The sequence below is a fragment of the Cydia amplana genome, chromosome 4 (genome assembly GCF_948474715.1).
Source record: "Cydia amplana chromosome 4, ilCydAmpl1.1, whole genome shotgun sequence".
Taxonomy (NCBI): domain Eukaryota; kingdom Metazoa; phylum Arthropoda; class Insecta; order Lepidoptera; family Tortricidae; genus Cydia; species Cydia amplana.
The window spans coordinates 3,128,805-3,193,602 of NC_086072.1; the positions used below are offsets into that span (position 1 = coordinate 3,128,805).

The 64,798-nt window shown below is 36.2% G+C and overlaps 1 protein-coding gene across 1 annotated transcript; it reads left to right on the top strand.

Annotated features, from left to right (window-relative positions):
- Positions 1-2,318: 2,318 nt before the first annotated feature.
- Positions 2,319-55,594, top strand: LOC134663118 (17-beta-hydroxysteroid dehydrogenase 13-like). Its single transcript, XM_063519452.1, has 8 exons — positions 2,319-2,480; positions 12,184-12,253; positions 44,666-44,825; positions 47,431-47,582; positions 51,924-52,101; positions 52,652-52,837; positions 53,780-53,962; positions 55,470-55,594. Exons 2-8 carry the CDS (start codon positions 12,192-12,194, stop codon positions 55,542-55,544), a joined length of 996 nt encoding a protein of 331 aa, XP_063375522.1. The 5' UTR covers positions 2,319-2,480; positions 12,184-12,191; the 3' UTR covers positions 55,545-55,594.
- The last annotated feature ends 9,204 nt before the right edge of the window (positions 55,595-64,798 follow it).

Genomic DNA, 64,798 nt, shown 5'->3' on the forward strand with positions numbered 1-64,798 from the left:
CTAACACAAAATTCTTGAATGATAACTTGAATTTTTGCCATTGAGGCCACGAATTTTCTATATTGTCGAGATTTAAACTCGGTGGCATTTTGTACTCCACCGCACACATGTTGTCAATTTTTAGTTGTAAAAGGTCTTCTTTATTGTCTTTATTTCCCATGATGTATTAGTAATGGCGGACCGGTAAAAACGTGTACCTTATAAATCGTCTTCAATCTTCATAAGTTCGTCTCCGTTGCGGCTGCGCCATGTAGTATCTTCAATAAAACACCTGTTAGACTTGTTCTTGTGTTTATTTTAGTAATAACTTTCTTCTTAATATTAATTACAATGATCTTGTTATACAGCACATCCGTCTGTCGTTATTAGATAGGTAAGGGGGAGAGCTGTCAAAGTGACAGCTATAGATAACATAAATTTAGGAGTGCGTTCCTAAATGTCACTCCGCTACAGCAGCTTGTGTGCATAATTTGTTACAAATTATTAGAGTGCATTTTAGACCTAATGCTCGTGATTTTTTCCCATCGAGAGAAAGTCAAAAACTCAGGATTCAAATCGTTACAGTCCCTCGAGAAAGGCCTCAAGATTGCTAATAAAATTTGTGGCAGCTGCATTATGATCTAGGCATAGGCTATGTATTATGGCAGCTGTTTTCTGAACTTACAATACCTGGTAAACAGCGAAGAGTAAGGAGGCGTTAAAATTCGGAACCTTCTCTATACAATAGAAGCTCAATGGGTATAATTTTGGGGGATTAGTTAACAAATTCACCTATAAGCTCAAACGTCCACTAAAAGTCCCGGCGCCACGCCATGCGCAAGCGCAACCTTGTACTAGAAAGCGCAATCGCTAAGCGAGGCCGACGAGATGGCCAATTATCGACTTGATGTTTGTATACATGTCTGTTTACTTTACATTCCAGAAATTGACAGGCAAAACGTTTGAGCAGCTTTGACCTGCGGACGGTTTAAGGAGACCGGGCCGTGTCCGGGCATCACGTGATCACCTGTCATCTGTCATAGAAAAGTAAGCGCCTGAAACTGCGGCCTGGACACGGTCCGGTCATGGCCTGGTCTATTTAAAATTTGAGTCATCCTTTATGGGCGAAAATCGGTCCGTTACTTTTTTGGAAAATCGAAAACGGTGGGATAAAACGACCTAATTTCCTTATTTTCGGACAAAAAGTTGAGTCGAATCGAGTCTAGAGTCTAGAAACCAGATTCAGGAGTTTAGGGTCCAGGATCCAGGGTCCAGGATACAGAGTACAGGGTCCTGGGTACAGGGGCCAGGGTTTAAGAAAGTAAATCGTTGTATCGTAGAGAAAAGAACACAGGTTGACCAAGGTCCCTCAAGCGACCGAAGCGAAGAGTTCAAGAACTCGCTCCATATTTTCAGGGCGACTTTTAGCTAATATCCTGTACTATCATTTACTTAACAATAAAAATAGTACAGGTCAACGTCTTCGTATAAAAACAAAAAAAAAATCCTATATAATTTTTATTTTTGTTATTAATTCTCGACTCTCGAGTAATTCTGGAAAATTCTCTGTGACATTTATGGTTGAAACTTATGCCCCAATTAATGTAAGCCATCGAATGATATTTTTTTTTAAGTACGACAGGTAAATGGACCTATACTGGTAGGTACATACCTTGGAGGATACAACTAAACGGAGTAGCCATTAACAGGCTTTCCCCTCTGTCGAAAATAGGCGGCCAACGGTCATACACAATGTATGGACTGACGTTTATCTGACATGGCTATTTTTACGTTACGCATACATTTGACGTTCCCCTCCCCCGCAAAAATCGGCAGACTGTTTTGTACAGAAAATTACAGACATGGCGTCTCCGTTTGATTATATCCTCCAAGGTACATACCTACATTTACCAAGTGCAGTCGTGTTTAGCGCCATAAAACTTTGAGGTGGTGAAATTTATAAATGGTTGAGAAAAAACATTTATAGGTATGGGGGATGATTTGTCGATAAAATTCATTGTACTATAATGTGGTTAACGGCTCCACTAGAGGTCTACAAATACAGACAAACTGTAGACAAAAAGAGTATCGAGGCTTCCGACCACTCGACTCGACATTGGTAGTTTCCGACCGGATAGTAGGATGGCGACCAAATTATATTACGCTGCGACCAAGGCCAGGGTGATCTTGATTGGACGATCATCAAAGCTTGGTTTCCAGCCGTGTAGTGCGGGCTTTCTAAACACAACCAACAAAAAAAAATCGCCAGTAATATCAAAACTAAAGTTTATTAGCAAGATAAATCGCAAGCATCTCAATTGATGATAAGCTGCAGCATGTGGCTCGACCTAATTCGCCGGCACACTCCGTTGATACGTTCAGTCACTAGTCACTCGCACCGACCGCGCGCTGCGGCTGTGTCAGACGATTAAAAATAAAACGCGCCGGAATTAAAAAGTTTGTGTTCCATTTTTGAATTTGAACTCGTGTTCGTTCGCTTTGTAAGTATTGGGCGTATTTACATGTTTAAAAATTGACTGTGTAGAGAATTGTTTTAGTTAAAATTAATTACAATCAAAACAATACCTACAAGCATTATTTTTAGGATTTTCCTTCATACATTATTCCTTAAGGATAATATTACGATATCGATATATAGTGAGTTATAGTTAGAGAATAGGTAGTTGAGTGAATCTGTGTTAACAACCATTATATTAAATAAACAATGGTCATTTAGTTTAATTATAATTTAATTAGTTTAATAGTTATATAATGATTCAGTAAATCAGTACCAATTAAACTGTGAGCACATTATCTATTATGTCAATAAAATGTAATATAGTGTCGATAATAGAAAAAAAAAACTTAATCGCGCATAGGTATTTTAACTTTATTCGAATTTAGTACCAAATTAGATTGACTAAAAGTACATACCTACTAGAATGCTGTCAATTATCGATTTTCCTGACATTCAAAATTCAAACTATTCAAAGCCACCTTAATAATACGTGAATGGAAAACATGACATTTTCACGCCCCGGGCGGGGAAAAGTAAATGACAGCTGCCATTTCCCGCGCAAGCTGACTGTCATAATTTCAAATAAGAAAGTCTTCCAATTTTAAATTATGACAGTAATAGGAGGCTAGTGTAAGTGGCCAGTAGGTACACGGTATTCAAGGGGCGGAGGGGATGGGTAAAACTTTTTTAAATACTCTTTTATTATTATTATGCGGTCAACCTACTGAAGAAATTGTTGGTGTTAATGTTTTTATCAGGTCAAACATCCTGTCACTAGAAAAATCGATAAATCCAATAACCTAATGGCATTGAGAATGGTGCGATTAATATAGGTAGCTGGTCAACCAAATCTTGTCAGTAAAAAAAGGCGCGAAATTCAAATTTTCTATGGGACGATATCCCTTCGCGCCTACATTTTTCAAAGGGTCTAGCCGCAATCCTATAGTGAAACTGCCCCTGGCTAAAGTGTATAGCTTTCTTAGGTGCGTTTATTTGTCTTATAATAAGATATCGTTTTACCAAATTTCAAGGCTAGAATCCCCTTGGTTTGGCCAAAAAAAATTTTTTTTTTTAATTGTTTTTTTTTGTAGCTAAACTAGTGGTTCGATTGTTTTGAAATTTGGATGTTAATTGCATCTAATAATAGTATATTTCCAAAAAAAAAATCAAGGTTGTACCGTGTTTATAAAGGCTTAAAAAAATATTTTTAATATTTTAAACTTTTTTTTTTATTACTTGTGAGATAGCGACAACCTCAATTTTTTGTTATTTAATGCAGAATATACTATTGCATAAAATATATTTTTTGTAAAAAAATCCATTTGGAGCAGCAAGGTAAAAATGTCTTACTAATGCATACAGGCCGTCCTTCTTACGTACTTTAGGGTGGTTCACGTTTGTATGGGAAAAATTCAAACTCTAGCTAGAAGAAGCGGCACCCCCTTATTTGGTTACACTTATTATGCTGATAATGTACACCAAGTTTTGTAACTTTATCTCAACTACAAGGGGGTGCTCAACCACTTTGAAAATTTTCAACGTTGTATGAAATCCAAAACTAAATAAATTATTTTTTTTAGATTTTTATATAAGTAGTTGTTTTCACATTATTTGTAAATGTGATATATAAGTTATTAAATAAAAAAATATATTTATTTATATTTTTCATAATTTTTAAAAAAAATTTTTAATTCACCTGTAAAATTCTTAAAAAAGAAATATATTTTTTTACTTAATACTTGTGAGTATTAAAAATTTGGTAATTCTAGCCTTGAAATTTGGTAAAACGATATCTTATAATAAGACAAATAAACACACCTAAGAAAGGTATACACTTCAGCCAGGGGCAGTTTCACTATAGGATTGCGGCTAGACCCTTTGCCGCCTTTTTCTACTGTCAAGATCTGGTTGACCAAGTATACTTTGCGCAATTACTTATTTTTTAATTTGCCGCCATTTCCCAATCACCCTTGGACCCAATACCAATAACTCGTAACTTAAGAAAAAAAAAACGCATTAGCTACAAAATATTAAATTATTATTTACTTGACTAATCGTATTATTGAACCTAATGTTACATGGGTAAGTATTGGCAATCCTTGAGAACTGCACAAATATAGATGGTCAAACCAATTTGTCAGTAAATAGGAACAAAAAAAAACTATACTCATCCTTTTCTTTTGGGTGCTAGTACTAGTGTAAGACAAAGATAGTATGACTCTCTCTGTGTATGTTTGAAATAATAAGACAGTCCTTTGACACACTATAGAGATGTTTTTACTGTATTTTAAATAAATTATTTTACACCATGCACGAAATAAAGCACTAAAAACATTAGAAAAATCTAGACCGCAGTTATTTTCAGACACAATTTCTTTTCAATAAATCCGAAAGAACTATAAATAGTAGGTATTGTAGGTAACTTGACCGTGACGTCATTGTTCTGTATTTCATAGAGATTCCACAGTGGCTAATCGTTTTGACAGTTCGAAAAAAGAAACTGATTTGACTAAGCAATAAACTATAAAAAAAACTATTATTTAAAGCAGTATCAGCTATGATCTTAGCCTATAATAGCAAAAAAAAACCAACGGTAGCTGTCAGCGAAGTTCATTACTACCCACAAACTCACAGTCACCCTTTTCCCACCGCATAAGACTCGTGTCATTCGAAACGTGTGTGTAAACATTTGGAAAGAACTTTTTTCGTACAAAAATGCCTAAATCATATATTTCACTTATTGGAAAACAAGTGAAACTGTGCCGACGTGAATGTAAGTTGATTTTATTGTAATCTGTACCTTTCATCGATAGTTACATAAATACATCTTAGCTTCGGTTTCAGTACCGACACATCATAATTATTATTTGTAATACTTTAAAGAAATGAAAAATTATAATTAATCTTTCGTACGTGTGGTGGTGAAAATTCGTGGGTTCAATTCAAACGTCAAGCCGTGTGCCCGACAAGCAGAAAAAAACGTTCTCGAAAAAAAAAAAGCAATACTAAAAATTCAGTCAGGATCCTTATCGACACAGATAAGAGGTTAAACCTGTTTTTGAACAGTCTATCTCTCTAATAATGAAAAATCTAATTCTTACGTAATCCTACGAAAACATTTGAATCCAACCGATTTATCAAAGGGTGTCGCAGGATAGCCTTTGAAAAACTGCCCCCAGAGGTTTTGGTTCGAAACTATAACTATAACTAAACGATTATGCCTTTTAAAGAGGACAATACTAAGATTTACGCGTTCTAATGTAGTTGTAATAATAAATATGCTAATACATTCATTATCAACAGACCCAGTTACGATAATATTCACAGTGACCATTTCATTGTGGCGTGCTTGCCCTTCTGGGGTCAAGGAATCTTGTTGCTATTCGATTTAGTAGGTATTTAGATGCTAGTAAATTTATATACTATACGATACTAGATCATATTGTAAACCATACAGTAACTTATACCTACATAGTATGTATGCCTTAAACAGATTTTAGTGTTCCGTACAAAACTTTTTTTTTTTCAATTATGGCAATCGTCTATAAGTAGACATTTATGCCAGCTTCACGTTAATATCAATAGGAAAAAATATAACGATTTAATGACCATTGGCGAACTCAGATCTGGGCTGAAAAAACAATGGTTAATGTTATTGATTATCATTAGATGATTAGTACAGGGACCGGAAAACCCCTTTTAAAGATTAATCGTATCGATAAAGTAACCCTATTAAATGCTTACCCAGAGGTCATGGTTACCCTATCGTTTGGCTTACCCTATCGTTATGGAAACCATTTTGAATATGATTAATCATATTAGATGTGGTTACCAAATCAAATAGGGTGTAGATAAGGTAGTTAAGCCTATAATATTTACCGCTTACCCCTTCATAGGGTAACCCTTTTCCCGTCTCTTTTCTACGTAGGCGGCGATTCTACCTTTCTCATTGAACAGAACAGGATAGATAGAGATAGGTAGGCGGGGGGCGGGGGGGCGGCAGCCGCAAAAGCGAAACAAGTGGAGTGAATTGGAGCAGTCACATCACATTCTGGAGTCCTCTCTAATTACTCGTGTTACTCGCGTCCGGAGTTTGGTGACACGACGTCATGGAATATACAGGATGGATTTTCTTTTTGGGTCAGTGAGGGCAGCTACCAGATCCCGTGCTGCTACGAGAAAACGGTCTAAGAAGACCTTCCCTCGATTTCAAATTAATGAAGATTGGCTTTTACAGGTTTTGGAAAAAACATACAGGGTGAGAGGAAAAGGTAATTTTTGACAAACTTTTTTTTTGATGCCAATCGATCCAATTCCCATTAAGGATCAAAAGCTTGTATGGAACCAAAAAAAAATTTCCGGCTAGAAAAGCCACAAATTGAGGAAAACTTTTCCCATACAATTTGTATGAAAATGGAAACTTTTATTTTTCAGATGCTATTTTTGTATGCCAATCGATTCCATTCCTATCCAGTATCATTCGTTTCCACAGCCAAAAAAAGCCACAAATTAATAAATACTTTTTCCATACATTTACTATGGATATTTTTTTTGGTCCCATACAAGCTTTTGATCCTCAATAGGAATGGGATCGATTGGCATAAAAAAAAAAGTTTGTCAAAAATGATCTTTTTCTCGCACCCTGTATGTTTTTTCCAAAATCTGTAAAAGCCAATCTTCATTAATTTGAAATCGAGGGAAGGTCTTCTTAGACCGTTTTTTCGTAGCAGGACGGGATCTGGTAGCTGCCCTCACTGACCCAAAAAGAAAATCCACCCTGTATAAATGCAAGTGTCCGGACGGACTGACTGATTCATCAACGCAGAGCCGAAACTACAAAAGATAGAAAGTTGAAAATTACACACCAGATTACATTTATAAAGTGTACAAGAGATAAGAAGCGATTTTGAGAAATTCAACCCCTAAGGGGGTTAAAAAGGGGAGGAAAGTTTGTATGGGGTTCAAGTTTTATTTTAAGCTAAGAATTTGAAACTTCGTAAAAAGATATATTATTATAATACAAGAAAACTAATTTCAGCGGTTTTGAAAATTTATCCCCTAAGGTGGTGAAAAAGGGGTTGAGAGTTTGTATGGATATCAAACATTTTTTCGAACGCGGGACTTGAATCTTTGTATTTGGGGATATTATTAAAAGACAGGAAAAGCAATTTCAGCGTTTTGTAAAATTCATCCCCTAACAGGGTTAAAAAGGGGTTGAAAGTTTGAATCCATTACAAATGCTTTGAAACTTCTTAGAAAGGCATAATTGCCGATTACAAAAAAAAGTAATTGCAACGGTTTTGGAAATTCAACCCCTAAGGGGGTTAAAAGGGGATGAAAATTCGTCTTGGGGTGCGAATTTTATTTTAAGCTAGGAACTTGAAACTTCGCAAAAAGGTATTAAATTAAAATACAAGAAAACTTGTTTCAGCGTTTTTGAAAATTCATCCCCTAAGGTGGTGAGAAAGGGGTTGAAAATTTGTATGGATATCAAACATTTGTTTGAGTGCGGGACTTGAACCTTTGTATTGGGGATATTATTAGAAGACAGGAAAAGTAATTTCAACGTTTTGTAAAATTCATCCCCTAACAGGGTTAAAAAGGTTTTGAAAATTTGTATGGGGTTTAAATTTTATCTTAAGCGAGGAACTTGAAACTTCCTAAAAGGGTATTATTTCAAAACGGCAAAAAACGCATTTCAGCGTTTTTGAAAATTCATCCCCTAAGGTGGTGAAAAAGGGGTTGAAAGTTTGTATGAAGATCAAACATTTTTGTGAGTGCGGGGCTTGAATCTTTGTACAGAGGCATATTATTAGAGTACAAGAAAAGTAATTTCAGCGTTTTTAAAAAATTCTTCCTTTATAAGGGTTAAAAAGGGGTTGAAAGTTTGTATGGAGATCAAACATTTTTGTGACTGCGGGGCTTGAATCCTTGTATAAAGGCATATTATTAGATAACAAGAAAAGCAATTTCAGCGTTTTTAAAAATTCATCCTTTAAAAACTTTTTACAAAAAAAATAAAACCGACTTCAAAAAGGATGAAATAAAATATTATCCTTTTAGCGCGAGACACGAATGAAAAAAATCGGACTACTCTGTAAAAAGTTATGCGTGGTCATACGTTACAATCGGTGAGTGAAAAATCAATCATCCCCTATTTTCCTACCCTTAAGGTTGGATTTTTTTTCCAAATTTATATGGGACCAACTTTGGGGTATACCAAATCCAATAAAAAAATAATTATCAAAATCGAACTAATCTGTAAAAAAAAATATGTGATCATCAGGGGTCGGACAAAAAGTGCGGATGACGTCAAACCACTTATAGGATGATTTCAAATAGTATTTTTGATTTTCATAAGCAATTATCACTTATCATTTATCAACCTCTTTATTAAACGATATCGCCACTTGAAATGAGTAAGTACGTTTTTGACTGACACATTGTCAATCAGATGAACAATAAATTGACTTCGTTATTGTTTAGCTATTGTATCTTCACGATTATATTTAGCTAAAATTTAGCTATAAACGTATAATAACATCAAATTATCTTTTTTATTTTTACTAATCTTACCTACTGTTCCCACTTTTGACTATTAAACCTATTTATCTGAGGATCCCACAGACTTGTTCTAAGTGTTCTAACTAATTTCAAATAATTATACCTTATGGTAACAAGTTTCGTGAAATTTATTTTATTCACTACATCACCCTACCACCTGTATTATTAATTCCATGGATTTATTTACGATTATTTTGTTACTTCATTAATACTACTTTGTTACTACATGTCACACGGAAGTTTAAATACAAACTCAAACATCATCCTGTGTGCAAGATTACGTCATTTTTACGTCATCCGCACTCTTTGTCCGACCCCTGGTGATCATACATAAAAAAAAAATACGCGTCGACTTGAGAACCTCCTCCGTTTTTTCGTCGGTTAAAAAGGGTTAAAAAGGCCGGGGTTGAAAATTTGTTTGGGGTTCAAATTTTATTTTAAGCTATGAATTTGTAACTTCGTAAAAAGTTATTTCATTAAAAAAGAAGAAACCTATCTCAGCGTTTTTCTAAAATTCATCCTTTAAGTTAAGGTGATGAAAAAGGGGTTGAAGATTTGTATGGAAGTCAGACATTTTTTTAAGTGCGCGACTTGAATCTTTGTAAAATGGCATATTATTAAAATACGAGAAAAGTCATGTCAGCGTTTTTAAAAATTCGTCTCTTAAAGGGTCGAAGGGGGGTTGAAAATTTTATAGGGTTCCAATTTTATTTAAAGCTACAAAGTTGAAATTTCGTAAAAAGGTATTTTATCAATATAAAACTAATTTCAGAGTTTTTGATAATTCATCCCCCGAGGTGGTGAAAAAGGGGTTGAAATTTTGTTTTTTGTTTTTCGTGTTTTTTAAATATTACTTACGGGTCTCAAAGGGGAACGAAAATTTGATTATTTTTGACTACGATAAAGTTTTTTTTTTGTTTTTTTTTATTTCTCTTTTGTGTTTTTTTTTTTAATATTTATTAGGGGCAGGGGGGGACAGAGGAATGAACATTTATTATTTTTGCGCTACGACGCACGGTTTAGGAGATACAACCCATAAACATTTTTCTTTCTTTTTTTAATTTGTTTTTTGTTTTTCGTGTTTTTTAAATATTACTTACGGGACTCAAAGGGGAACGAAAATTTGATTATTTTTGCGCTACGACGCACGGTTTAGGAGATACAGCATTATAAAGTTTTTTTTTGTTTTTTATTATTTCTTTTTTGTTTTTTTTTTTTATATTAATTAGGGGTTTCTTACAGAGGAATGAACATTTTATTATTTTTGCGCTACGACGCACGGTTTAGGAGATACAACCTATAAACATTTTTCTTTCTTTTTTTTATTTTTTTTTTAGTTTTTTGTGTTTTTTAAATGTTACTTACGGGTTTCAAAGGGGAACGAAAATTTGATTATTTTTGCGCTACGACGCACGGTTTAGGAGATACAGCCCTATAAAGATGAAAACTGATGATGATGATGATGATTAACCAAAACATGTCTATGGTTCACTCATCTGTCAGAAATGACAATTAAAATTAGGTTGGCAACAATGTATTCCATACAATATTTTTTAAGTGGTGATTACACGAAGTATCGTAAAAGTGCCAAAAAGATACTGCGTGTATGCACAAATACTTTTTTGGGGAATAGACTAAAGACTTGTCTTGACAACTATAAGAGAGGGGTTTAAAGGTGTGTGCACGACCCTTTTAATGACAAATAAAATTACGGGAGTAGAAAAAACATTTTTTTTTAATTTTGGCCATATGAAACGTAGAAATGTAGGTATATTATTATTTACCAAGTCCAGCCCCCTACTAAATAACTATGATTTTTAAGCCGGGACAATTTCCTTATCGGCCGGGACGCCGGGACACCGTGCTTCAAACCGGGACATGTCCCGGCGAACCGGGACATATGGCAACCCTACCTTAGGGGCTTGAAACTTCGTAGGTTGTGATTGTTGTGAAAGAGAAGTCTCATGCGTTGTATAATATTAATAATTAACAACTGATTAACCGTCCTACTGCAATCTTTTGCTGCATAATGTTCTAAGCTAACGTAGAATATATATATATATAACCACCAAGTGAAGTAAGTATTCACAATATTTTGCAATTTAAAATTCCGCCGACCGCAACGCACTATTCGAGCTCCGTCCGAACAATTCTATAAACACAAACAGCAAGCTCGGACTTGTTCGCCGCCGCCGCCCGGCAAATCACAACGATATTTTCGCGCACGGACAAGCAATAATAGCATCTTGATCAAAGGCGTAAGCGCTACGGCTAATGCATAAAGTCTGTTTATTTGTGTGTGTAGGCTCGCTCGTGCCGCCATACTTGTACCTATTGTCAACCATGCGCTTGTATGTTGCTGCAATAATCAGCCGAAAGCCTTGGTCACAGAGATTAAAATAGCTTGATCACATTTGAAACCCACTTCATAGGGAAACTTTAATAAAGGGTTTTTGGTTTTGGTAAGCGCTTACCCGAGTTAACTGTATTCAATTTGGTAATTTTTTCGTTTGGGTAAGTTAATGATGTGCTTTCCGAATTGATAGGGTTTTTAAAAACCACTCTATCATTAACCCGGGGTAAAACCCTCTTCAGGGTAAGCGGTTCCGGTCCCTGGATTAGTATTATTAATAATTGTTTGAGAAGTTTTCATTTATTGACTAGCTACTCATCCATATTTATAGGTATAAGTATAGCGCTTAAAACGCTTATTGCGAGCGAAAATCGCAAAATTTACATCAATAAATTAGGTACTTTTAGTTTGTGATTGGCAGGTGTTTTTTACAGGTTTTTATCTTGTTGTGTTAGTATAATAGAGGTATTAATAAAGGTGAATATGTGTGCTCGGATCGGAGCCGACCGCAGGGCATTTGAAACGCAAGCCAAACTTAAACTAGCTGACGTGGGCTTATGTAATAGTTTGTTGTCTAAACCTACATCTAAGCAGACTATTAAATTGTACCACTTAATAATCAAATTGTTAAATTGTAGACAATAACCATATGTAACTATTATGAGGCCGGCATCATCGCTCAGCGACGAAGGCCTTTTTTTCCTAAATAAAGATTTAAAAAAAAAAAAGGTGAATATATGAACATGGTTAATGTTGTATTTTTTTCCAGATTTCATCATGTCTTCAGCCACAGCCAATAAAAATACAACCGTCCAAGGATTAGCTGCCAAGGCTCCATGGTGAGTTTACGTTTACTTTTCATAACCGAATCAAAATCCGTTGCGTTGTTTTAAAGATCTACATACATAGGGACAGGGACAGACCGACAGCGGGAAGCGACTTTGTTTTATACTATGTAGTGATTATTATGCCTATAAAGCCTAGGTAGGTATCAACATGTAATTTTTGCACAGGCTGAGCCATGTTTATTGTTAGTTAGTAGGTTTATGTTAAAAACATTCTAGTAACGAGTATAGTAATATTTGATGAAAGGTCAAGGACCCGCGGCATAATTATAAATATTCTTCTAATATCAATTCATCGGATCGGCGACAAAAAAAGATCAACCGGATTTCGAATAGCACGTCAACAGACCGTCTAATAAAACTAAAATCTGCATAAGCATAATGTTATTAAGTATATATTAAGTTTATACACAGGTTGGTGTAAAAACAACTCTCCTTCCTCGTAGTCCTTATCAAAAAAGGTTAAGCTATAATAGCGTTTCACGATCACGGTCAAAGGTAAAACATTTATTATTAGCATACACACTCTAGTTCGTCCTTCGAGTCCAATGGAAATAGATTTATAAGTCAATTTGCAGGCAGTGCAAGAGCTGATCGAAGTTACGGCGATTTAGGCGCGCACTCATGTCTCTGCCATTAACCTTTATGTTGTGGTTTATGTGATAAGTTTAAAACCTGTAACAGTTGTCAGTTTTCTTGTAATAAGTATAGGTACTGAAACTTTTTTCTGTAAGAAAGAAACTTCAGCACGTCAAACTTTTAATGCTTATTTATGTTTAATAGGCTAGATGACAAAATTATCATTTATGGTATCGATCAATCAGGTATGTTTCTAGGATCAAATGTCTATATGGGACCCATTGCATTAAAGCAATACAAAAGTCAGAAATGATAATGATAGTCAAAGTCCGACAGTCGTCTTCACTCGTGAAACGCCCTTAACAACGCGAAAAGTGAACGTGACGTCAAGGTCACTGAGAGTACATCTTGAAGTATGAACAAAATAAGAAAATTGCGTTTTTGTCGATGAAATATTGCGTTTATGTATATAGTAAGTAATCTTTTTTTGGATATAATGTGAGTACCTATCCTTACTAATTTCGTTTTTGGAAATTAACAAAAAACTTAAATGTTGAAACTTTCAGGTGCTGTATTTTTTTTATTATTTCCATATATTTTTTTAATATCCACAATATTGTGATAAATTGCTCATTTTCTATCTATTTTACTAGATTTTGTTCTAAAATTCAACATGTGTCATCATCCCGAGAAAATCGGTGGGTTATGGGGGCAGATGATATAAGTAACAGTTGAAAAGCGAGGAATGGAGACATTTGCAAACAGAGTCAATATTTCAAGCGGACGTTCTTGGGAGTTTCTCAAAAATTAAGCAAAAATATGAACTGAATTTAAACTGTTGTGAAACATACGAGTACCTACTAACATAAACATGTCTCGCGACGCGAGTGACTAAAACAAACATTAAAATATGAAATATCGAGGTTTTCAATTTATCATCATTGAGCACAAATTATTTATCTTAGGTTTATTAGCGCGGTGTGGCTTTCAGAGAAAACATGTCAAAATTAGGTATGTAGGTACTATATCATAAAGGAAAAAATAATTATATAATTGGGTAGTAATATTTTGAAAAATATTTCAAATTATTTTTGCGTATTTTTTTTACTAAATAAATAGTAGTAGCAGTAGTAGTAAGTAATATTCTTTATTGTGCACAATTAAAACAATATAAAAACATTATAATTAACATAACGTAAATAAATAAATAAGCATTTTGTGTAGTGTAAAAACTCCACTCTCACTTGGCAGGCGGCTCGCGATCATGCGCGATTTAGGCGCACGCGCATGCGTCTGCCGTTAACCTTTTACGTGACCGACTTGACCTGATGACAGTGAATCCGAGACCCAAGGTCATCCAAATTTGGACTATTTTGGCGTCGTCTACATTCTCCGAGTCATTTTACTTAGAAAAAATACATAGGTAGGGTAAGTAGGCACATTAATTTCATAATTTATTATTTTGGGTGTAAATTAATAAATTTGTACAAATTTTTACTAAGTTATGAGACTTATGAACTTTGACTGAACGCATTATTTCCTTTACATACATCACATACATGTAAATACAATACATACAATGACAATGTAGTCTTATAGTAAATATGGCTGCTCAAGAAGTAATAAAGCAAGTAATTAAGTATATTACAAGCAGCATATATTTAAAAGCCATAAAATTTATTTAATGTCAGAGGTGTACTCTGTGAGGCATAAGATCTCGTTAAACGGGTTTTGGAGTAACATATAAAGAGGTTTGAAGGATCCTACGTAACGTTGCGTTAGCTAATAGTTATACATACGCATAATATAGGTAGATACAAAGTAGGTACCTAAATACTTCGGTTCAGTAAATTTGGAACCTTAAAACGAAAGTGGACGACCGCCACGAAATCCACCTTTCCATACAAATATAGTAATAAGAAATATTTGATTTTTGTTTATCGTTTCTATATACCTACCTTATACAAGGGCCTATTTTAGATTTAAGCTAGTTTTTAATTTCTTTTAGTAATACACTGTACCTATATATCTTCCTTATACATAGTTAAGTAATTTGCACGTTTTAAGAAAATGATGTCTGGGACTAATTGCCACGACTGACATATACTGTATGAATAAAAGGATATAGGTACCTATATCGTATAGCCAACTTAATATTTAAATGAACTTACTAGTAAACAAGTGTACTGTTTAATACCGTCAAAAGCATGCACATATATGCTACATAGGTTTGTTTACAATTTAAAATTTATATCTTTGGCAATTTCCATTGACCCTGACTAAACCTGTAGTAAGAATAATATGGTCGACTTTATCGTACCTATTCGTATATCAATATCACTGCATTACTTATACATTTATAAAACGTCCTCTATGCTCTGATAAGTAATTACGGACGCTTTAATATACAACAATAAATATAAACAAATTCTTTTGAATTATACCTACTAAGTAAAAAAAGTATATCATTCCGTGTTTAGCGGAACTAATCGATCTTCTCATTATAATGTTAATAACAAACGATTTCACTAACTTAGGCGAAATGAGGATCTTATCCGAATGGATTTTCGTAAAACATTGCTCGCCTAGGCCGGCAAATTGAAATCGCGCGGAAAGGCGCCGCCCCGTATTTTTCGGTTATGAATAGTTTTCAGTTTGTTTTTTTTTAAAGCATTATTGAGATAAATAATATAAATACCTGTACCGGGATAAGATTTTCCGGCTTTTTATAAAAAAAGGCATCGCTTTGCTCGGCCCTTTGTATTTTACTCTTGTAATCCCTTATTTCCTGGCCTTCGTAGTAATGTACCTACTCGTATTATTTCTTCCACGGCCAATTTGAAGACGACTAGTTGCGGTATATAACTCAGCGGGGTAAAATACTGTTTGCACAGAGAACTACGGCCATTGTCGAAACGTTTCCGCTAATTGTGCAACTGCAACTGCACATGCGTCGGCGCATTAGTGAAAGTGCGCTGCGCGCGGGCGGGTCGGTTTAGCTAGGTTTGACTAAGGGCGCAACCTCGGAAAAGTGAAAAAACGTTGTGTTGGTTAAATTTGTCACATAATAATCTCTTCATATAACTTTAGTTTTTGTTTACTCTTTGATAATCATGGTTCAAGTTTAGTCTTTATTTAGGCATAAACAATCTTATTTCACAAGTTTTATGCATGTTTTAGCACATTCATTGTTTAGATGGGTCATTAATATCATAAAATGTTTTAACACCTTTCGTCCTATAGTTCGTTTTTTTAGCATTAGAAAGATGGTACCTATTACCTAAGAAACAATCTTCACGTGTCTTTTTATTTAAAAAATATTGAAAAACGCTTTTAAAATGAGTTTATATTACATACTTATGAATGCAAAAGAATGTAAAAATTCGTATTAATTTAAACTTAATTCTAATATATTTGCTGTGACTTATTTTTCAATGGTGATTTTTGATAAAAAGACATGTCAAGATCGCTTACTTCTTCTAATGCTAAAAAAAACGAACTAATACAGTGTTTAGTGTTACTTCCAAGCTTAGTACATTAAGTAAATATGAGGTAACTTGGAGTTCAATGTGCTAAGAATGCGTGTCGTAAGAGCGTCTCGTGCAACGCCTAAATATATTCATTTGTTTACATGTATTTGTAACATGTACCTACCTACTTTCAGCCTAGATTTATCTAGTGATTTTTGGCCCATCTCCAATTATTGACACATTGAGTCTACGACGATATCGTCGAAAATTAGAATATGCTGTGCCGAGAATAATTATGCTATTTTCCTAACCAGCCAAATACGGTTTCAGTTACCTTACTGTTTATGAAATGTCAAAACTAAATATTTGATACTATGAAATTAGTAGGTATTAAAAGATTAGATTTATGTAAAATATACTCAAAATTAAAAGATCCATGTGCTGACTTCATACAATTGATTAATTCCCCTCCTACGTTGGTTTTTGCTAATTATAAAAATATTGAGTGCGTTAATCATATTTGTCATGTATTTTTTTGTGTATTTTCGTAAATTTAGTTTAATGATTGCTATAAATATTTAGTTTGTCTAGTAGCTAAGCTTATTGGAGATCAAACTACTTATAATAAGAAAAAATAAAAAAAATATAATAGTTAAAAATTGTAAACTAAACGTGTTTTAAACATAATAAATAAATATCATTAAAAGTGAATCAATGTAATCAGGCAGAATTTGCGTTATTAAGTATATTACATTTATCATTAAGTTTATTGAACTTTGTGATAAGAGGTTTTCGTAAATAACTCGTTACAGTTTTGTGATAATGTGGTTCAACTTATCATTTGTGAATAGCAGAAGAAGGCGGCATAGATTTTTCGGGTAAGATATTTTATCTTTTATATTTGTCGCCCAGCCTGCAGCCGTACCACGAGTTGACACTTGACGTTTACATTAGCGACTGCGTAAACTCAATCGCAGTCCATCTCGCTCGCACTGATGTATTGGTGCTACAGAGAGGGATTTTATCTCTAATAAAAATAATAAAATTATACCATGCAGTTCCTTTATGCTGTTTCCAAAATTTCTTACATAAAATTTTTGAAGTGAAAATTTGTTTACCGGCGCTGTGCACTTTTTGAAGTGGGGAAAAAATGTTAAACTCGTGACAGATCACGTGACCGTAAGACGGACACGTGACCTGATCGAAAAACCTACAATGTCATTGAGTTTTTCTTTATTGATTTAAATGCCATCTAGTGAATTTCCATCTAACTGGTATTAATATAACACAAGTACTAACAGTGATGTGCTTAGTGGTTTGAAGTAATGCGACGAAAAACGCTAGATGGCGTTAACCTCAATTATACATAGTGCTGCAGACATTTTGCAATAGTGATTGAGTTTTCACTTCTGCCAGCACTCCCGGAGTGCAACCCGTTGTTTTTTTTTCTATGTTTGGTCAAATCTTTCGGCAGCCAACATAAACACTTCCACTGCCGGAACAGAGGTCAATGCCACCGGCCGAGAACCGAACCCGTTCGTTTCGGCAACTCTTGCGCAAATCTTAGCATTGACACACTTGAGCGTTGCATGCCGGCTATCGCGTGTTTGTAAATACGGAGTGGAAATGTTTTTGACAATTATTACTGTCATTTAATGAAATTAAATATTTGGGGATAATCCATTGAGCCAAACAATGAAATTGACGCAGTCGCAACCTATAGGTACCACGCGACCAAAGCGTCGTAAGCGCTGTAAAATTCATGGCGCTTACGTGTTTAAAAAACGACAGCAACCCATGGCGCAAAATACTGGTTCTCTGTGCCAATTTTAATCATAATTAACTAGGTATATTAATGTTTTTAATGTAATGAGCTAATGAGAATGACTGAAACAACGAAACAAAATTATTTTTCAGTAACCTTACAAATAATTTCCAAAAAAAATTAGGTCTTATAGAAAATAATTTCAAGAAAGAAGAAAGGTACTTTAAATTTAGCATAAGGTCTGCTGTTCAGCTTGGGAAAAAATGCTTTCGTATGTCCGGATGTCCTCTTCTACATGTCCCATTTCTTAATCGTACATACATATATACATACATATAATCACGCCTATTTCCCGGAGGGGTAGGCAGAGACCACGGATTTCCACTTGCTACGATCCTGACATACCTCTTTCGCTTCCGTTACTTTCATAATATTCCTCATACACGCTCGCCGGTTTAGGGTGCTCTTGACCTGGCCTTTCTTCAGGATTTCCCCGATCTGATCGAAGAAAGTCCGCCGAGGTCTGCCCCTTCCAACTCCCTCTTCTACTTCTCCCTTATACACTCTCTTTGTCAGCCTTCTTTCACTCATTCTTTCCATGTGTCCGAACCATCTCAACATACCTTTCTCAATTTTTGTCACTACATCTTCGTTCAGTCCACACTTTTCCCTTATCACACTGTTCCTAATTCTATCTTGTAATCTCACACCACACACACTTCTCAACGCTCTCATTTCCACTGCATTCACTTGGCTCTGATGCCTCTTCTGCCATACCCAACTTTCGCTACCATACATGAGTGTAGGCACCAACACCCCTCTATGCACAGCCAACCGTGCTTTTTGCGACACCTTTTGGCTGCTCATAAAAGCGTTAAGTGCCCCATTCACGCGATTTCCAGCATTCACTCTCCTTTCAATGTCCTTATCATGCTTACCGTCCCTAGTGAACAAGGTTCCCAGATACACAAACTCTTTCACTTGTTGCACTCTTTCTTGACCAATCAAAATCTCACAGTTAGTCATATTTTCTTCCTTTTCAAATACCATTACTTTCGTCTTGCTTACATTAATTTTCATTCCTTTCCTTTCAAAAGACCCATGCATTCTAGTATCTCTTAATCGATTCTCTAAAAATATTGTAAGCAGGTTAAATAGTTACATTTTTTTTTTCAAAATGGCGTAAATTGGCATAAAGGACTTAAGCGTCTATGGCGCTTAAGACTATTGTGAGTTTGCCGTGGTTTTAGTTTGGCAACTTATTTTTTATTAAGTTTATCGAAACGTCTACTGGTCACAGAGCCACTAGTTTAGATAAATACGTACAATTATCTATGTTTTACACTTATTATTCTCAAACCATAAAGCCAAACAAAACTATAAAGGTATTAGGTTCGTCGTCTGTTATAAACAGAGATCGGACAGATTGGCGTCATTGCTCGCAATAATGTGGACAATGACTCCAAATTTGATTAAATAATTAATCATTAAATTATTTTAATTAATTTTTTACCTGAAGTTTAATTTTGTTCCCTAGTCAATAAATAGCACTTAAATCTATTTCTGATTTAAAAAAATGAGTACCTTCAGAAAATTTGGAAAACATACTGATTATTTTTTTAAATAAATTTACATTATAAGAAATCTTAGTGTTATTTATTGATTAGGAATCAAAATTAAACCTCAGGTAAAAAATTAATTAAATGATTAATTATTTAATCAATTTTGGAGTCATGTCCACATTATTGCGAGCAATGATGCAAATTTGTCCGATCTCTGGTTATATAATTATACTATTGCCCAAACAACCAATTATGGTAGGTACCTGTAGAAAAACATGATAATCACGCATTTAAAATTGTTTTGGTAATTTGGGTTGGTGAATAAAAGCAAGCCAACCATAACACAATGTATGTTGTTTAAATAACAATATAATAATCCAGAGGAAAATAATAGAATGATAAGGTAAATTATGGTACGGAATTGCAAACATTTATACTCGCATTGTGATTCCATTGTTTACTGCATCCACATTCATAGTTTAGGTATTGTAGTGTAGGTACCGAGTGGTGGAGTGACAAACAAAAGTATTCAACTGGATCACAAACGTTCGGGAAAACCGTCTTTTCCGTCGACATAACAAAAGACCTTTAATCGCTTCTCTACACGATGGGCCAGCGCCGGCCACTCCAAGGGACGCAGCCATGCGGTAGAATGAGATAGCATATCACTTGCTCCACAGACAAGACATCCTCTAGACTGAGCATAGTAACGCTACCCCCTCTGCCACTTACGCTTAGGGACCAGAACCGGTTACCTTAACCGGGGTTTTTCATAGGGTTATTTTAGAAGTGGTTATAAAAACCCCTACCATAACGGTAACCGTCTGATAAGGTAACACTTTGATTCGGTAACCGTATCAGATCGAGTTAACCCCTGTTACCGGTAACCGAAATAAAAACCCAGTCGATTCTGTTACCTCATAATAAGGTTTTGAACCAGTTCAAACGATTGTAATCTTTACGCAGACTTAAATTCAACTCATTATTGAATAACCGTGGTTGGCATGGGCGGTCTATGAAGCCTCCAGCACAAACAAGTTTTTTTGCCGGTAACTTCGCTTATTGTCAATTCAAACAATATTGCACTTTGAGTCCTTAAGCTAAAGTTGAAAACATAAGTGAGCGATTACAGTATTATTTTGGAGCGACAGCCGCAGGCAGCGTGGTTATTCCTTTGTTTATCTTTATACCTGTGTGTTCCTATTGTTGTGTTTCGGAGCAATTCTAGTTTAGAAATGTTTAGAAAAGGGGTTGCAAGTAAACAACATCCTATCCTAGTAATATCTGCTATTATTTACATAGTTATATTTTATGCTACTTAGATTATTATTTTTATTTTCGGGTTCACACTTGGTATGTACCTACAGATTAAAGACTGATTTAAAGAAAAATTTTTACCTAACTAGTAATTTTACTGGTACATAGTTAGGTATAATTTATCTTTAGATTCCAGAGAATAGAGATAGAGTGATTAAAAAAATCACTTTGTGATAAAGATACATGCGCTAGTGGATTGTGGTAGATATTTTACCATTGTTAACAAATGACATATGTACTAGTTATTACGAGCTTATTTTATAATAAGCAATTAAAGTCTATTCTTTATCCGGTAGACTAAAATGACATTTCACAGTATGAAATGAAATGACACATGATGTTCATTCATACTATGAAATGTCATTTTAGTCTACCGAATAAAAAAATAGACTTTAGTTTAAAATGTTTTCATATGCGGTGAGTTTGTATGAGCTAAAAGCCGTAATTTACCTTGTACCGCTTAATGCAGCGATCAGAAAATATATATCTATAGCAGTGATAAATAAACTTATTTTAATACTTCAAATCTTTCATTAATACCAGAATTCATTATATTTATTGGGTATCTATAACATTGCTAGGTGAAATAGTTTTGTTTAAATTAAATAGATACATACATACTTAGTAAGCAGTGTTGGTCATTCAAGAATAAAATCATTATTTCAATAAGAATTCCTAAGAATAAAATCATGTTGATTTTATTCCCGTCAAAATTATTTAAATAAATTTGATCGGAAATAATTAGTATGTGAAAAAATTGAATAAGAATAATTCTTAATCAAATAAATGTAATCCCATCAAAAACATTACATGTAAAAAGGTGCAAGTCTCGCAACGCTTTTACTACAAAAAAGTTTTGAGATGTAATGTGAAACCAAGTCGGTTATTTTAATCAGTGCCAGGGGGTGTTAAAACCGTATCAATAAGATATCTTTAATTTGTAATACGTATAATGACTTGGCCATCGCACGGCTGCATAATGGCAAAAGGATCATCGTCACCTATTAAAATAATTCTAATTGAACATAACGCTAGCGCTAATTGCAGTTTGAGCATTACACATATTTACGAGTACGGTACGAGTAAAGCATTATGTGCGATTGCCAAGTCATTATATGTATTACAAATTAAAGATATCTTATTGATACGGTTTTAATACCCCCTAGCACTGATTGAAATAACCGACTTGGTTTCACATTACATCTCAAAACTTTTTTGTAGTAAAAGCGTTGCGAGACTTGCACCTTTTTACATGTAATGTTTTTTTAAGGGATCTCATCTCTTTTTGTAGGCAGTCCTTCTTTTCGGGTACTCATACCCATACTATGTATACACATATCATAACTAAATATATCTTCATTTATGAACTGCAACAGTAAATTTGTAATATCATATATTTATATGGGATTACAAACTTACTTATGCAGTTCTTAGATCTTTAAAACGTGAGTGATATTGCAATATTTTTAGGTGTACCCTTTATGTGGCCATTAAACCCTAACTCTGTACCAAATTTCAGCTCTCTGAGTTTATGGGAAGTACTAGTTCTATTCTGATGATCATGAGTGAATGAGTGTCATAAATGCGAAACTTTGCTTTCGCTTAACTTCGGAACTAAATGACCTACAGACTTGAAATTGGATTTTAAGTATGTGATTATAACTTACTGGATGACGAAAATTTCTGCGTTCTGGTCTTATCCAGAGGTTCTCAAATAGGGGCCTGAAAATGCGGCGAAATGGTTCCAGTAAAGGATGGTACGGCAGTGTTTGCTTCGCGCTCGACTTGGCGGGGGCACTGCCGTGCCCCAAGATCATGATTTTATATTCTAAATAATATTCCTAGATTAAACATGCAGTCTGGGTGCCGTATAGGCGTTACGTATAGATAGAAGTAAATTAGACAAGAAACTACTATGTTTCTTGTCTAATTTATACCTGATTTTATGCAATAAAATCTTACAAATTTAATTTACTGCCGCATAGTCTTGGTATTGGACGATACCCGTATTTCTTTTAATGTGATCTAAATCATCAGGTACAATTCAGCTGCTATGAATAAAAAAAACCGGCCATGTGCGAGTCTGACTAGCGCAGGAAGGGTTCCGCACCATTACGCAAAAACCAACAAAAAAATAACGTTTGTTGTATGGGAGCCCCACTTAGATATTTATTATATGCTGTTTTTAGTATTTGTTGTAATAGCAACAATAGAAATTCATTATTTGTGAAAATTTCAACTGCCTAGCTATCATGGTTCATGAGATACAGCCTGGTGACAGACAGATGGACAGCGGAGTCTTAGTAATAGGGTCCCGTTTATACCCTTTGGGTACGGAACCCTAAGAAAGATGTTTTTAAAGGTAGGATAAGGAATGGCTCGATATGGTGTATTCCTATTTCTCCCCGCCGGGCACAGATGGGAATAGGCGCTTCATTTAAATCATTCCCATATGTCCCCGCCTCATGTATCGCGGCGGTCACGTTGGGCAGGAACAAATGGGGAAAATACTCATGTTTATTTTCTGTTTTCGAATTATGTTTAGTATGTGGTTTCAGTGTCCGAGTTACTACCAAGACTTATGGTGTTTTTAAAAGTTCTTCTGATATTTAAAATTTGCATTTATTATTTAGACGGAAATTAACAGATATTAATATCGTTTGACACAACGCTTGCCGCACGTGTTTAGCAAATGCTGACAAAGAATTCACCACGCCACGACTTAATCCTATTGTTATTACCAATGAGTAATAAATGACGGTCTCAAGTGGAAACACGCCTGCAACTTTCTGCAAATCTAGTGATAAGCGTAGGACTCTTTTCTTACCTGCAGTAATTTACTATCTCATTCACTTTCCGTAGGTGTGAAAGAGATAGCACACGTATGACCTCAAGGCTGATAGGAATCATAAACAAAATACATACATACTTAATACGCAAAGAAATATACATTGAACCATCATAATTATAATTTCGCAGTTTACTTTATATCATTATAAAATTATCATCACCGTTTCGAAGACTTCAAAAAATGTACCTATCTATCACAATAAAATCCGTACGCTAAAAAAAAATTCAAATCAATCCGACCATTGAAAAGAGGGGTGAAATTGAAGTGGATTATGTATTGTATATTTAAACACGTATCATCGTTGTTTCTTATTTATTAATAAAGAATACATGTTTTTGGTGCAAATCTAAATAGAAAAGTCACACTCTTTTAATATGTCAATGTTTTAAATGTATAAAATCAATATAACTAAACGGAGAAGGTTTTAATACCGAACATTCATTTTACTATCTATCTATAGTTAACATTCTAATTGAATAAAACGTTATTTAGAATAATCCTACACCTGGAATAAATATTCCGTTTTTTATTTTTCATTTAATAAAATAAAAGTGACATGATTTATTAACTTTTATTTTATTCTAAAATAACGAGTGTAAGAATTATTCTTATTCAAATCGATTGGAATAAGAATAAAATGTATGTTCTTATTCTTCTTCTTATTCAAGTTATTTTTAGTCCAACTCTGAGACTTGAGACTTAGTATGCTTTTTACATTCCAACAAAACTTTCTTCTCCAATTCACGGGATTTTTTTAAACCCGAAAGAGTAAAAGGAATTAAGTAGTAATGTATGTAGTATAAAAATGCAAGCTATATCAATATAAGCCAGAAACCCAGAACGCCTGAATTAAAACTTTGGAACATTTAACTATATACCTAAAGGAAAATACGTCAGGTCTTCTAAATGTTTAATAGAATAAAAAAAAATGTTTAACAATAAAATTAAATAAATAAATGCTTATGACAAAAATTAATGAACAATGGTTAGGTTATGTTTAATAAACAAAATTAATAAAATTAAAAAAATAAATAAAATAAATAAAATAAAATAAATAAAATAAATAAAATACATAAAATAAATAAATAAAATAAATAAAATAAATAAAATAAATAAAATAAATAAAATAAATAAAATAAATAAAATAAATAAAATAAATAAAATAAATAAAATAAATAAAATAAATAAAATAAATAAATAAAATAAAATAAATAAAATAAATAAAATAAATAAAATAAATAAAATAAATAAAATAAATAAAATAAATAAATTAAATAAAATAAATAAAATAAATAAAATAAATAAAATAAATAAAATAAATAAAATAAATAAAATAAATAAAATAAATAAAATAAATAAAATAAATAAAATAAATAAAATAAATAAAATAAATAAAATAAATAAAATAAATAAAATAAATAAAATAAATAAAATAAATAAAATAAATAAAATAAATAAAATAAATAAAATAAATAAAATAAATAAAATAAATAAAATAAATAAAATAAATAAAATAAATAATGTAAATAAAGTAAATAAAGTAAATAAAGTAAATAAAGTAAATAAAGTAAATAAAGTAAATAAAGTAAATAAAGTAAATAAAGTAAATAAAGTAAATAAAGTAAATAAAGTAAATAAAGTAAATAAAGTAAATAAAGTAAATAAAGTAAATAAAGTAAATAAAGTAAATAAAGTAAATAAAGTAAATAAAGTAAATAAAGTAAATAAAGTAAATAAAGTAAATAAAGTAAATAAAGTAAATAAAGTAAATAAAGTAAATAAAGTAAATAAAGTAAATAAAGTAAATAAAGTAAATAAAGTAAATAAAGTAAATAAAGTAAATAAAGTAAATAAAGTAAATAAAGTAAATAAAGTAAATAAAGTAAATAAAGTAAATAAAGTAAATAAAGTAAATAAAGTAAATAAAGTAAATAAAGTAAATAAAGTAAATAAAGTAAATAAAGTAAATAAAGTAAATAAAGTAAATAAAGTAAATAAAGTAAATAAAGTAAATAAAGTAAATAAACTAAAATTAATACAATAAATACAATATATACAATAAATACAATAAATACAATAAATACAATAAATAAAATTAATAAAATTAACAAAATTAATAACAAATAAAATAAATGAAATAAGTAAAATAAACAAATTAAAAAAATAAACAAAATAAGTAAAATAAACAAAAACATTAAAATAAGCAAAATTAATAAAATTGACAAAAATAACAAAATAAACTATTATAAAATATGTAGTTAATTTATTATTAACAATTTTTCTTAGTATTTGACTGACGGCACATCACTAAATACGAATGTAGCAAACCAATAAGCAACCGATAATAAAGGTTACCATAACTGAATAAAAACCGGTTAAAAACCCCTAACAAAAACCCTAACGCGATGGGGTTTTGAGATTAACTCGGTTAACGGTTAAGGTTACCGTTTCAATAAGCTTACCGTTACAATCAGGTAACAGTATGATAGGGTTACCGAATGATAAGGTAACCGAATTGATTGGGTTACCGAATGGATAGGATTAAGCGTAAAGAGGGGTTTTCCGGTCCTTGCAGTTACGCTACGGCTTACGTAGGCGGACAACGCGAGAACGCGACGCGGCGCGGCGAGGATGAAACAAACCGTTGATACGTATAGGTATGTCCTACTCGTACGTGAGCGATTTAGACGCGAAGCGGCGCGGCGGTCGCGCGGCGTTCGCGCGTTGTTCGCCTACGTAAGACGTAGCGTTATACGGTAGTTTTACTCCATCTTCGAGTCAATCCCGTGCCGTGATTGGTCCGTGTCTTTGAACGGACCAATCACGGCACGGGATTCGCTCACCTCGTCCCCCCGCACCCCCGTATTTTTGGCAGCATCGGTTTCATGAAATAATTGCTCTAAACTCAGTCTAGAGGATTCCTAGTCTATGCACTTGCTCTCTCTAACGCATAAATGCGTCCCTTGGAGCGGCCGGCGCTGGCCCATCGTGTAGAGGAGCCATTGCCCAGGACGCCAACGACGGCTACAGCCGACAGCTTCGCCAATGCGATAGGGACTTACGCGAGATTCCGTAAAATTCAATTTCGCTTGAATAATCGCGATCGCCTGGCGTCCGGGGTACGGCAAATTCCTTCGCTGTCTGGCGTTCGAAAGGATGATTTGGATACATTTTTCTACGACTTTACCATGTCTATAAGATTAAGTCACACACATAACCTTAACTCATAACAGTTCTTAAACTAGTGCGATCCGGTCGAAATGGTCGAACTAAAGTCTATTTTTTTATTCGGTAGACTGAAATGACATTTCATAGTATGAACATAAAATGTCATTTCATACTATTAAATGTCATTTTAGTCTACCGAATAAAAAAATAGACTTTAGGTAGGATACATTACATTCTAAACACACTTGGAATCAATAGGTTTACAAAGTATTATATGGCTATTCTCACCCTACTTGTATTTTGAGCAATGTTCACTATATTGATGATGGAGATTGTGAAACTTGTAAGGTTGTCACCTAAAAATATCACCTAACCGTATATTACCTGGGGAGATATTGTTGGGACGTAAATAATCAAGAATATTTAAATCTTAATAACAATTTATTTGATTTACCCTAATACTAATATACACTATCTCGTTTAAGTTTAAAGATAAGGTTAAATTTTCTAGAAGTAAGTTGTAGGTATTAAGTTTAGATTAAGTTTGAGTCTAGCAATTAAGTTTTTAGCTTAAAGTAGTAAAGTAAGAGTTATTTAATAAGTTAAGGCTAATAATTATACTAGAACAAGAGTGGGTTCGAAGCCTAGATTCTGGGTCTGTCTACTAGAGAGTTGGCCGGTCTTCTAGTACAATACCCCACGTCCCTCGGATGTGCGTAGCGTGGTGGAGTTTGACTTAAGGCCAAGAGACGAGGCGCAGCCAAGGTCAAGGTCGCCCAAGGTCGACACGGAGGTAGCTCACGACGGTAGCTGAGCCGTCGGAGGTAGCGCTTAAGGCTTCATCAAGCCCAAGGTCATGGTGGCAAAAATGCCAACCCCGTAGGGAGTTCCTGGAACGCGTCCAATAGTAAAATTAGGCCTGTGTTCAATATTCGCCCTGGACTGGTAACCATCACACGCTAGCACTAACAAGGGTGGGTATTTATTTACAATGAAGCAATCATTGAGTGTGATGGGCAGTCCAGGTACATGAGAAAGCGGTGCGGTGAAACGAGCATCAGATACTGGTACAACTATACCACAGTATGGCAAGACAAGGTACTAATATAATTAAAATAGCGGTTTGAAAATAAATTGCGCAAGCAAACCCGCAGATAACGCTAGTATTAGGTTGTAGCAATATCAGATACTCGTAACATTACAAGAGGAAATCGGTGCAGCACAGTAAAATAGTGATTATATTTATGGTTAAGCGAACCTTTCCTTATAAACAACGCCTAAATGTGTTGCGAATTAAGCAGATATCTTTTATGTTCTAATAACAAGCGCTGTAGCACATCTTAGGTATTATTTATAAGCAAAAGCAATACGCAATTAAATCGGGCAAAATCATCTTGCGAAGAAAAAGCGGAAAAGAAAGAAATAGAAATGTAAGGATAGAAGAAACAAACAGCCCTTTTATGCAGGAGAAAAGCTTATGGTCTAAAATTATGAAATTAGTATTATTTCTACAGCACTACTGATTCACATTAATCAATACAAATAATTCCCACTATTAAACATGAAGAAATTTAAATGAAATGTATGGATAGCCTCGAATATTAACACGTGTACAATCTAGACAAAGAAAGTCCAAAGGTTACAGCTAGCGGTATTTCTCGGTTGCTACGTTACATCAATTGGCTAAAACAACTTAGGCAGGTTAAAATGATTAATGCAACACTTACCCAATATGGGATTCACTGATTTTAAGGAATAATTTAATTTTTAATTAAATATAAAACACGTCCGCGCAGTAGCGATCGCTCCGCGGACAGGATTTAATATAAAGGGACGCAGCCTGTGCGTAGCAATGCTGGGAGCGGAATGCCGCGACCCGCGGCGCCCGCGAGCGCGGGGACTCCCGCGGTGCGCGACGGAAGGGCGAGGTGACCAGCGGCCGGGACCGGTCGGTCGTACGTATATATAAAATACCTATCACAGCGTAGGATATCTGTCTGTGCGTTGAAGAAAGAAATAGTTATTTTATTATTAAACGTATGAGAGTATAAGTCAAAATTAATAGTAGGTTACAAAATATAAGTATTTGTTTACTATAAATACAAATACTTTTATTATTCAATGAGCGTAAGTAGGTATAAAATAAAGGTATCCTAAGGCGGCAAATAACTTTGTGAGCGTTAACTATTTTACATTCACGTTATTCGTGACAGTACCCCCTCTCTTCGGAATAGGATTTTTCCTAATAAAAATCCGCCTAAATCACTAAGTTAAATGTTTATAAGGTTAAAACTAGACGTCGAAGTCACCACCCGCTTCAGTTTGGGGCATTCTTCTAAGGGACAGAATGACTCTGGTGAAGGCTTATTAAGAGGGCAACCCAAAGAAAAAAAAAGAAAAAAAACGACACAATAAACTAACTATTGCTTAACTAAGACTAAGTAATTGTAAACTACAGCCTGGTTCTACGGAAATTTACGAACGCAGCTGCTCAGATCAGACGGCTCTTACGTCACGCTTTCTGGCGGCGGTAGGGAGACGTATTCTTCCACCCGTCCCTACACGGGGATGTCAAATCAGGGTGAATAGGCCTTATTAGATATCTTAAAATCTTTTATATGCCAGGCACCTAGATCGCGCCCTGACATGTCTTCTACTACATAAACTAAGGGGGACAGCTTTGCCTTCACACGACATTTCTGAAACTTGGGCGCGAGCTTTTTACTAAAATAAGCGCCCTTGTCACTTTGGAAATAATTACGCTTAAAAACTATGTCCCCGACTTGAAATTCGACATCTTTGCGTCTAGTATTGTACCGTGCAGCATTCTTTTGGTGACTTCGCCATAAGGTAGTCTGTACACGATCAAACATTACGGCTAAATGGCCAAGATTTTCCGCGTATGGTTCTCTGGGAGCAAATATCAACTCGTTTGGGTTGTCATTATCTATGTAATGCGACCCGCACGTAATAAGTTGACGACCATACACGAGAAGCGCTGGAGTTTGGCCAGTTACTTCATTTGTAGAAGTATTAATCGCGAACTGAATTTTTGGAAGGTTCACGTCCCATGCTCTCTGATCTTCTCCCACAAATGTTGATAAAGCGGTGACAATAGTTTTATTGTACCTTTCAACCGAGTTAATTTGGGGTGTGTACTTTGGAGTGAAGTGGACATTTGGTATTTTATACCTTTTAAATAAATTATCCATTTCCCGACTAGCAAACTGACACCCGTTGTCTAAAATAATAGTTTGAGGTACCCCGTGTACTAGGATCACGTTGTCCTCGAGTATTTTAGACGTAGCCTCAGCAGTAGCACGACGCAAAGGAAATATGAGGCAGTACTTTGAGAAACAACACATTACTACGAAGATGTAACTGTTTTGTTTCCTACTAGTAGGCAAAGGTCCAACTAAATCTACGGAAATAACTTGCCAGGGCCTGCGGCAGTCTTTAGGCCTGCCCATTTTACCAAGGGTTCCGTGCGTAGGGTCTTTATGAGCAAGGCAGACCTCGCAATTAGCGACATAATTGACAACATCCACGTACATTTTGGGCCAGTAATAAGAAAGACTGACGCGTTTGTATGTCTTGAAAACCCCGAAATGACCAGCAGTTGGTTCGCTATGACACTTAGACAGCGCATCTACACGTTGTTCCGAATAAAGGACCTCCTTCCAATTGAACTCAGAGATAAGAGGATTTTTGTTTTTCATAAGTCTGTACAATCTATTTCCTTCTACTATATAGTTCGGATAACTGGCCGGAGAGTTTAAACAACCTCTGAAGATGCCCAAGTACCAGTTATCAGTAGTGGCAGGTGGGGTAGTAGAGGCTGTTACAGCAGCTACGACGCATCTAGATAAACTATCTGGTATTACATTGTCTTTGCCCTTCCTATGCTTAATAATACAGTCAAAAGCTGATAACCTAACACCCCATCTGGCTAGGCGGCCTGTAGGGTTTGTCAAGGAGAGAAACCATTTGAGCGCAGAATGATCAGTAAAGACCGTAAAAGTACGTCCGTTCTCTAGGTAGCACCGCCAGTGCTCAAGGGCTGTAATCACAGCAAGAGCCTCTCTTTCCGTTACGCTGTAATTTTTTTCAGGACCTGTAAGTGTTCGGCTCATGAAAGCAACCGGGTGCTCCTCACCACCTATAGATTGACACAGCATAGCGCCAATGCCATAATTACTGGCATCCGTGTGGACTTCAAAAGGATGGTTAAAATCAGGACAAGCTAGGACAGGTGCCTGGGCGAGGCATTCTTTCAGTGTTTCAAAAGCGGCAGCCGCATCAGTCGTCCACTCAAAGGGTGGTGACGACTTCTTAGTTGATGTAAGTTTATTGAGAGGCCCTGCTATGGTGCTAAAATTGGGTATAAAACGCCGGTACCAGGAAGCAGCACCTAAAAAGCTTCTTACTTCCTTTTTACTAGTTGGAACCGGATAGTTTACCATAGCTAAGACTTTGTCTGGATCCGTCCGCAGGCCTTGTTGATCGACAACGTAACCAAGGTATGTTAAAGAGTCCCTAAAGAATCTACTCTTTTCAGCATTAATAGTAAGATTAGCGTTCTTAAGTTTATCAAGGACACGCCCAAGGATAGAGACATGTTCTTCAAAAGTTTCGCTTATGACGATGATGTCATCTAGATAACAAAAGACCTTAAGCTCAAAGTCTGGCATAAAGAGGGAATCTACTAATCTTTGCTGCGTTGCCGGAGCATTAGTGAGACCAAAAGCTGTGACGTTAAACATAAAGGTTCCACGACCTGGTGCGAAAAATGAAGTTTTTTCCCTATCTGCCCCGTGGATAGGTATTTGCCAAAATGCCTTAGAAAGGTCAATACTAGTCAAAAACCTCGCGTTCTTTAAATTGTCTAGGATCTCTGTGACATAGGGTAAACCATAAGCATCTTTCTTTGTGACCGCATTTAGTTTTCGACTATCTAAACAAAAGCGCGGCTTACCGTCCTTCTTACGTACAACTAAAACTGGAGAAGACCAAGGGCTTTCACAAGGAGAAATAACTCCTAACGACAACATTTCATCGACCTGTTCAGCAATAATCCGTTTCTTTTCAGGCGACAATCGGTAATATCTTTGCTTGATGGGTTCCGCATTCCCAGTATCTATACGATGGGTTATTAACGATGTTCTACCAAGGCCCTTTTTCTCGAACGAAATGTCATTAAAACGTGTAATTATTTCATCTGCCACTAGTTTTTGCGAGGGTTCAAGGTTATTGTATGAATGCAGGTGTATATCCTGACGGATAGAAGCTATTTCAGTAGACCTAGATTCATTAGGGGAAAGATAATCAATGTTGTCTAGCAATTTAGGCAGAAGTTTGAATGCTTTCCAAAAGTCAATGCCGAGGATGAGAGAATTTTCTAAATTAACAATTACATGTACCTTCAATACATGGGTTTTGTTGTTGAAACTAACGGGTAATGGTACATAACCGAGACAGTGTAACTTGTTGCCACCTTCTGCAGTAATGTTTGTTACGTTAGGTAGTAACTTTATGTCTGAATTAGTTTTAGAGAGATGCAAATAAGTTTCGTTACTAATAATAGTTAAAGCGGACCCGGAATCTAAGAGGCCGTACATTTCAAGCTCAGGAGTAATAGTTACTTTAATGAATGGTCGAGGATCGACCGTGGGTTTTGAATTGAAAATTGTTGCAACCTTATAAGTGTTAAAGAAATGACGAATGGTCACGAGCCAATTTTTCCAATCTGAATTCTCGTGTCGTGGTGTGCAACAATTTTCATCTATCCGTTTTTTGGAACCGTTTCGACAGACGATTCGATGGCACTAGTTTCCTTCTTCTTTGAGGGATTGCACTGCGGGCAGTCAGGAAAACGGTAACCTTGAAGGCCACACTTAAAACAGATTATAGTACGCTCTGCTGTACATTCCCTCATTGAATGCGTATTTACACGGCAACGGTAGCAGTACTTGTTGTCTGTAACAGCTGAAACGTTAAGCGTTTTATTGAAGCTAGGTTTAGCGAATGCTTGTGAGTAGCTTGCAGTGGGCTGGGTCTGGTAGTTAGTAGGGCCGGCCCTTGGGCTACTCTTTGTAATGTCCTTCCTAGGCTGGTAGGAGTACTCCGGAGCTAGTGTAGTTGAAGTAACCGCAGGTGGTTCTTTAAAATTGTCTGACCGAGCTTTAATTTGTTCGTAGTTCCTACAAAGGGTGCGCAAGTCTGCAAGCGAGCTTAAGTTGGGACAAGTAGCAAGAACGCTCGAGTAACAAGGGCGTATGTTATGCAAAATAATCTCAAGGCGTTCTTTTTCACTGGGCATTGTGTCTAATCTACTAAACATGCCATGCATGATCGCTAGGTAAACAGTGATTGACTCCGTAGGACCCTGGCTACGATTACTAATTTCCCTACGCATGAGATAATCAAAATTGGCTGCATCGAAATCACTTTTTAGCATAATCAACAAGTCCTCCCAGGAATGAACAGAGTCCTTAACACTGCGATACCAGTGTAAGGCATCCCCGGTAAATATTTCTGTAGCCAATGAAAGCATCTTCTTATCATTAACATCTTTAGCAAGGCGGAACTCTTTAGCGCGTGCAATAAAAGCTCGAACACAAGACTTGCCGTCATATTTGAGTTTAGATATATCTGAGCTTAGACCGCGGTCACAAGTAACCTTAATATTATAATTATTTATACCGTCTGCATTTGAGGCTTCAGCGTCAGTGGGAAGTTCGTTGGAATCGTCAGTTAAGTTACCTTGGGCTGAAAAGCTAGGAGTAACTTGGGCTGTATTGCATTTGATAGAAGCAGGTTGAGTGACAACCTGAGGTAATAATGCCAAGATTTCCTGAAGGGACGAACATTGTTCGTTATAGAACTGCTGTGTCTCGTGTAGCAAGGCTGATTTTTCAGGTGCAGCTTCAAGTAGACTAATTCGATTAAGCCTGTGATAAATGTGGTTAAGGTAAGTTTGGGTACGTTCGAGTAAATTCTTTTGATGGGGGTCTTGTTTGAGACAAGCTACGTTAATTGCCGCTTTAGCTAAAGTGTGTTTTATACCGGCGATATCATCATCAAACTCATAACAAGAATCGAGAATATCCTCTGCTGGATACCTAATCGCAAGCTTAGATATTTGCTGCCTTAACTCCTCCACCTTATCCTTAGGCTCCTCTGCCCGTATTTTTACCTCGTAAATTAATTCTGACTTAGTCAACTGTAAGTACTTAATTGGGCGAAACATTCTGTTTTTTTTTTTTACTATATAAGTGTAGGTAAGTATTGCAAAAATCAGATTTAGTATATAGTGAGCGTGATAAATACTAGGAAATGAGACTATGAAATTACAGCGATTGAATAATCCTTAACTAAAATAATGACACCTTATATAACTACGTATTTACTAATCTGCGACATGCACACACCAACACCAATAATGCTGATAAAAAGAAAACTTACCAACCCTCAGGTAGACCCAAAATCTAAAACAAAACAGTTGGGCGCCAAACTGTCACCTAAAAATATCACCTAACCGTATATTACCTGGGGAGATATTGTTGGGACGTAAATAATCAAGAATATTTAAATCTTAATAACAATTTATTTGATTTACCCTAATACTAATATACACTATCTCGTTTAAGTTTAAAGATAAGGTTAAATTTTCTAGAAGTAAGTTGTAGGTATTAAGTTTAGATTAAGTTTGAGTCTAGCAATTAAGTTTTTAGCTTAAAGTAGTAAAGTAAGAGTTATTTAATAAGTTAAGGCTAATAATTATACTAGAACAAGAGTGGGTTCGAAGCCTAGATTCTGGGTCTGTCTACTAGAGAGTTGGCCGGTCTTCTAGTACAATACCCCACGTCCCTCGGATGTGCGTAGCGTGGTGGAGTTTGACTTAAGGCCAAGAGACGAGGCGCAGCCAAGGTCAAGGTCGCCCAAGGTCGACACGGAGGTAGCTCACGACGGTAGCTGAGCCGTCGGAGGTAGCGCTTAAGGCTTCATCAAGCCCAAGGTCATGGTGGCAAAAATGCCAACCCCGTAGGGAGTTCCTGGAACGCGTCCAATAGTAAAATTAGGCCTGTGTTCAATATTCGCCCTGGACTGGTAACCATCACACGCTAGCACTAACAAGGGTGGGTATTTATTTACAATGAAGCAATCATTGAGTGTGATGGGCAGTCCAGGTACATGAGAAAGCGGTGCGGTGAAACGAGCATCAGATACTGGTACAACTATACCACAGTATGGCAAGACAAGGTACTAATATAATTAAAATAGCGGTTTGAAAATAAATTGCGCAAGCAAACCCGCAGATAACGCTAGTATTAGGTTGTAGCAATATCAGATACTCGTAACATTACAAGAGGAAATCGGTGCAGCACAGTAAAATAGTGATTATATTTATGGTTAAGCGAACCTTTCCTTATAAACAACGCCTAAATGTGTTGCGAATTAAGCAGATATCTTTTATGTTCTAATAACAAGCGCTGTAGCACATCTTAGGTATTATTTATAAGCAAAAGCAATACGCAATTAAATCGGGCAAAATCATCTTGCGAAGAAAAAGCGGAAAAGAAAGAAATAGAAATGTAAGGATAGAAGAAACAAACAGCCCTTTTATGCAGGAGAAAAGCTTATGGTCTAAAATTATGAAATTAGTATTATTTCTACAGCACTACTGATTCACATTAATCAATACAAATAATTCCCACTATTAAACATGAAGAAATTTAAATGAAATGTATGGATAGCCTCGAATATTAACACGTGTACAATCTAGACAAAGAAAGTCCAAAGGTTACAGCTAGCGGTATTTCTCGGTTGCTACGTTACATCAATTGGCTAAAACAACTTAGGCAGGTTAAAATGATTAATGCAACACTTACCCAATATGGGATTCACTGATTTTAAGGAATAATTTAATTTTTAATTAAATATAAAACACGTCCGCGCAGTAGCGATCGCTCCGCGGACAGGATTTAATATAAAGGGACGCAGCCTGTGCGTAGCAATGCTGGGAGCGGAATGCCGCGACCCGCGGCGCCCGCGAGCGCGGGGACTCCCGCGGTGCGCGACGGAAGGGCGAGGTGACCAGCGGCCGGGACCGGTCGGTCGTACGTATATATAAAATACCTATCACAGCGTAGGATATCTGTCTGTGCGTTGAAGAAAGAAATAGTTATTTTATTATTAAACGTATGAGAGTATAAGTCAAAATTAATAGTAGGTTACAAAATATAAGTATTTGTTTACTATAAATACAAATACTTTTATTATTCAATGAGCGTAAGTAGGTATAAAATAAAGGTATCCTAAGGCGGCAAATAACTTTGTGAGCGTTAACTATTTTACATTCACGTTATTCGTGACAAGGTGGGATATTAGATAAGTAATAAAGGTGGTATCTCATTATCCACTTAATTCGTGAGGAAATATTCGACCACGTTCTTGTATGAAATCTACTTGTTTTGATATGGTTATGATACAAGTGATACGACCTTGATGTGCGAACCGAGGACGAACGTTTATGTACAGACGAACTTCTTAATAAATTTTTGACTTCAATTATCGGTTCAGATGACTGACACTTATTTGTCACGTATCACTGACAATTATATCTTGTCCATAAATATACCCCGCCCGCAGCTTTGAATTATAACCCAATCCCAATACACAATTTCCTGCTGTTGAAAAATTGTGATTACAAACAGCAACACTCTTAAGGGCTGATTTAGACGGCGCGCGAACTCGCATGCGATTTTAGTTACATTGCGGACTGTTGGTAACGTCCAATTCAATCGACCGATCAAAACCCGCAATGTAATGAAAATCGCATGCGGGTTCTCACATTGTCTAAATGAGCCCTAACTGTCCATTGGTGGACCTTATGCCTTTTGTAATAAGGTTTACCGATGGACAGTTAACAGGGTGGGCGATGGTACAGTTGAGTCGCTTGCAGCACAATCATTTTTGGTTCGTTGTTGCCAATGAAACGCCTTATGGCACGACACGAGTGCATTTCGCACGCACTAATAAGGGCGTGTGATCGTATAATAAAAAATAATTAATAACAAAACCATAACAGATGTTATAGTATTTTATGCAACCGTTGTTTAAGAGAGGTCAAAAAAGGCGAGTGGCGTGAGTAACAATTTGAGGCGAAGCCGAACATTGTTAATAAAGACGCCACGAGTATTTTTTGACTCAGTTAAACAACGTTGCATACACTACTTTTTCTACGACCAAGCACTTACTTTGAAATAAAATTGTAAATTTAACAAATATCTTTAATTCAAGAAGTAGCAAAAATGGAGGATACGGGCGGGAAAAGAATGAATGAATGAATGAAATTAAAAAAAACATGTCTATGGTTCACTTATTTGTCAGAGATGTCACTTAAAATAAGGTTGGCAACACTGTATTTCATTCAATATTTTTTAAGTGGTCATTACACGAAGTATCGTAAAATCGCCAAAAAGATACTGCGTGTATCTACAAATTCTTTTTTGGGGAATAGACTAAAGACTTGTCTTGACAACTATAAGGTAGGGTTTTAAAGGTGTGTGCACGACCCTTTAAATGACAAATAAAAGTACGGGAGTAGAAAATAGTACATTACGATACGAGTGCGAAAAGTAGGAAATTCGCAACGTGTGGCGATAAATTAAAACACGCCAGAAGGGAGTGTTTTAAATCGACATGAGTAGCAAATTACTTATTCGCACGTGTATAATATTGTACAACGTTTTACAGTAGGTACATATGGCTCTTTAAATTTTCGACATAGGTATTGTGCTAGTTACCGCACTAGGGCGGTAAAGTAGCACCATACCATACCGTAAAAAGTAAAAACCTGAATACCGCTCCTGCGGGCTCAGCACGGTTCCATTTTTATCGACTATCACTATGCCCGTCACTTTCGCACTTACATACTTGTTAGAACGTGACAGGCATGGTGACAAACGATAAAAATGCGACCCTGCTACTAGGGCTGGCGAGTTATTATAACGTGACGTGACAATAAAGTGCACAAGACCAGTAATTTTAAATTGCCTGTGCGTCACAATGACACAGCTTGTAATAGGTGTTTTATGCACGTGTGGCATTAATAATGACACTAATGTCACATGTGCATAAATGTCACATTACGCCCTGTTAATTGAAGCGTTATATAATATTATACTACTGTAGCTAGGTAATTTATGGCCGTAAATTACTGTAAAATAAGCTGTTTTTATTAAACTTAAAATATGGTTTGGCCAAAAGCCATGCATATACAATTGTGCATATTTTATATGATAATTTTATTGGTCAATGTGGAGCAGCACCCCTAGCACATGATTAGCGCGACGCGCGACAGTATCTCGCGGCGAGATAGACTACCCGTCCCTCTTTTATTAACATAGTTAGAAAAAGACGGGTAGTCTATCTCGCCGCGAGATACTGTCGCGCCAATCATGAGCTTGCCCAGTAGACTATCTATAAGTAATGTATGAAGGTTTACAAGCTCTTTCGTCGTTTTTAGGGTTCCGTACCCAAAGGGTAAAAACGGGAACTTATTACTAAGACTCCGCTGTCCGTCCGTCCGTCCGTCCGTCCGTCTGTCACCAAGCTGTATCTCACGAACCGCGATAGCTAGACAGTTGAAATTTTCACAGATGATGTATTTATATTGCCGCTATAACAACAAATAGGTACTAAAAACAGAATAAAATAAAGATTTAAGTGGGGCTCCCATACAACAAACGTGATTTTTGACCTAAGTTAAGCAACGTCGGGCGGGGTCAGTACTTGGATGGGTGACCGTTTTTTTTGCTTGTCTTGCTCTATTTTTTGTTGATGGTGCGGAACCCTCCGTGCGCGAGTCCGATTCGCACTTGGCCGGTTTTTTTAACTCTTTCGTTAGTACACCAACTGCACTTACAGATGTTCGTCAGACACACTGTATCATGATGTGGCCAACCGATTATTTTATAAAATGATCGCCACATCATGAAATGGTTCAAATGATCAATTCCGAGACATTTACATACCTATTCTTACTTAACTATATAATATGTATACATTATATGTACGAGTATCACGTACCTAATACCGTCAGGAACACGTGGTTAAAATATTTCGGTTATTGAACCTGTATTATAATTTGGAATATAAATAAGTCTCTAATAACAACTACAATATTCTAATTTAGACTGGTTCTCAAGTTTCTCAACCTCATGGTTATAGGTCCAACTTATAGATAAAAACAACTATTATGTCAACTGAAATAATATATTTTCTGAAAATAATTTAATTTGTTCTAGTATGAACTATTATGTCACTGACTCGGATCTCTGGAGGAAATTAATCCGCAAATTAAAGTAATATGATGCTGAGTCGTGCGGCGTAATTATACTAAACCGCAAATGATATCTAATCACTAGTGTTGAGTCGCTCACTCGTGAGGCACCTCATTTGTACCACTCATTTTGTTAATTTGTCGCAGTACTTCGTACCGCAAAAATGTCTTACTTCACTCCTCTATTCATTTTACTTGATTCTAAAATTATCTTTCTCCTAAAAGTTCTATTCTTAACCTCCAGAATTGCACTCCAATTAAATATATGTTACTATGTATTTATTTATTTATAAAGGAAGTGATGAATACATAAATATGTATATACATTAAATATTTTTGTCGCCGTTGGAAACTGAAAATATACTAGTACCTCACCTCATTTGAAGTAAGACATTGTAACACCTCATTTTAGAAAATGAGGTACTCATACAAACTCCTTTTAAATTGATGTCCTACCCATCCCTACTAATCACAGTCATAAATGTCATAATACACGATGATCAACGACAGAATGTACCTACGCTGTTGCAGATCTAGGTATACCCTAATGTAAATTGAATTGAATATAATACTTATAGCTGGTCAACCAAATCTTGTCAGTAAAAAAAGGCGCGAAATTCAAATTTTCTATGGGACGATATCCCTTCCCGCCTGCATTTTTCAAATTTGCCGCCTTTTTCTACTGTCAAGATCTGGTTGACCAAGTATACATTATAATTGTTTTTTTATTTATATCACAAACACATATTAAAAATAACTTAATCATTCCGCTAGTCTCCCCCATAGCCCATTATTCAGTCCATCCAACTTGCTATAGCCCATGACCTTAGATCCCATCGCAGCACAAAAGTGCTGAACTGCAAAAGTCTTTGCACCTGGCGGAGACCATCTCCGGATGTATCATATTGTGCGCTCGGGGTGGTATTTATACCCTTATTATAAAATAACCTAACTTAAGTTTGAAGAGAAGTGAAGGAAATAATAATATTTTAATCTTATATCCTTAAAATTACTTATTATATGTCATTTTGTACAATAAAGAGTTAAAGGTACTTACTTAAAACTAACATCGGCCACAGAAATTTATAAAAGTTTATGCGTGGTGCAAATTATCAAGCCATACGAGTAATGTCAGAGATCATTCCTATAAATAGATTTAGTGATTAGGTGAGTACATATTTGATCTAACGAAGTGGGGTGTGTAATGCTTAATATAATTATAAAAAAACTATCATACATTTGTTATAACGCCTTTGATATATTATTATACTTACGTTATAATGTAATTTTTATAATACGTTTCCTTTGTTATATTGTCATTTCATCTAAACTGTCATTGATATAATGCCTATTGTAATATAATTATTAATTAGTATAAATACATGTTTTATAATGACATTTGTTATAATATATTTTTGTATAACGTAATACTTCATACAATTTTATCAAATATAAATACATATATTGTAGTTATAACATTTTTTGTCATATTTCATTTAATGATAACGTAAAGTTTTACAAACTTTTTAAGTTTTTATTCTAGGGAGGTCGCAGTTCTAACCTAACCTAACCAATTTTTTCACGGTTTTCAATTCTGCGAGGGCCGCAGTTCAAACTTAACCTAAACCATTTTTTGCTAGGTATTTTATTCTACGGAGGGTCAAAGTTGTAACCTAACCTAACCCTCTTTTTGCTACTTAGTTATTCGTTTGTGCGGAGTCGCAGTTCTAACCTAACCTAACCCATTTATGTCATGCAACTATTATGCCACACAAATAATTATGTGATATCACTTGTTATAACAAATAATATGCTTTAGAGTATGTAATAGTTATGGCAATGTCTATTAGACGAAGTGTAAATATACCTTATGACCGTTATACCAATAATAACATGATGTACCTATATCGTTAATTAGGTATTGCGATAGTATGCCATTTATTACGTTATTCAAAATAACGATATATCAAACTATAATATAAGAAAAGTAATTATAAAAAATGTAATGCACCCAACGAAGTGTTATATTATATACATCTGAGTCGAGTTAGGTGTTTAAAATATACACATGTGAATAATCCTGTTTAAGGCCAACGTGACAACAAACTTCTTTTTAGTATTCCGTACAAAACTTTGTTCACGGAACGCTTATGGGATCACTTCGGTCTTGCAAATCGGTTAAATGTGTTTTTTAGGGTTCCGTACCCAAAGGGTAAAAACGGGACCCTATTACTAAGACTCCGCTGTCCGTCCGTCCGTCCGTCCGTCCGTCCGTCCGTCCGTCCGTCCGTCCGTCCGTCCGTCTGTCACCAGGCTGTATCTCACGAACCGTGATAGCTAGACAGTTGAAATTTTCACAGATGATGTATTTCTGTTGCCGCTATAACAACAAATACTAAAAACAGAATAAAATAAAGATTTAAGTGGGGCTCCCTTACAACAAACGTGATTTTTGACCAAAGTTAAGCAACGTCGGGCGGGGTCAGTACTTGGATGGGTGACCGTTTTTTTGCTTGTTTTTTTCTTCTTTTTTTTGCTCTATTTTTTGTTGATGGTGCGAAACCCTCCGTGCGCGAGTCCGACTCGCACTTGACCGGTTTTTTTTAGCTACGGCAACAGTGAGAGTTCTTGTTAAGGTGTAATGGGGCGTTTTTTTTTAAGTTGTCCCTTACACTTTTTTTTTTCAAATTTAGGATTTTTTATGTTATTTCTACTCAGAATCACGAGCTCTTTCTATCCTAATAGGAGAAAAAAAGTGTCCTAAGGTTTTTATTTCCATTCCGTCACCATTTTTCATAGACTTTGTATGGCGGTCGCGGAATGGAAATACCGAAAAATGTATGGAAATTTTGGAACACTTTTTTTCTCCTTTAGGATAGAAAAAGCTCGTGATTCTTAGTAGAAATAACATAAAAAATCCCAAATTTGAAAAAAAAAGTGTAGGGGACAACTTTAAAATAAAACGCCCAATATTTAGCTACATGATAGGTATCCCTGATTTCGGGCACGCAGCGTGCGTCACAGAAATATATGAACACAACACGTCACGTCAGACAAATGTGAATCTAGCTTAATGTACGCACGGTTTTCCGCGTCAGATATTTGGTTGTCCGCCGTAGGTCAACTCTGCATAAACACGTGACAATACTTCGAGGAAGTTGCCATATAATTTGGACAAGCGTTGAATACATGTTGAATAAGATACACTATTCATGTGACGATGGACTACTGCGCACAGACACCGTATAGTACAGTCGCCATCAGATTTATCGGAGCGGCCAAAGTGTTCACAATATCTGAACACGCACTGTAACGCCCTGACAATAGACTAGCCATTAACAGGCTTTCCCCTCTGTCGAAAATAGGCGGCCAACGGTCATACACAATGTATGGACTGACGTTTATCTGACATGGCTATTTTTACGTTACGCATACATTTGACGTTCCCCTCCCCCGCAAAAATCGGCAGACTGTTTTGTACAGAAAATTACAGACATGGCGTCTCCGTTTGATTATATCCTCCAAGGTATGAATACTAAAGAAAGATGATGATAATATAATAAGTATCCAACTATCCACGTGTAATAAAGTAATGTTTATAGGTAGGTACCTGGAAAAAATCATCATCATCATCTCCTAGCCGGTTTCGGCCACAGCGACTGCTTTCTACCGCTGAGAGCGTCGCTGGTGCGCTCTCAGGTGACTGAGTGTAAGGCCTGAGTGGACGCTCGAGTTGAGCGTGCAGCGGGGCGGGACGTGCGGCGTGCATGTTAAACAAATGAAAACGTATAGGAGCGGCCTTAGTGCACGCTGCTCAAATTACTCCTGACCCCGACGCCACGCTGCACACCCCGCCGAACGCTCCGCTTAAAGCGTCCACTCAGGCCTTACACTGACATAGCCAATCTTTGCAGCAAATGTGAGTCCACACTCGCTGCAGGTCAGCACCCCTCCGACGTAAATGTGATGGCCACAGGTGGTCTGGCCTTTAGCTCGTCACGCTGGAAAATTTTGCGATAGGTCCAAGAGACACAATTCGCGGACGAATACCGAGGATCCTGGCCGCGTAGCCAACGTGCCAATCGCTTACACTCTGTAGCGATCGAAACGCAACTGTCACTGTCGCACTAATATAGAAGAGTGATAGAGAGACACAAAGCGATTCGATGGCGAAACGATAGCGATTGTCACCTTGGCTAGGCCGCCTGGTGCTCCCACACTGCCTGTTATAGGTACCTATAACGATTGTGTGACAGGGGCAACATAAAACACTATCCATACTATCATGTTATCCCTGTCACACGATGTTATATACCTAACGTTATATAACAGGGAAAAGATCACGCTCTCTGATTAAAAAAGCAAATGTCACGCAATGAAAACATTCCAATAAACTTTTCTTCTATTATATACACTTCTCGCCACTTCCCAAGGGTTTTCCGAATCGTTGATACATACTTGACTGGTTTATCGAGTATCCTTGACTACTTAGGAATAGGAATTACCCAATTATCTAAGCAAACAATTAACTACTAAGTATTAGGTAAACACTATTGTCCCGAGAAAAATCAAGTATCTAGTTTAATAAAAAATACGGGTTTTTCGCAAAAGATGATAAAGGATGACTCACGTTACAACGGTCCGAGAAATAGATGTGTCGGAAGTCGTCCCGGGCCCGGACCGTTCTGATATATCTGATGGCGACAGTACAAATCTCTCTTCTTTACCTTAAAATTGACTATAGATTACCTAATGCAGTTTAATCCGCCTTCTAAAAAAGAAAACAAAATTCCAAATACATATAGGTACTTAGGTATTTATTTCTAGCTTAAGTATTTCAAGAAATTAGCATTTCTAATACCAAGGGAACAGGTACAGTGATCCCCACACTAGGGTCTGCTGTAAAATTTTATTTTGTGCAATAAATTTGAATAAATAAATACAGTCACCGTTAAAAGTATGTAGTACCTAGTACAAAACAGACTTTGTTTATCAGTCTGTCTAAATCAGTGGTTCTTAACCTTTTCAATCTGTACCCCTTTTATGTGATCTTTTACACAAACAAATTGTCTTTTAACCCCTGATTTTACGTCAAATTTAAAATAGGTACCTAGACTTATCACTAAAATATTTAAGGATGATTCACGCAGCGTGAGTCACGCTAGACCGGACCGGGCCCGAGCCGAGGCGTCCGACACGTAATTTTCTATGATGGCTGATCGGTAATCGTGGTGCTTTCCATTAAAAATGAAGCTCCGAGCTCCGGTCCGGCCCCGACCTGGTCTAGCGTGAGTCATCCTTTATCCCCAAGCTAATCTAACTCTAAATCTTCTATTTCTTCTTTCCAGGACGGACGAGCAAGGCATCGCGGTGAAAATATACGAAGGTGTGGTGACCACCTTGGAAATATTGCTGCTGCTTGTCAAAATGTGGGTCTCCTGGATATACGCCATGTACCAGCTGGTCACACCGCCCGTGCCGAAGAGCGTCGAAGGAGAAATTGTTCTGGTAAGATTTTGTTGTCCTAAAGCACCCCTGGGCTAATTACGGGCATCTTCCTCTGTCACTCTAATTACGCCTTCATTGGAGTAAAAGAGAGAGTTTCCCGCAATTTGCGAAATTCGGTTTTCACGGTAGAGCCTTCACACGCTCGCGACATACCTTCCCATTCAACGACTCTTCTGACCAATTAGCAACTTAGGTGCTAAGTTTAGGAACATTTAACGCGAAATAGCACAGAATTTGCTAAATGGCAACCTGACAAAAAATGCGTCTTCTATCTACCTACATATACAGGGTGATACTTAAGACGTAATACAAAATATGTTTTTAGAACTCATTTTCCTGGTGTTATAAGCCCCTGCTAGGTCTCGTGTTGTTAAAGTAATCAGCAATCCATTTACAAATATCCAGCGAGTTGTCATTGCAGAAATGTACTTAACATCGCGGAGTACGGTGCGGACGCAAGCACTTTTTCACGAACCGTGCAGAGTGCCCAATTCCAACCCAATTTACAGTCCCAGTTCATGCCCAACGTAGAGGTCGACGCCCAAGATACTCGGAGGCGTTTCGAACACAGGTGCTTAGGTATTTTATCCGACACCCAGAAGCCACAGAATCTGTATTTTTAACAAGATGGGGCTCCAGCACAATTTTTCTTGGCGGGTACGAAATTACCTTGACCAAACTTTTCCCGAGCGTTGGATAGGAAAGGAAGTTCTGAATGCCAACCAGTTTGTACTTGGTAGAATCAGTAAGGAGGAATCTTCGACGTCGTGCAGAATAATGTGAAGCGCAAGTTGGTGGTCACTTCGAACATTTGTTGAAATACGTCTAAACTTTGGATTTGTCTGATTTAGCAATAAAATCATTTAAATAAGTACCTACTTATCGCTAATTATTACATTATTAGACATAATGTACAAAAGACTTGTATGCACTCAAGAGCAACAAAAACGGTCTCCTTCTATGATAATCACCATAAAAAGTTACCCATTTTCATTGCTTTCGAGTGTACATCATATGAGTGTAGTTTTATGTTTTAAATGTCAGAATTAGTTAACATGACAAATAGGTGCCACACGACAGTGTGTCCACACTTCGAGATTTTAATTAATTATTTTGTTAGAAAATTACTAAAAATAATTTTGACTAACATTAATAACTGAGTTAGTGCATCGTGTTCTCGATCTTCAATTAAGTCAGAATTACTTATTTTGTATTACGTCTTGGGTGTCACCCTGTATAGATACACCTTCAGGGTCGCGATTTCAAATAATCTCTGTCTGTACCTACTGTATCCGAAGGATAACAAACATGTAACACTAGTATTACATAGCTACGATTTGCGTACATAATTAGCATTCTAATTTACGCTGTTTTGCATTGTTTTATGAACTTGAACCTTTGCCAGAAGCCAGGATATGTTAATGAATTATATGAACAATACCTACATAAACGAATACGTAGACAAATGATAAAAGATTTTCATAACCTGCCAGCATATTCATATATATCTAATATATCCATAATCTCGCCTAAGTGTTTAACCTTTTAACCGCTTAGAATTATTCATCTAGCGTGCTCGTGACGCCGCCGGTACGAAGTTACCCGAAGTTTTGTCTTATTTGTCAGACTATGGCGAAATGAGCTGGATATTGTGTGTCTTATATGTACCTATATCAGTCTACGGCGGTTAAAAGGTTAAAATAGTTTTGGCTGTCCCGTTGTTGTTATTTTCGAATACCGGAATCCGAACTCACAAAAGCCACCACACACTAGCGTCTTCCGAGCGTCGGCGTCTAGTCAACTATGGCTGCTGCTCGACGCAACGTTAGCGCAACTGCGCAGCGACACCATTTTCCATAGTGGTAGACGCCGACGCTCAAAAGACGATAGTTTCGGGTGACCTTTACCTGTCAATGGAACCGTTTTACTGCAGGCTATTCTGCGTCTAGCTTTGAGCTCTTCAAAATTACTAATGATTCCCAACGTTTATGATTTGGGCCCGTATTTAGTGCCATTAGACCGGTATCAAGCAGCGCCGATGTCGTCTCAGGTTCTATCCCCAGGCATATCATCATCTTCCTCGCGTTGTCCCGGCATTTTGCCACGGCTCATAGGAGCCTGGGGTCCGCTTGGCAACTAATCCCAGTAATTGGCGTGGGCACTAGTTTTTACGAAAGCGACTGCCATCTGACCTTCCAACCCAGAGGGTAAACTAGGCCCGTATTGGGATTAGTCCGGTTTCCTCACGATGTTTTCCTTCACCGAAAAGCGACTGGTAAATATCAAATGATATTTCGTACATAAGTTCCGAAAAACTCATTGGTACGAGCCGGGGTTCGAACCCGCGACCTCCGGATTGCAAGTCGCACGCTCTTACCGCTAGGCCACCAGCGCTTTATCTATCCCCAGGCATATATATGCTGAAATATATATTTTGTTGCAGTAGAATGTGTATCCCAGGACGTTTCTTCAAAGGGAGAACGCGTTAGCGGAACGACGCAGACTGACTGACATTAGTGCCCAATACTATTTTTTGACTTACTTACGTGATACGTGAATGACCCCTTTGAATATATTTTATTTATTTATTTTATTTTTCTTTCAGATCACAGGCGCCGGTCACGGCATGGGCCGCGAGGTGGCGTTGAGGTTCGGGAAGCTGGGAGGGGTCATCGTCTGTGTAGATATTAATGCCGCCGGCAACCAGGAAACTGTGGACGCCATCAAGGCTAACAAGGGGAAAGCACACCGATATGAGTAAGTTTTAATTTATTTTTCGGGTTGCCGCTTTCCGATCCCGTTCCAACAGAAAAATTACACACCTCGATCTAACATAAGAAAGCTTCAGATCACATGTCTGTCTATAGTACCTCAAGTCAATACACGTCAAGTGTCAACTCGTGGTACGGCTACTACTGTTATTTCCTAATAGTCATATTTGAATTTGACACCTTGTATATAGGTAGGCATACTCTAACACTGATTATGTTGAATCTCGTTAACGCTACAGCGCTACAGCAAACATCCATTAGGTATGCATATTAGCAAACACTCCAAAGCAGGCTAACAGGGAAGTATCATTTAATCAATATTTAGTACCTATACATAGATTACGTTGCCAGTTTTTAAGTAGGTAAATATACTCGTACCTACATATACAAGTCTTACTTTGAATACAATAAACTACGAGTATATTTGGTTTAAATGGTTCATATTTTAACGAGCTTTAAGAAAGACACCAACTCGAACGTTCACGTGCCTGTTACGTTTGAACGGTCCGGGTCTGGGCTGAAATTTCCGATAAGACCGTTACTTCAGTTTTCTATATAAAAATGCGTCTCTCACCGATCACCCGTCATAGAAAACGAAGTGTTGGAAGCCTCGACCCGGAGCCATCAGGAGCGTAATTAATCCTTTACATCGCACCTTTAGAATTATAGTGACACAATAGAAAAATGCAAGTTTTTGGGAAACGTTAAATAAAGATTGACGAGTTCATAAATTCCATAGATAAAGAGGGATTACCGAGCTCTGATTGAGAAATAGTTACTAAAACTTGTATTTTATTAAACTTTACTTATTTCTTAACATGGATTTATACATTAACACATAAAATAAATGTAGTAACTATTTTTTATATATTTTTTTAAAAAGTGCATCAGTTTTAGGTCTCTTTACGATTGAAATAATATTTTTTTTAAAGACCGATTTCTACATAGGGCTTAATATTACTGAACAATAACACACTCAAAACGTATCATATCAAGTTAAGTCAATACAATAGTAAACTTCCAATTGTTTTAAGGGACACTTTCTATTTTTAATAAAACATTAACAATATTCGAACACGATTTATTTTTAGTCAAAAATATGGTTTCATCTTAAACAACAATCATAATAAACAAATCAAATATCCTTCTAAAAATATATAAAAGAAAAACTAATTTTAACAATGTTTTTCTTTCCATTTTAATAGATGTTCTGTAGATAGGACTACTGAACTATATATCTAAGTTTAGAAAAATACCTAATCACTTTTCTAGTACCTAACATAAGTATTTATGTTCATGCTCTAAACAAAAGATGTTCATATTCAACAACTGTTAACAAAAAAATCAAATATCCTTCAAAAAATAAAAAATAAAACAGATCAGAACAAGATCATTTGGTCCATTCTTATAAATACCTATTCTACTAAAGAGATCACATAATAGGCACCTTAGTAATTGTAGTTGTTACTAATTATTGATAATCAACTTAATCAACATTATCATAAACTTTGGGACATATTTTGAATTAGAGAATAGAACTATAAAAATCTTTGATGGAGCAAGCAGGAACTTCTTTTTTAGTTATAGACGATACGTAAGATTTTCCTGAATTTCTCAATCTTTTTGCGACATTTTGTTTCCATTTTGATGGATTTCTGGTACGTTTTCTGGATCTTCTGGTTACTTCTGGAACAGACTCCCCGTTGTCTCTGGATGCCCTGGAAGTTGATCTGGAAGGAGCCGAAGAACTAGAGCTGGGGCTTGAATCAGATATACGTACATGTTCGCTACGAATAGACTTATTGATATAGTTCGTTTTTTTAGCATTAGAAAGAACTTGAAAGAAGGTAAGCGATTTTGACATGTCTTTTAATTGAAAAATACTTTTTAAAAATCAATAACTGTTACTTATGAAAGCAGAAGACTATAAAAGATTGTATTAGATTCATAATTGTTACATATTTACCGTAACTTATTTTTAAAATGTGTTTTTCAATTAAAAGACACATCAAGATTGTTTACCTTATTTCTAATGCTAAAAAAAAACGAACTATAGTGTAAGTCGGGTCTGAGTCGCTTAAGGCAACATCGCTTTCATCGGAATTTAGAGGTGATTGATGATAATTCTTTGTAGGTCTGCTGCTTATACTTTGTCCTATGCATTTAGATGTTGAAGGCTCATCTATGATGGAATGCGCGTTTGAATTACTAATGCGAGAAGAGCTGCTGGATGAGGAATATGTCGATGATGATCTACTTGAAGAAGAGGAGGAACTATTAGATGATGACCTGCTAGATGATGAACTGTTGGATTGTGGTGTATTATTTAGTAAAACGTCCTGCTGAGATGATGATAACTCAGATTTATCTGGTTTCTGAGGAATATCCTCGATTTTATTTTGAACTTTTATCTGAAATACAGATAATAAGATTAGTTTCTGCTAAATTCTTGCCAGGGAATGAATTATAAAACATTATTAATAACCAAATAATACACCGTAAAGTTATAAACTCACCTCATTATTATTGCTAGCAAGAAACGTCTTTGGGTCAATGTATGGAATGGATTTTTCCGGAGAGCGGTCTATTATTGAACAGCTACTTGATGATTTGTTTTCCTTGTCAGGATTATTCTGAAATATAAAAATTATATTTCTTAAAAATATTATTCAACAGCGAAAGAACTTCTATAATTATAGTGCTTAGATTAGTTGAAGTTAAAGCTTTCTAATGTTAATTTTTTTTAGTTTTTATGAATATTTATAAAATAATTATTTACTTCTTTGTCCGTAGGTATTATCTGCCAACGATAGTCTTACATCATTAGTAGTATTCTGATAAATAAGTAATACGTATTATAGTTGCAATAAACATTAAAAACATTGTAAACCAAATACTTGCAATTTTAATGTCAGACACATTGATTTTTTCAAACTTTTGTTGTCCTCGCCGTGGAGTAAATTTTTGTTTACTGCTGACATCATTATCCTAGAAAAAAACCGATGATCAGACTAAGTGTATGTAGATAATTCGTATAAGTAAGTTATGTAAATAAAAATATACAGTCTCATCTGGCTTCCATTTTTTTTCCCGTTTATCTAAAATATAATCCGCCCTTTTTTTCATTTTCTATATGTTTTTAATGGGAAGCTCAATTCTTTTGGCTTTAGATACCTAGAATGTTAATTAAAATATAAATGTCATTTATCTTGTCAGTTTAACTGGTTTTATAAAAAGACCCATTTATGAATTAAATAACAAATGTTAGTATTTACACAGACACATGATTTAAATGGTCACTAAGTATATGCTAATTTTTATTATAAAAAAGACGGTATCCTGGATAACTCTCTAGATAAATGATTATTCTTGTTATAATATAATCCCATTTATGATTGCGACTTCAAATCGAACTAGTTTTTAATCATAGAGTGACTTAAAGCCAAACGAGTCATATGGTAATGAATCGATTTTGGTATGAAATGAACTTAATATGAATTCAGTCTTCATTGTATTAAAAATAAAAACGTCTACTTACCTTATTTTTGTTACTAAACTGACTCAAATCTATTTACGTCGCCACAAAACCGAACAAGTAACGACCTGCTCAGAACACTCGCGGCGCATCACTGCTTGCGTCTCACTCAAACCGAACATGACGCGAAGTTAGAGGGAGGGGGAAAAAGACCGAAGTCTTAGTCTATCCCTTTCTACCCTATATTGGGCCGCTTTGGACTTTTTATAAGTGAAACTCGAAATCTGTAAATTTTGGATAAGGTCAGTATAATTCTAAAGGTGCGACATGTTTATTATTCGTTTGCTTAATTCTTTTAGTCAAATATAAGGGAGGGACTTGTTTAAATCCAGTTTCCGACGTCCGATTGGGCTGAAAATTAGCATAAGTTTGTAATTTTAGTGCCGTTCTTGATCGAATGAAGTGAGTCTTCGTTTCAGCGTTTTCATTTAATTTCAATTGATACAACTAACAGCAGTATAATCACTTCACTACATAGTATAAAACAAAATCGCTTCCCGCTGTCCTTCTGTCCCTATGTATCCTTAGATCTTTAAAACTTCGCAACGGATTCTGATGCGGTTTTTTTTATCACGGAATCAAGAGGAAGGTTTATGTATAATTTGTTAACCCGTGCAAAGCCGGGGCGGGTCGCTAGTTTTAGTATAAAGTGATATAGCCGAGGAACATGGCGACCAAAAATTTAAACTTAGAATATAAGTATATATGTTTTTTTTTACTTATATATGTAGGTACCTACTCACTCTTACGGAACTTATTATTTTGATATAAAACACGGCTTATGTCTTCCAGGTGTGACGTAACAGACAGCAAAGCGGTGACCGCGTTGGCGGAGCGCGTGCGCCGCGAGGTCGGTGACGTCACGATGCTGGTCAACAACGCTGGGATCATGCCCTGCAAGCCTCTGGCGCAGCATTCCGAGAAGGACATCAGGACTATGATGGAAGTCAACGTTATGGCGCACTTCTGGGTAAGAGTCAGGATGTTAGTAAATAATATATATAGTCCTCCTTGCCGTGTCCGACGACGGCGACTCCTCTAACTGTTCTTAATCAGGACCATGGAATGCTCTAATATGACTTGCGAAGCCAAACTTGGTTTTGAAAATGCGATTACATATGGTGCGCAACGGAGCTGGACAGCTGAGTTGTAGGTGTAGGTACTTATAGGAGGGCTTCGGTCGCGTCTTAAGGAGATGGCGCTTAGCATCCAGGTCAGGACAATTTTTGAAGCAAACGCCTTTGAATGGACGCTCCTGAGGTAATTATGTGCAGCAATCTTTGCTACGTATCGTTAGTACCATTAAGTCCTTTATCTAGTTAGAAGATCTCTGTTTGAAGATTGTCCAGCCTGGCCTAGCTGCGTGTGTGGCTTAGCAGGCGTAGTTTATCGACACAATACATATACAATTTACTTACATTTCTCTTTTCTATATCGTCTTCAGTTAGTTATACAGATTATTTAATTACAACATTCCATTGAATATGTTATAAAATTGTACACGTGGTAACCCCTTCCAGATGCTCCAGAACTTCCTGCCATCGATGATGGAGAAGAACCACGGCCACATCGTAGCCATGTCCTCGATGGCTGGCATGCTTGGTCTCCGGAACCTGGTGCCGTACTGCGCGTCCAAGTTCGCAGTCAGAGGCATGATGGAGGCTCTGCATGAGGAGTTGAGGGAGGATTCAAAGGATTACAGTGGTGTGAGTAGCTATTATTATAACAAACATAATGTAGTGTCCTCGATGGTTGGCATACTTGGTCTCCGTAACCTGGTGCCGTACTGCGAGTCCAAGTTCGCAGTCAGAGGCATGATGGAGGCTCTGCATGAGGAGTTGAGGGAGGATTCAAAGGATTACAGTGGTGTGAGTAGCTATTATTATAACAAACATAATGTAGTGTCCTCGATGGTTGGCATACTTGGTCTCCGTAACCTGGTGCCGTACTGCGAGTCCAAGTTCGCAGTCAGAGGCATGATGGAAGCTCTGCACGAGGAGTTGAGGGAGGACTCCAAGGATTATAGTGGAGTAAGTAATGAATACCGCTATTTTATAGTAGGTAGAACATTTTCATATCTTCACCGATTAGATAGTTGGCAGTCATCAACTGTGCGTGACTCCAGAAACTTCTTGCGACGCACAGCTAAACCCCTTAAAGGTGCAACGCATTTGCAAAGTCTCTGCTGTTGCGGGTGTCCATCAGCGACGGTACCTGTTTACTATCAGGGGAGCTGTCCTGTCCGCTCATTTTCCGTCTAAATATGTTCTAAAAAGATCGGTTAATAAAAAGAAGTCGCAACCTGTCGTGATGACAGTTGTGTGTCGTGTGAGGAGACTTTGTCCTTTTATTTTAATGTACGTAAACTTTTCAAAACATTTAGTAAAACGTCTGTTAGAATCAAGTTATTCTTTAATGACTAAAAATCATGCTAAAATCTCTGTTAAATGTTATGGTAATCAATGGCTTGTTGTTAGACTTGAAAATTAACTTGACGCCTTCTTGCTGACTAGTGGCAGACTTTTCTATTATAAGGGGAAGAAAAAGAGGGGTACATTTTTCCAGCAGTGGGACATTTTGAAATATAATTATAAGTAGGTATAATAATAAATAAGTAAGCAGTAAAAGTAAACGTGTCTCTTTCACAGATCAAAATGACCGTGATCTGCCCATACATCGTGGACACGGGCCTGTGCAAGAACCCCAAGATCCGCTTCCCCTCGCTGATGAAGATAGTCACGGCCGACGAGGCGGCGGACAACATCGTCGACGCCGTCAGGAGGAACTACTCCGAGATCACCATTCCTAGCTCCCTGTACTATGTTAACTCGGTAATATTCCCTTTCGTCACTTATTACCAGAGCCCGGAATTCTCGTAGCATTTTTGAGCTGTCATAGGGACTTCTTGTTTATCGACTTCCGATTATACATATGTATATCCATAAATACAGAATACAATATGTAAAATATGATTACTTCGAGATAACCTTTGGATACCAACTTTTAGGAAATATACAGTATGTATCAGAACGAAATGCAAAGAAAGAGACCCACTAATGTTTAGGTAAATACTGAGCAACTTTTACTATAGGACCAACCCCGAAAACGCGAAAAAAAAAATGAATAGGAAATTTCAACATCAGACCAGCAAAATGTATGAAACATCCAATTTTTTTTCCGCGTTTTCGGGGTTGGTCCCATAGTAAAAGTTGCTCAGTAACCTAAACATTAATGGGTCTCTTTCTTTGCCTTTCGTTCTGATACATACTGTATATATCTCGAAGAGATCGCTCATTCGCGATAAGACTGCATGTTGTTTACTTCTACTCGTAATCATATTTTACATATTTTATTCTGTATTTATCGATATATACATATGTATAATCGGAAGTCGATAAACGAGAAGTCCCTATGACAGCTCAAAAATGCTACGAAAATTCCGGGCTCTGGTTATTACCCTGTTGTGCTGGTCTTCCTACGTGTCTAGGGTAAAAATGCGGATGGCGCAGACTGCAATCGAGCTAAGGACCACCAAATGCTTGCAATGCTAAGGTTACTACGTCCTTCAGGTTTCTCAACGATTTGGTAAACTGTCTGATTTACCTTCCACTTCCACACTTATGTACAGTCGACGTCAAAGATATACATTTTTCGCCTTATTACAAAGGAGTAAGGTGCAAAAGTGTAAACATGTCTTTGACGTCGACTGTACCTATCTGATGAAGATACAAGGCGGCGGACAACATCGTCGATGCTGTAAGAAGGAACTATATACTCCGAGATCACCATTCCTAGCTCCTTGTATAATGTTAACTCGGCAAGTGCTTCCACTGGAAGCGTGTCCGTGCCAAGCGGAGAAAGTTACGCTCCCCCGCATCGAGGGTCCATCCATATTAACCTAAGGCCTGAGTGGACGCTCTAGTTGGGCGTGCAGCGGGGCGGGGCGTGCGGCGTGCATGTTAAACAAATGCAAGCGTATAGGAGCGGCCTTAGTGCACGCTGCTCACATCACGTGTGAGCCCACAGCCACGCTGCACGCCCCGCCGAACGCTCCGCTCCGAGCGTCCACTCAGGCCTTACACTAAGGTCCTACGTATCGTCCTTCTTCAGTTCAATGAAATTCAAATCATATTCAATTGGAACTGAGTCACTTTTGCTTTGTTTCGTTCAATTTTCAAACAACGCAACATTTCCTACAGTATAGGTTAAAATTTCAGTGAAAAATTTTGGATTTTTCATTTGTATCGCTGGGCCTTAGGAGGATTCGTAGTGTTACTTTGAGTATTTTAAGTTTATCGACGATTTAAAGTTTTTGATAAATGATTGTTTCTCTTTCAGTTCCTGCGACCGCTGCCTAAAGCTGTCCCGCTTCATCTCAAGGACTTCTTGGACTCTGGGTTGGAGGCTCAATAACTAATTTAAGTGTTGATTAAGTTTAAATGAGATGAGACATTAGCTAATAGGCTCAAACACACTTATAAACTTCATGTAGGTACTCCTCTCCTAAGGGCCGATACAGACGGACTGAACCCGACTGCTACTGCTTTGTACTAGCCCTAAGACAAATAAATGAGGCCTTCAACTATTTGTTTAAAGTTTAAACTATTGGTGGCGGAGTCGATAATGGTTCGTAAATATCGTGATACCAACGTTAGATGGTAACTGGTACTGTAAACTACAAACACTTTAGCTCTAGGAGGCAATGTCCCATAAAATTATACATATTTAAATAAATCAAGGCCTTGAAACGACCGTTTATATTACTGAATCGCGATTAGAAAGGGATTGAGATAGCTGTCAATCCATATTGATTTTGACGTAAGTGTATGGAAATCTGTTATTTCTAATCCCTTTCTGATCGCGGCATGATAATAATATATTTCATATTTTCTTCACGAAGGCAAAGTACCATTGTAGCCTTACCTTGCGGGGTAACTCTTAGAGCTAGAGTAACCACGGTTTAGGATATAAATCTGAGCGTTATTCTTAGCTAATCGCGACGAGCTGAAAAAACACGCCAGCCAGCTCCAATTCACTACCACTACCTGGCTGTGGTGTCCTCACGAACCCTCAATGTGCACTTCGAAGATCGGCTATACGTCAGCCATCTTCGGGCGCACGAGCGCCGAACTAACTAAGAGTCAAATGGTTGCCATGGCCGAAATCGGGCGGAAGGATCATCATCATCATTATCATTCTTATACAACCAAACATTACCATTATGGTTTCTTGCGAGCCATATCTTAAGTTAAGAACTCTAGAATAACGCGTGGTTGGATTATTAATTAACTGATATTATTTTTGATGTGATTTATAGCACGTTCTGGGATGCAAAGGGAGACTATGTGTAGGTTACCGTAAAATGGGGTGAGTAGGCGCAAAACTGACATTCAAACCTCGATAACATTTTATTTTTACATATGCAAACTGAATGATGTATATAATATTAATAAGTGTTCCGGACGTTTGTATTTTAGTTTTTATCTTATTTTGGGTAGTTCCATTTCATAACTTTGACGATAAAGAGGAAAACCCACCTCACCCCATAGTGCCTCGTATTTGGGGTGAGAGGGCTTTTCATACAAAGGTGATTTTGGAAGAATGTTGGATCGAGTTTTTTTATTATGCGTATTACTATAGCTCCATTTTAAATTGGAATACATTATTTTTGTAGCAGTAGCCTTAAAATCCCTTCTCACCCCCCTCTCAAACCTTCTCTCCCCATTCATAACCCACCTCTCCCCGCGAAACCTACTCACCCCATTTTACGGTACTTATAGTTATTATGCACAATGAATGAAGCATCCAAATACCAATGAGCTAATTATGTAATATTAGTGATATAAAGAGGTTAATTGTGATGATGTAATGATATTTGCATCGATTTTTTACATGAAGCCTAATGGCTCTACTCCGGCGCCTCGTTTTCTATGGAAAGCACCAGGGATGTTGCGAACATCCGCATCCGCATCCGCAAGCGCGGAACTTCCGCATTATTTTCAACATCCGCATCCGCATCCGCATAAAATCGATGCGGAGCTTATGCGGATGCGGATGTCGAACAAGTCGGTACAGGAACGTCTTAGCGGCGGCGTAAGTGCTAGGTAATGTCGTCATTACCTATAACGAAATCGTCTAGATCCAGAAAAGTCGGCCAAGTTATTGTTTATTAAATATAACGCACCTATATTCTTGCTCAAATACTAAACGTTTCGTTTTTTTTTAAATAAAAAAATACTAAAAATGTAATATTTGACGTTTTCTAAGTACCCAATCTTGACATCCGCATCCGCATCCGCATCCGCGGATGTGAGCCTTTAAATATCCGCATCCGCATCCGCATCCGCGGATGTCAAAAAATCTGCATCCGCAACATCCCTGGAAAGCACCACGTGATCACCGATCAGCCGTCATAGAAAATGACGTGCCGGGCGCCTCCGCCCTGGCCCGGCCCGGTCTAGCGTGAGTTATCCTTTAATGTCACTGTGTGTCTCACTTTCTTAAAATTAAATGAAAAATTCGGCCACCGTAATTAAGAATTTTAAACAAATCTTATAATTAAGACAATACTTGAATAAACGCGTAAGTAGTGTCTCTGATGCTCTGATGTATGAATTGAGGAAATGGCATTTAGTATAATGAAATGGGTTCAGTTATGTACAGTCGCGCATCAGCTCTATTGTCAAGGCGTTAGAGTGCGAGTTCAGATATTTTGAGCACCTCGGCCGCTCCGATATATCTGATGGCGACTGTACCCACGTATTTATAATGTTTAGAAACGTATGTGCACTTATGTATGTAATTTGTGGCGTTGTTGTTTATTTTTAATGAAAATATACCTATAGAAAATTATACTTACCTATACATAAAAAGTGTTTAAGAGCTGATAGCGCTGAGGCATATATCATTGCATTCGCACCAGCTATTACAAAATTACATAATTACCTATACATCACAAACAAGATAAGAGTGATATTATTTAGTGCCTTACATAGTTCGGTTATGTTATAAGTAGGTACCTACCTGATTAATTATTATAATTGTTTGTTCGGGCATAAGTAGGTATATATGTCAATAACATATTAATTAACTACCATCACAAAAATCAATTATTTTTGTATATTATGTAGATGCCTATTCCGTAACAATAAGTCAAAGTATATATGTGCAATAATAGATACTTATGTATGTGTATGATGTGCCATGTGACTTGAATAATACAGGGTGTAACAAAAATGGGTTCCGTTTAAGGGCATATTTGGTATCGTGTTCTGATTAGGAAAAAGTTGAAAAAAATCTCCGTACAAACGCCAATTTTTCGCGTCAATAAGATTTTCCTTCTACTTATAGTACTTATTTCTAATCAGAACTTAATAAACGGATCCCCACAATTTTTGTTACACCTTGTATTAAATAGGATAACTTTGGAAGTAAAAAACGAAACATTTGTTAACAATTTTACGGGTTTATCAACTTTTTTACGATGGGATATGCAATGGATGCTAAATTCACAATATAATTATATTTTTTACTTGCATTTTTGTCCTAGCTTGCCTTATTATTTCAATAATTACTATTGTGTTTCTAAAGTGATCTGTTCGTTTTAAATAATCTGTAAATATATACCGAAGTTAGGATTTGTATATTAATTTTGAATGGGAATTTAAATATACAAGTAGAAGAAAATTAAAAAGTGTTTCATTTAAACTCGACTTAATCGACCTAGAATAATAACAATAATGTTGTAAAATGTATAACATCGCTAAACGGTTGAACTAGCATTTTTATTTAGCTCAGTGGTTCTCAAACGTTCTGAGCGACGGACCCCTTTCGATTTTTATTACGGATCCTCTTCTTAGATACTTCTCTACGATGCATAATTTAAGGAATGTAGGCCTAGATACCTAGTTAATTCACTTTTTGGTAGAAATTTATCTTTAGGCTGTCCATCGCAATACAACGCGGCAACGCAGCGAGCGTGATGGACACCTTTGCGTCGGGGACAGCCCGGGACGGGTTTTAGTAAGTAGTTATTTTTTTATATTTTTAGTTCGTATTTATATTTAAGTTTCTACAATAAATAAATAAATACTTACATAGTAGAATTAGTTTAATTTTGGTAGATAATAAACAAAAACAGCAAAAAATAGAGGTTTTGTTGAGGGTCAAGAAAACAAGTAAATACCATAATAATCATAATATTTATTTCAGGGTATACGCGTTTGAATATTTTTATAACCATCTCCCTAGAACATTTACACGAGCTAATATAAAGCCTATTTTGGCTACATATACAACCGACATCTCTTTGGTCACTATACCCGTTCCTTGGTCTTAAAATTTTATTCTTACTTGACTAGTTACATATTTTACCTACAATATTTAATTTGCTGCTCAGCAGTGACGCGTTCAAAAGTGAGAAAATGTTTAGACAAACAAAAACGTTTCCATATCCTAATAGTGTTATTATTTTTCTCCTAATATCGATACACCTATAATATCAATATCGATATTGCTCTTAAAAATTATGGAGATAATTGGAACCGTTATCAGGAACTCATGGTAACAGTTTCTCCAATTACTACAATGGGAAGAGCAAACATTTGCCAAATCAAAACGTTTGCTCAGAACGGTAACTAAGTGAAAATTTAATGTGGCTTTAGAAATAAAAATACTGAGGGGATACCGCAAAAACCGAAATTCGCAAATTGCGGGATCTTTCTCTTTTACTCCAATTACGAAGGCGTAATTAGTTATTAGAGTGACAGAGAAAAATACCCGCAATTTGCGCACTTCGATTTTCGCGGTTATAGCTCTGCTTTTCACTGCTCGTGCTCGTTTGATAGTAGGTAGGTATAGTAGGTATAATAATATGACGCTGAAAATAGCGCAAGACGTGAAACGTAGTAGTTATCTACTATTTAAACAAAAATGAGACGAATTTATTCATAATTTATAATTCTTAATGCAATACTCTAATCAAATAGCTACTTTATACATGAAACAATCGAGGGTTGCCTGGTGAAACCCAATAAGTATGAGAAACCTAGTTTGGAGAAAAACGATGTTAAAGGTTTATGGTCATCAAACACTAATTTTTGATAAATAAATTTGTAGTTTTATAATTTCTTCGTGTAGGTAATTTTATCCACTTTAAGTTAATTTGTGTTTTAGTTATGTAACTCATTTAGTTTTCCTGTAAAAAAATGTATTTTACCAAAGGGTCTCGACTTATTGGGTTTACGCAAAAAGAAAAAAGCCGTTAATGTTACTACGAGAGGTTTTATTACTTATAAAAAACTCAAAAAAAGAAGTAAATCTACAAGTGAGAACGGAATTATTCTTCATCTGAATCATTTGGTGCTTTGCCAGCAAATGTTTTTAGGCTTCTTATCCATCCATGTTACTCCTCAGGTATAATTGGTGTCCTGCACATGGTCTCAAAATTTTTTTAAGCCGTCAATGTTACTAAGAGGTTATAATTACGTAAAAAAAAGAAGTGAATCTTCAAGTGAGAACGGTATTATTCTTCATCAGAATCTGAATTATTTGGTGCTTTCCCGGCAAATGTTTTTAGGCTTCTTATCCATCCATGATACTCCTCAGGTATAATTTGTTTCCTGCACATGGTCTCTAAATCTTTTTTTTTAGCAATGTCATAGGTAACTGACTACTGTATCTTAGCTCTAACTATTCTGGCCATGGCATTGCAACTGATGGTGGGTTAGACTGTCTCTTAGCTCTTGTTCTAGGTATATTTGCCTTTTGTCTCGAAACATCTAACTGACGAAAATCCTCGGACATGTCGTAATTGAAGTAAATTTTGAAATCTCCTTTCACGTACCTAATCCTTTTAATTTTCAGCCAGTTCACGGCCTCATTCGTGGTATCATTGGTTTTTGAAAGAAACATTTTTTTACTATATGAACGCTCCTTTTTATTAGATGCCTTCTGTACTGATGCAAGAAAGAACTTTATTCTTTCTAGTGCAAGAAAGAACTTTATTCTTTCTTGCATAAAAATTCAGCCTGTAAAAACTAGAAAAGTACAGAAGGCATCTAATAAAAAGGAGCGTTCATATAGTAAAAAATGTTTCTCCGAAATCCATACTGTAGAAATAACGGCACAAACTGCTACGTTCTTCTTCGGAAAACTTTTCAGTACATTTGAATTGGGATTTATCACATTCAATAGGCTTTGGAACTTTAGCAGGACGCTTAATGCCTTGGGTCACACAAGGTAGCCCTTCCATTTTTCGCTTTTTGGCGATATTTATTTTCCATTCAGATGGCTTAGCTTGCTTACGTCGCTTCAAGGGTTTGACACGACTCCAAACTCTGTCTAAAATATTGTCTACAATAAAGTAAACAGTGTCTTCCACTTGTGAACGAACACCTGAACTTTCAGGGATCATACTGTCATTGCAGCTAGAGTCAGTTGGATGTAATACTTTTAATGGGTCGTCCTCTGAATCTAGAACATAAGAAGAAGCTCTTTTTATGCATTCACCTTCTCCAGAAATACAAACGTTGTTAAATATCGACAAGGAACGTTTCTGCTGTTTGCATGGGCTGGGAGTTTCAGGAATAATAATATCATGGCCGGAATCATTTTGCTGAGGTGTATCGTTTTCTGAATCTGAATCTTGAACATAAGCTGCTGCTGAATAGTCACCTTCTACAGAAATCCAAACTCGATCTAAAACTTCATCAATCAGCACCAAAAAAAGTCTTCCTGTTTGGAGAAAGCATTCGGACTTTCAGGAATAAAATCAGAGTCTGAATCTATTTGCTTTGGTGAATAGTCCTTAGGATCTGGCACGTAAGTGGGATCTTCATCCGAATAGTCACTGCCAAATAAATTACTTTCATCATCTGGAAATAAATATAAGCAAAATAAATTAAGTTACATATTAACATAGTTAACGAATGGATCCTAATATCATTTTTTTTTATATAATCTTCAAAAGACTTACTTGAGTCTGCCGTAATATTATTATCATCGGTGACAATATTGTGCATTTGGGCGGCGATATCAATTTGCGATTCATCAAGATCGGAGGAGTCATTGTCTGAAAACGAATAAATTAAAGTATGAGTGCCAAAAACACAATAACTTAAAATCATTTACGGGCAGTAACGGGATTATAAACTCGGGTTAGTACAAATAAGGTCATACATAATACATATTTTAATTATTGATCTTATCCATAAGTACAATAATGTACAGGTATTTTGCGGACTATTTTGTACTTTTACAAGTACGCGGGGACTTACGAGGTTAATGCACAGTTGCACACTGTACTATTACGGATCTTTAAACCATGGAAACTTACCATCATTATTGTTTTGCAGGTAACATCTTATGTTTTCGTTTGCCGTTAAAACACTAGGTCCCGACATAGAAAATCTGTTATTAGAACCACCTGATCCCGCTGGAACGCAAAAAATAATCATTATTATTCAATAATTTAAGCAAGCATAATTTAATTTAAACTACATTTTTATTGTTTTGTACGGTAAGCATCACTCAAAGGCACGTGGTTCGATTGATAGTTAGTGCTAAATCCCGATAAGCTGGCTTGAAGTCGCTCTAAATGAAACTACAACAATTAAAGGGGTGAGTGGTCAAACCCGATAATTTGTGATTGGTATATGAACGTCATTTAATTTACCTACAGTTACAATTTCAAAAACACATTTGCTCCACTTATCGGGTTTGACCACGCAACCCTCGCACTGCTTTTCGTAATTTATTAACGGTTTCAATAGCTTAGATATATTGTTATTTAAACACAGTACTATAAACACGAAGTATATCGTTCAGGCGATTAGGTCATAACATGATTAGGTATCCTTATTTTGTACGACAATTCTAAATGTATTTCTAGGTTAGAAAATTAGATTTTACCTGTTACTGCAGGCTAGTTGCACTAATTTTCTGCCTCGGTCACCCATCGCACAACTTTTAACACAAACACAACCTTCATTAATACAATACACAACTTTTAACAGCCATTTTCAATTAAAATAATTATGCAACGACGAAGCGCAGCGCTTGCGATCGTGTGAATCGCGTAACTAGTCACTACCTGTCGAGGCGGCGCATGACCTTGCGGTCGTCAAAAATACTTATTGGATTCTTCTCCGAACAACTTTTTAAAGAAATTTGTTAAAGGCCCGTGCGAGAATCCGATAATTAGACTAAAATAAATATTTGTAATGAATACTTATTATAAGTTTGTTTATTGGGTTACTCTTTTAAATAGTTTGTACGTTTAATAAATAATATCGTAAAAGTAGAATCCGACAAATGCTTTAAACGTATTTTAATTGTTACTAAAATCGTCTTAAGGTTCGAATCGTAATGAGGTAAGACCGGATAAGTAATAGTACCTGGTTCTACATTGTGTGTTTACTTGAATTTAGTATAAATTACTCTGCATTAAATACCTATAAATGTGTCTTGTGTGGTTCTTCCACTAAGTAATACTAAAAACTGAAGCCTTAAATGTACTTGTAGTATTTAGTTCTAAATTAAAACTTCAAATCAAGTACTTATTGGGTTAACAACTCGGCATATTTCCGTGATACACGTCAAATCCGCTTATCCGATTTTACCATTAGATTGAGCGATATCGAATCAATCTAAAACTTTCTTTACATTAAAATCTCACTTTTCGTCACTTATTGGGTTTCACCAGGCAACCCTCGCAATCTATTTCTAGAAGAGATTTCGCAATTAATATTGGACTATTAACCAGTCCCCTTTTCTAACTGAGACAAATCCATAACACTAGAACACTTATTACTTATAGGAAACATTAATTTCTTATCCTATAAAATGCCTTAAAAATATTTTGTGGGTATGTCTCTTTGAGATTACCTACAGGTTTTTTTTTTGTACAAGGCAAATCAATTTTAAAACAATTAAGCAGTTCTCAAGGAAAAGTTTGAAAATAATATTATTTTCAATTAAGGTCATAATTATGCAACCATCTTTTAATTATTACTATTGATAATTACAAAGTAGATAATATACCTAAGCACACAGCAAATGTCATTTAATTATTTTTTGCAATGCCATTAATATTTATACAATATACTATTGACAAGCTTTCTTCATTGAATTTTTTAACTGTCTTGATACTTTCTGCATAATTGTATTACATTTACAGCACATAGTGCGTCCTTAAAAGCTACATTAGTCATTATATCAATTCCGCCACGTTAGCTCATACGGAACCCTTGGCACTATTTAAAACTTTGAGAACCACACGATTTTGGGTTCCATATAGTCCGTCGCGACTATAAAGTACACAACCTACCTACACATTGTATTTTTCACCACACCATCACCAGCTCGGAAAGGCTTACTTTGCACTTCAAAAACCGATAGCAAAGTTGCATTTTATTCACATGTGAGGCAAAGTAATCAAATGCAAATTTTGAGTTGTTTTCTTATGTTTGCTGGTAGAATTGACTTTTTAATGAAAATTTAAATGATTATTTTGGATGATAAATATTTAATAACATTCATTTGGATTTGATTTGGTTTGATTTTGTTTGATATTTTACATTTAATATTTGCTTCGGGTTGGTGTGGTGAAAAATTCTGTGTTTCACTTGGGGGCAAATTTTGATTAACCCTCGTGCTTTGAAACCCTC

What these genes read in the sequence shown, in the direction of transcription:
- LOC134663118 (XM_063519452.1), top strand. Translation starts at nt 12,192, where the DNA reads ATGTCTTCAGCCACAGCCAATAAAAATACAACCGTCCAAGGATTAGCT. An exon ending in TCGAAGGAGAAATTGTTCTG is followed by an intron (nt 44,826 to 47,430) that starts GTAAGATTTTGT and finishes TTTTTCTTTCAG; the next exon opens with ATCACAGGCGCCGGTCACGG. An exon ending in ACGTTATGGCGCACTTCTGG is followed by an intron (nt 52,102 to 52,651) that starts GTAAGAGTCAGG and finishes AACCCCTTCCAG; the next exon opens with ATGCTCCAGAACTTCCTGCC.